Source organism: Cricetulus griseus, chromosome X (assembly GCF_003668045.3).
Source record: "Cricetulus griseus strain 17A/GY chromosome X, alternate assembly CriGri-PICRH-1.0, whole genome shotgun sequence".
NCBI lineage: Eukaryota > Metazoa > Chordata > Mammalia > Rodentia > Cricetidae > Cricetulus > Cricetulus griseus.
The window spans coordinates 90,560,490-90,632,578 of NC_048604.1; the positions used below are offsets into that span (position 1 = coordinate 90,560,490).

Here is a 72,089-nt window from a genome sequence, read left to right on the forward strand (position 1 = left end):
AGATCTAAAAACTGAAATAGAGACAATAAAGAAAGCACAATCTGAGGTAATGCTGGAAATAGAAATGCTGGATAAACGATCAGGAACTACAGATGTAAGCATAACCAACAGAATACAAGAGATGGAAGAGAGAATATCAGGAGTTGAAGACACACTAGCGGAAATAGATTTATCAACCAAAGAAAAAATTAAGTCCAACAAATCCCTAACACAAAATATCCAGGAAATGTGGGATACTGTGAAAAGATCAAACCTAAGAATAATAGGTATAGAAGAAGGTGAAGAAACCCAACTCAAAAGCCCAGAAAACATATTCAACAAAATCATAGAAGAAAACTTTCCCGGCCGACCCATCAGAGACTAGGTGAGTGACCCCCTGCTTTTACCCAACTCCTGTCCAAACCACCATTCACCCAGATCCCCCCAGGCTTATCCCTGCTTGAAATAGACACACCCAGGCAGGGAGGAGCTCCCTGAATCCGGTTACAGCCAGTCTTCATTCCTTTTCTGCCGACCCATCAGCAACTAGATGAGTGACCCCCTGCTTTTACCCAACTCCTGTCCAAACTGCCATTCACCCAGATCCCCCCAGGCTTGTCCCGGCTTGAAATAGACACACCCAGGCAGGGAGTTGCTCCCTGAATCCGGTTACAGCCAGTCTTCCTTCCCTTTCCGCCGACCCATCAGCAACTAGATGAGTGACCCCCTGCTTTTACCCAACTCCTGTCCAAAGCGCCATTCACACAGATCTCCCCGGGCTTGTGCCTTCTTGAAATAGACATGCCCAGGCAGGGAGGAGCTCCCTGAATCTGGGTACAGGCCACTCTTCCTTCCGTTCCCGGCGACTGATCCACCAGGAGGTGAGTTATCCACTGCTCTTACCCAACTCCCTATTAAAGGCCCATTCACCCCGATCTCGCCAGGCCTGCTCCTGCTTGGGGTAGACCTTCCCAGGCAGTGAGGACCCCTCAGAGCCTGGAAACACCACACTCTTACTTCCTGTCCCGCCCCCACACACCCGATCCCTATGGAGGCCTAACTCCTTCAGAGTGAGGAGACTACGAGGAGAGGCAAGACCATCCAGAGCTTCAGACATTGAATTCCTGGCCCACACACACTACAGTGTAACAAGAGGAGATAGAGAGACCCTACCTGCACTCATTGGAAAAAAGATATGGGAAGAAGACAGAATAAGAACTCACTCAACAACAGAAAGACCAATATGACACCACCAGAATCTAGGGAATCCACTCCAGCAAGACCTGAAAAGCCCAACATAGTGCATGAAGAAGAGATGGACCTCAAAAATTATCTCAGCAAGATGATAGAGACCTTCAAAGAGGAAACAAGAAAATCCCTTAAAGAAATAGAAGAAAAAGCAAACAAAAAATTACACGAAATGGAGGAAAAGACAAACCAAAAAATTCAAGAAATAAACAAATCACTTAAAGAATCTAAAGAAACCCAAGATAAAACAAACAAACAAGTGAAGGAAGCTCTTGAAACTGTTCAAAGAATGAAAGCTGAATTAGACACAATAAAGAAAACACAGAATGAGGTGAGGCTGGAAAAGGAAAGACTGGATAAATGATCAGGAACTAAAGACGTGAGTATAACTAATAGAATCCAAGAGACAGAAGAGAGAATCTCAGCTATTGAAGACTCGCTAGAGGATATACATTCATCAATCAAAGAAAACCTCAAGTCCAACAAATCCCTAACACAAAATATCCAGAAAATATGAGACACCATGAAAAGACCAAACCTAAGAATAATAGGTGTAGAAGAAGGTGAAGAAACACTGCTCAAAGGTACAGAAAACATATTCAAAAAAACCATAGAAGAAAACTTCCCCAACCTACAGAAAGATATGCCTATGAAAGTACAAGAAGCTTACAGGACGCCAAACAGACTGGACCACAAAAAGAAGTCCCCCCGACACATAATAATCAAAACTCCAAATCTACAGAATAAAGAGAAAATATTAAGAGCTGCAAAGGAAAAAGGCCAAGTAACATATAAAGGCAAACCAATTAGAATCACACCCGACTTCTCAATGGAAACTATGAAAGCCAGAAGGTCTTGGATAGATACACTACAAGCACTAAGGGAGCATGGATGTCAACCCAGACTACTGTACCCAGCAAAACTTTCAATCACTATAGATGGAGAAAACAAGATATTCCATGACAAAAACAGATTTAAACAATACATATCCACAAATCCAGCACTACAGAAGGTTCTGGAAGGAAAACTCCAAACCAACGAACATATCTACATGCACAAAAACACAGGCAATAGATAATCTAATTTTGCCAAACACAAAAAAGAAGCAGGAGGGCAAAATCCACACACAATGACACCACCAACAATAAATCCGAAACAAACAAGAACCAACAAACAATGGACATTAATATCCCTAAATGTCAATGGTCTTAACTTACCTATAAAAAGATATAGGCTAACAGAATGGATACGAAGACAGAATCCATCTTTCTGCTGTTTACAAGAAACACACCTCAACTTCAAATACAGGCGATACCTCAGAGAAAAGGGTGGGAAAAGATTTTCCAATCAAATGGCCTCAAGAAACAAGCTGGTGTAGCAATCCTAATATCTAACAAATTGGACTTTAAACTAAAATCAATCAAAAGAGATGAAGAAGGGCATTTCATACTCATCACTGGAAAAGTCCATCAAGATGAAATCTCAATCCTGAACATCTATGCTCCAAACACGAAGGCACCCACATTTGTGAAAGAAACATTACTAATGTGCAAACTACACATAAAACCACACACACTTATAGTAGGAGACTTCAACACCCCCCCTTACACCACTAGACAGGACCACCAGACAGAAACTTAACAAAGAAACAAAGGATCGGAAAGAAGTTATGACCCAACTGGGGTTAACGGATATCTGTAGATTGCTTTTAGCATGATTGCCATTTTTAATATGTTGATCCTGCTTATCCAAGAGCATGGGAGATCTTTCCATTTTCTGGTATCTTCTTTAATTTCTTTCTTTAGAGACTCAAAATTCTTATGGTACAGGTCTTTCACTTTTTTGGTTAGTGTACTCCAAGGTATTTTATACTGTTTGTGGCAATTGTAAAGGGTGATGCTTCTCTGATTTCTTTCTCCACCAATGTGTCATCCATATATAGTAGGGCTACAGATTTCATTGAGTTAATCTTGTATCCTGCCACTTTGCTGAAGGCATTTAGCAGCTGTAGGAGTTCCCTGGTTGAGTTTTTCGGGTTACTTATGTAGACTATCATATCATCTGCAAATAGTGAGTGATTGACTTCTTCCTTTCGATTTGTATTCCCTTGATCTCCTTTTGTTGTCTTATTGCTCTAGCTAGAATTCAAGAACAATATTGAAGAGGTATGGAGAGAGTGTACATCCTTGTCTTTTACCTGATTTTAGAGGAATTGCATATAATTGCATATAATTTGGTGTTGGCTGTTGGCTTGCTGTATATTATGTTTAGGTATGTTCCTGTTATCCCTCATTTCTCCAGGATCTTTATCATGAAGGGATGTTGGATTTTGTCACAGACCTTTTCGGCATCTAGTGAGATAATCATGTTATTTTTTTCCTCAGTCTGTTTATATGGTGGATTACATTGATGGATTTTGGTATTTGAACCATCTTTGCATCCCTGGGATGAAGCTTACTTGATCGGGATGGATGATTTGTCTGATGTGTTCTTGGATTCGGTTTGCCAATATTTTATTGAGAATTTTTGCATCAATGTTCATGAAGGATATTGGTCTTCAGTTCTCTTTCTTTGTTGTGTTTTTCTGTAGTTTGGGTATCAAGGTTATTGTGCACTCAGCAAAAGAGTTTGTTAATGACCCTTCTGCTTTTATTGTGTGGAATAAGTTGAGGAGAATTGGTATTAGCTGTACTTTCAATATCTGGTAGTTTTCTGCACTGAAGCCATCTGGCCCTGGGCTTTTTTTGGTTGGGAGACTTCTAATCACTACTTCAATTTCACTAGAGGTTATAGGTCTATTTAAGTTGCTTATCTGTTCTTGATTTAATTTTGGAAAGTGAAATCTGTCCAGAAAATTGTCCATTTCCTTTAGATTTTCAAATTTTGAGGAATATAGGTTTTCAAAGTATGACCTGGTGATTCTCTGGATTGCCTCTGTGTCTGTTTTTATGACCCCCTTTTCATTCCTGTTTTTACTAATTTGCATGTTCACTCTTTGTTGTTTGGTAAGTTTGGATAAAGATTTGTCTATCTTGTTAATTTTCTCAAAGAACCAACTTTTTGTTATATTGATTCCTTGTATTGTTCTCCTAGTTTCCATTTCATTGATTTCTGCCCTCAATTTGTTTATTTCCTGTTGTCTGCTCCTCTGGGGTGTATTGGCTTCTTTGTTTTCTAAAGCTTTCATTTGTGCTGTCAATTCTCTAGTGTGACTATTCTCCTGTTTCTTCATGTGGGCATTTAGCGCTATGAACTTTCCTCTTAGCATTGCTTACAGAGTTTGGATATGTTGTGTCCCCATTCTCATTGAATTCTAGGAAATCTTTAATTTCTTTTTTATTTCTTCCTGGACCCATAAATTGTGCAATTGGTTGTTACTTAATTTCCATTAGTTCGTAGGTTTTCTGTGGTTCATGTTGTTGTTGAATTCTAATTTTAAAGCATTCTTTAAATTTAAAATTCTAATTTTAAATAACAGGGGGTTATTTCAATTTTTTGGTACTTGTTGAGTTTAGTTACGTTGCCAAGTATGTGATCAATTTTAGAGAAGGTTCCATGTGGCGCTTAGAAGAAGATAAATTGTTTTGTATTTGGGTGGAATGTTGTATAGATATATGTTAAGTTCAATTGTGCCATAACTTCTGTTAGTTCTTTTGTTTCTTTGTTAAGATTCTGTCTGGTGTTCCTGTCCAGTGGTGAGAGTGGGGTGTTGAAATCTCCCACTATAAGTGTGTGCGGTTTTATGTGGGATTTGAGTTTTAGTAATGTTTCTTTTACCAACGTGCATGCCTTTGTATTTGGGGCATACATGTTCACAATTGAGACTTCATCCTAGTGGATTTCTCCTAGATTAGTAGGAAATGACCTTCTTCATCTCTTTTGACTGATTTTAGTTTTAAGTCCAATTTATTGGATATTAGGATTGCTACCCCTGCTTGTTTCTTGGGTCCATTTGATTGGAAGATCTTTCCCCAACCTTTAATTCTTAGGTACTGTCTCTCTTTGAGGTTGAGGTGAGTTTCTTGTATGCAGCAAAAGAAGGATTCTGTCTTCTTATCCATTCTGCTAATCTGTGTCTTTTTATAGGGGTGTTAAGACCATTAATGTTGATAGATATTAATGACCATTGATTATTGTTTTTGATTTGGTGATGGTGTCAAGATTATGTGTGGGATTCTATCCCTTTTTTCTTCTGAGTGTTGGTAAGTTGGGATTATCTATTGCCTATGTTTTTCTGGTTGTAGTTAATTTCCCTGGGTTGCAGTTTACCTTCCAGTAATTTCTGTAGTGCGGGATTGTTGGATATGTATTGTTTGAATCTGGTTTTGTCATGGAGTATCTTGTTTTCTCCATCTATAATGATTGAAAGCTTTGCTGGGTATAGTAGTCTGGGCTGGCATCCATGGTCTCTTAGTGTAGGTAGAATATCGATCCAGGACCTTCTTGCTTTCAGAGTTTCCAAGGAAAATTCGGGTGTGATTCTGAAAGGTTTGCCTTTATAGGTTACTTGACCTTTTTCCTTTGCTGGTCTTAATATTTTCTCTTTGTTGTGTATGCTTGTTGTTTTGATTATTGTGTGGGGAGGTGACCTTTTTTTTGGTCCAGTCTATTTGGTTTTCTGTAGGCTTCTTGTATTTTCATTAGCATGTTTTTCTTTTGGTTGGGAAAGTTTTCTTTTTTTTATTATTATTATTATTATTATTATTATTATTATTATTATTATTAATTCAAGTTAGGGAACAGGCTTGTTTCACATGTAAGTCCCCTCTCCCTCCCCTCACCCCCATTCTTTCTCCCCCACCTCCAACCTACCCCCCACCCCATCCACCCACCACATCCCAGGCAGGGTAGGGCCCCCAACAGGGGCTCCACAAAGTCCATCAAATCTTCCTGTGCTGGGCCTAGGCCTCTCCCTATGTGTCCAGAGACAGAGCGCATCCCTTCAAGTGGGATGGGCTCTCAAAATCCCCCACCCACACCAGGGCAAAATGCCAGTCCACCTCCGGAGGCTCCCCAGAGTACAGGGGCCTCCCCATTGGCATCCATGATCAAGGGGCTGGATCAGACCCATTCTGACCCAAAGAGCATATGGGATCGATATGCTTTCCCTTTTTCAGGCCAACTGTTTCTGTGGGTTTCTGCAACCTGGTACAGACCCCTTTTTTCTTCATTCCTCCCTCTCTTCAATTAGGTTCCAGATTTCAGCTCAGTGTATTTATGTGGATGTCTGTCTCTGCTTCCATCAGCCACTGGATGAGGACTCTAGGATAGCATAGAGAGCAGTCATCAATCTCATTCTAGGGGAAGGGCTTCTAGGCCATCCTCTCCTCCACTGCCCAGACTGTCAGATCGTGTCATCCTTGTAGGTCTCTGGAGATCTCCCTAGTTCCAGATCTCTTCTCAGACCTATAGTGCCTACCTCTGATATGGTATCTCTCATTCTGCTTTCTCTCCTCTATTCTCCCCCCAACTCAATATCTCTTCTCCTCCATTTCTTCTCCTCTACTCTTCATCTTGTGCTCTTATTGTGGCAGCACCCTCTCCCCTACCCTCATGTTCTCAATTAGCTCGGGAGTTCATACCACTTCCCATTCCTGGGGTCTATTTATCACTTAGAGTCCTTCATGATCTCTAGTTTCTTTGGTGAAGAGGATTATAGGCTGGTAAACCTTTGCTCTATGTCTAAAAATCATATATGAGTGAGTACATGCAGTGTTTGTCTTTTTGTGATTGGGTTACCTCACTGAGGATGGTTTCTTCTAGTTCCATCCATTTGTCTGCAAATTTCAATATTCCATTGCTTTTTTCAGCTACATTAAGGCCAAGGAGAAGACCAGCCATGGCCTGAAATCTAAATGGCCACAGAGATCCAGTGAAAGTGTAAGTCACTGACTGCCATCCTGAACCTGAGTGTGGAGAGAAAAACCATCATGAATGTGATGGAGTAACTCTCCCTCAAAGGCACTAACTTCTACAGGACACTCAGCAATTGAAGAAGAAATCCTGCAGAATTCTTTTACTACAGAGAACAAATAGGTAGATGGCACAAACCACAGAGTGCCAGTTTCCCCGTGCTTCTAAAGAATGTTAGGGCTGTTAAAGGGCATATTAGTTTTCTAATATTTATGGCTGCTTTGGGGGCTGGCTAGGTTTAGTTCATTATTCCCTAGTGCTTGGAATTTTCTTGGTCAAGATTTAAAAGCAGCTGTCTAAACCCTGCCCTCTGTTCTGCAGTGGGTGCCCTAGACTCAGCAGGTGACCTAGCCTCGGTGGGTGCCCGAGCCTCAGAGTTGACCAGCCCAGATGGGAAGGCTGAGTTTGGACACACCTCACCCCTATCTACACAATGTTACTGACCTGCAGCGGGTACCCTAGCCTCAGCAGGTGCCAGAGCCTCAGGTGAGTCTGGGCACTGCTGTGTTTCCCCAACTTCCCCATCAACCCCTGCTCACTTCTGCCTGAAACCCCCCCCCGACAAGAGTGAACCTACCCAGACAGGAAGGTGCACCCTGAGTCTGGACACACCACACCCCTGTCTACACCCTGTCCTCTGTCCTGCGGCAGGTGCCCTAGCCTCAGGTGAGTCTGTGCACTGCTCTGTCTGCCCCCCAACCTCCTCCATCAACACCTGCTCAATTCTGCCTCACCCAACCTGGACAAGAGTGGACCTCCCAGTACAAGAAGGTTCAGTCTGAATCCGGACACACCCCACCCTTGCCCACCCACCAACCTCTGAGATCCAGCTCCCACGAGAGGCTGAGCCCTCTGCCAACCACATGAGAGAGGGAGAGAACCAACCTGCACTCACTAGAAGAAGAGATGGGAAGAAGACAGAGTAAGAACACACTCAACAACAGGAAAAACAATATGACACCACCAGAATCTAGGGACTCCACACCAGCAAGATCTGAAAAACCCAACACACAGCATGAAGAAGAGATGGACCTCAAAAATTATTTTAGGAAGATAATAGAGTCCTTTAAAGAGGAAACAAGAAAATCCCTTAAAAAATAGAAGAAAAAACAAGCAAAAAATTACATGAGATGGAGGAAAAGACAAACCAACGAATTCAAAAAGTAAACAAATCTCTTAAAGAATCCAAAGAAAGCCAAGAAAAAACAACAAAACAAGTGAAGGAAGCACTCAATACAGCTCAGTGCATGAAAGCTGAAATAGAAACAATAAAGAAAACACAGAATGAGGCGATGGTGGAAATAGAAAGGCTGGATAAACGAACATGAACTAAAGATGTGAGTATACTGAATAGAATTCAAGAAGTGGAAGAGATTATCTCAGTTTTTGAAGACTCCTAGAGGATATACAGTCATCGACCAAAGAAAATCTCATGTCCAACAAATCCTTGACACAAAATATCCAGGAAATAGGGGACACTGTGAAAAGGCCAAAGCAAAGAATAATAGGTATAGAAGAAGCTCAAAGGTACAGAAAACATATTCAACAAAATCATAGAAGAAATTTCCCCAACCTACAGAATGATATGCTTATGAAAGTACAAGAAGCTTACAGAACACCAGACTAGACCACAAAAAGAAGTCCCCTCAGCACATAATAATGAAAACACCAAACCTTCAGAATAAAGAAAAAATATTAAGAGCAGCAAAGGGAAAAGGCCAAGTAACATATAAAGGCAGAAATATGAGAATCACACCCAACTACTCAATGGAAAATTTGAAAGACAGAAGGTCCTGGATAGATATCCTACAAACACTAGGGGAGCATGGATGCCAACCCAGACTGCAGTAACCAGCAATACTTTCAATCGCTATAGATGGAGAAAACAAGATATTCCATGACAAAACCAGACTTAAACAATACATATCCACAAATCCAGCACTACAGAAAGTTCTAGAAGGAAAACTCTAACCCAACGAAGATAACTACACTCACAAAAATATAGGCAATAGATAATCCAATTCTACCAAACACAAAAAGAAACAGGAGGGCGAAATCTGCATACAATGACACCACCAACAATAAGTCCAAAACAAACAAGAACAATCAATGGACATTAATGTCCCTCAATGTCAATGGTCTTAACCAGCCCATAAAAAGTTACAGGCTAACAGAATGGATATGAAGACATAATCCATTCTTCTGCTGTACACAAGAAACATACCTCAACTTCAAAGACAGGCGTTACCTCAGAGTAAAGGGTTAGGAAAAGATCTTCCAATCAAATGGACCCAAGAAACAAGCTGCTCTAGCAATCCTAATATCTAACAAATTAGACTTCAAACTAAAATCAATCAAAAGAGATGAAGAAGGATATTTCATATTCATCACAGGAAAAATCCATCAGGAAGAAGTCTCAGTTCAAAGCATCTATGCCCCAAGTACAAAGGCACCCACATTCGTAAAAGAAACATTATTAAAACTCAAATCACAAATAAGGCCTCACACAGTTATAGTGAGAGACTTCAACACCCCACTATCACCACTGGACAGGACCAACAGAAAGAAACTTAACAAAGAGACAAAGGAACTAACAGAAGTTACGACCCAATTGGGATTAACAGACATTTATAGAACTTTCTATCCAAACACAAAAGAATATACCTTCTTTTCAGCATCACATGGAACCTTCTCAAAAATCGAACACATTCTTGGCAACATAGCAAACCTCAACAGGTACAAAAAAATTGAATAATCCCCTGTGTCTTAACAGACCACCATGCTTTAAAGATAGAAATCAAAAACAAATCAAAGTGCAGAAAACCTACCAAATCACGGAAATTGAACAACACGAAATTGCAACATTCCTGGGTCAAGGAAGAAATAAAGACAGAAATTAAAGAGTTCCTAGAATTCATTGAAAATGTTGACACAACATACTCAAAGTTATGGGACACTTTGAAAGCAGTATTAAGAGGAAAGTTCATAGCTCTAAGTGCTCACATGAAGAAACTGGAGAATAGCCACACCAGAGATTTGACATCACAGATGAAAGTTCTAGAAAAATGGAAGCAAATTCACCCCAGAGGTGCAGACAACAGGAAATAATGAAACTGAGGGCAGAAATCAATAAGTTGAAACAAGGAAAACTATTAAAAGAATCAATATAACAAAGAGTTGGTTCCTCCAGAAAATCAACATGATAGACAAACTGTTATCTAAACTAATCAAAAGGCAAAGAGAGATCATGCAAATTAACAAAATCAGAAATGAAAAGAGGGACATAACAACAGACACTGAGAAAATCCAGAGAATCTTCTGGTCATACTGTAAAAACCTGTAATCCACAAAATTTGAAAAATTAAAGGAAATGGACAATTTTCTGGACAGTTTTCACTGACCAAAATTGAATCAAGAACAGATAAGCAACTTAAAGAGACTTATAATCTCTAAGGAAATAGAAGCATTCATCAAAAGTTTCCCAACCAGATGGGGCCAGATGGATCCACTGCAGAATTCTACCAGAAAATCAAAGAAGTGATAATAACAATAGTCCTCAAATTGTTCCACACAATAGAAGCAGAAGGGACATTGCCAAACTCTTTTAATGAGGCTACACTAACCTTGATACACAAGCCACACAAAGACACAGCAAAGAAAGGGAAATACAGATCAATATCCCTCATGAACATTGATGCAAAAATTCTCAATAAAATACTGGCAAATCGAATACAAGATCACATCAGAGAAATCATCCATCCCGATCAAGTAGACTTCATCCCAGGGATGCAAGGATGGTTCAAATACGAAAATCCATCAATGCAATCCACCATATAAAGAGACTGAGGAAAAAAATAACATGATCATCTCACTAGATGTAGAAAAGCCTTTGACAAAATCCAACATCACTTCATGATAAAGGTCCTGGAGAAATCAGGGATAACAGGAACATACCTCAACATAATAAAAGCAATATGCAACAAGCCAACAGCCAAAATCAAATTAAATGGAGAGAAACTCAATCCAGTTCCTCTAAAATCGGAGGCAAGACAAGGATGTCCACTCTCTCCATACCTCTTCAATATTGTCCTTGAAGTTCTCGCTAGAGCAATAAGACAACAAAAGGTGATCAAGGGAATACAAATCGAAAGGAAGAAGTCAATCACTCACTATTTGCAGACTTGATATGATAGTCTATATTAGTGAACCAAAAAACTCTACAAGGAAACTCCTACAGCTGATAAACACCTTCAACAAAGTGGCAAGATACAAGATTAACTAAAAATAAAATATCGGTAGCTGTACTATATACCAATGACACATTGGCAGAGAAAGAAATCAGAGAAGCATCACCCTTTACAATGGCCACAAACAACATAAAATACCTTGGGGTAACACTAACCAAAAACGTGAAAGAACTATACCATAAGAATTTTGAGTCTCTAAAGAAAGAAATTAAAGAAGATACCAGAAAATGGAAAGATCTCCCATGCTCTTGGATAGGCAGGATCAACATAGTAAAAATGGCAATCTTGCCAAAAGCAATCTACAGAGTCAATGCAATCCCCACCATATCCCAAAACAATTCTTCACTGACCTTGAAAGAACAATTCTCAACTTTATATGGAGAAACAAAAGACCCAGGATAGCCAAAACAACCCTGTACAATAGAGGAACTTCTGGAGGCATCACCATCCCTAACTTTAAGCTTATTACAGAGCTATAGTCCTGAAAACAGCTTGGTATTGGCACAAAAATAGACAGGTAGACCAATGGAATAGAGTTGAAAACCCTGATATTAACCCACACACCTATGAACACCTGATTTTTGACAAACAATCCTAATATATACACTGGAACAAAGAGAACATCTTCAATAAATGGTGCTGGCATAACTGGATGCAAACACGTAGAAGATTACAGATATACCCAAGCCTTTCGCCCTGCACAAAACTTAAGTCAAAATGGATCAAAGCTCTCAACATAAACCCAGCCACACTGAACCTACTGGAAGATAAATTGGGAAATACCCTTGAATTAACCGGTACAGGAGACCGCTTCCTGAACATAACACCTGTAGCACAGACACTGAGATCAACAATTAATAAATGGGACCTCCTGAAACTGAGAAGCTTCTGTAAGGCAAAGGACATAGTCAGCAAGACAAAACAACAGCCCACAGACTGGGAAAAGATACTCACCAACCCCACATATGACAGAGGGCTGATCTCCAAAATATACAAAGAACTCAAGAAGCTATTCTCCAAAACACCAAATAATCCAATTAAAATATGGTGTACAGATCTAAATAGACAATTCTCAATAGAGGAATCTAAAATGGCTGAAAGACACATAAGAAAGTGTTCAACATCCTTAGCCATCAGGGAAGTGCAAACCAAAACAACTCTGAGATACCATCTTACTCCTGTCAGGATGGCTAAAATCAAAAACACCAAGGACAATTTATGCTGGAGAGAATGGAGAGAAGGAGGAACACTCCTCCACTGCTGGTGGGAGTGCCAAATTGTATAGACACATTGGAAATCAGTATGGCGACTCCTCAAGAAAATGGGAATGAGTCTACCACAAGTTCCAGCAATTCCACTCCTAGGCATATAACCAAAAGCAACACATTCATATAACAAGGACATATGTTCAACCATGTTCATAGCAGCATTATTTGTAATAGCCAGAAACTGGAAGCAGCCTAGATTGCCCTCAACTGAAGAATGGATACAGAAAATGTGGTACATTTACACAATGGAGTACTACTCAGCAGAAAAAAAAATGGAATCTTGAAATATGCAGGAAAATAGATGGAACTCAAAGAAACCATTCTGAACAAGGTAACCCAATCACAAAAAGACAAACAAGATATGTACTCACTCATATGGGGACCTGCTCTATGATACGTAGTCATGACCGTGCTTTATCAAAGATGTTTTTAAAGATGTTGCTCAGAATGGTTTCCTTCCAGATGATGATTGAGAAGCTAATTTTAAAAACGAATGGTGCCAGGTACCACAAGAGTAATAGAACAGTGCTGTTTTTTGGGATTTTGTTTTTTACTTTTTTTTTAACGGAGTGTGCTGGATGTCTCTACAATTTTGTTCAAATGACTACAGAACCTGGAAAAGCTGTTGCTGCTATTGATGCATAACATACTGCATATATATATATATATATATTATATATATATATATATATATTATTTTTGTGGAATCCTTATCTGTGCTGTCAACTTTGGCAAAAAGTATCCCACTTTACCGTGTTGAGCTGGCATTGTACAGAAATTAACAGCCATATTGGTCTAGAAATTATGAACTTAATTTTTTTCCATTTGTACAGGGGTAACAAACTGTATTAAATATGTAAGGTCTTATCTACATGGGATGATAACAAAAACTAATAAAGTACTCTCTAAATAAAAAAAAACAAGAGAAAAAAGAAAGACAGAAGAGCAAAAGAGGTGGTCATATTGGGGTGGATTTAAAAATACAAAAAAAAAGAATGATAGGTTTAGAAGAAGGTGAAGAAATCCAACTCATAGGCGCAGAAAACATATTCAAGAAAATCATAGAATAAAACTTTGTCAACCTAAAGGAAGACATGCCAATGAAAGTACAAGAAGCCTACAGAACAACAAATAGACTGGACCAAAAAAAAAGTCTCCTTGATACATTAATCATCAAAACCACCAAACATACAGAATAAAGAGAAAATATTAGGAGAAGCAAAGAAAAAGGTCAAGCAGCATATAAAGGCAATCCTATCAGAATTACACCTGACTTTTCCATGGAAACTCTGAAAGTCAGAAGGTCCTAGATAGACATTGCACTTACACTAAGAGACCACAGATGCCAGCAAAGACTACTATAACCAGCACACCTTTCAATCAATATAGATGGAGAAAACAAGATATTCCATGACAAAACTAGATTCAAACAATACATATCCACCAATCCAGCACTACAGAAAGTTCTGGAAGGAAAACTGCAACTCAAGGAAGTTAACTACAAATAGAAAACTATAGGCAATAGATGATCCCAATTTACCAAGAGCCCAAAGAAAAAGGGATGGAAACCCACACATAATTTCACCACCACCATCAATCTAAAACAAACCAGAATGAAAATCAATGGTTGTTAATATCCCTCAATATTAGTGGTCTTAAATCACCCATTAAAAAAAAAACACAGGTTAGCAGAATGGATAAGAAGACAGAATCTATCCTTCGGCTGAATACAAGAAACACACCTCAACTTCAAAGACAGACGGTACCTAAGAATTAAAAGTTGGGAAGTTTTTCCAATCAAATGGACCCAAGAAACAAGCGGGGATAGCAATCCTAATTGCCAACAAATTGGACTTTAAACTGAAATCAATCAAAAGAGATGAAGGAGGTCAATTCCAACTCATGACAGAAGAAATCCATCAAGATGAAGTCTCATTTATGAACATTTATGGCCCAAATACAAAGGCATCCACGTTCGTAAAAGAAACATTACTAAAACTCAAATTACATATAAAACCACACACACTTATAGTGGGAGAATTCACCACCCCACTGTTACCATTGGACAGGAATACCAGATTGAAAATTAACAAAGAAACAAAGGAACTAATAGAAGTTATGACCCAATTGGGCTTAACAGACATCTATAGAACATTCCATCCGAACACAAAACAATATACCTTCTTCTCAGCGCCACATGGAACATTCTCTAAAATCAACCACATATTTCGCAACAAAGCAAACCTCAACTGGTACAATAAATAGAAGAATAACCCTCTGTGTCTTATCAGACCACCACGCTTTGAAGTTGGATTCAATGATAACATGAATTGCAGAAAACCTACAAACCCATGGATATTAAGTAATGCCCAATTGCACAATTCCTGGTTCAAGGAAGAAATAAAAAAAAGAAATTAAAGATTTCCTAGAATTCAATGAGAATGTGGACACAACACACCCATACTTATGGGACACTTTAAAAGCAGTACTAAGAGGAAAGTTCATAGCAATAAGTGCCCACATGAAGAAACAGGAGAATAATCACGCTAGAGAATTAACAGCACAATTGAAAGCTCTAGAACACAAAGAAGCCAATACACCCCAGAGGAGTAGACACCAGGAAATAATCAAACTGAGACCTGAAATGAATAAAGTGGAAACTAGGAAACAATAGAAAGAATCAATGAAACAAAGAGTTGGTTTTTTGAGAAGATCAACAAGATAGACAAACCTTTTTCAAAACTTTCCAAATAGCAGATAGTGAATATGAACCTGCAAATTAATAATATCAGAAATGAAAAAGGGATATAACAACAAACACTGAAGAAATCCAGAGAATCATCAGGTCATACTTGGAAAACCTGTATTCCCCAAAATTCAAAAATCTAAAGGAAATGGACAATTTTCTGGACAGATTTCATTTACCAAAATTAAATCAAGAAGAGATAAGCAACTAAATAAACCTATAACCAATGAAATAGAAGTAGTCATCAAAAGTCTCCCAACCAAAAAAAAAAGCCTTGAACCACATGGCTTCAGTGCAGAATTCTACCAGAAATTCAAGGAACAGTTAACACCAATTCTCCTCAAAGTATTCCACACAATAGAAGCAGAAGGGTCATTGCCAAACTCTTTTTCCAAGCCTTCAATAACCTTGACACCCAAGCCACACAAAGACACAACTAAGAAAGAGAACTACAGACCAATATCACTCATGAACATTGATGCAAAAATTCTCCATAAAATACTGGCAAATGGAATCCAGGAATTATCAGAGAAACCTACCATGATCAAGTAGGCTTCATCCCAGGGATGCAAAGATGGTTTAACATGCGAAAATCTATCAGTATAATACTCCATATAAACAGACTGAGGAAAAAATCCACATGATCATCTCACTAGATGATGAAAAAGCCTTTGACAAAATCCAACACCCCTTCATGATGAAAGCCTTGGAGAGATCAGGAATAACAGGAACATACCTTAACATAATAAAGGCATTATACAGCAAGCTGACAGCCAACATCAAATTACATGGAGAGAAACTCAATGCAATTCCTCTAAAATCTGGGACAAGGCAAGGCTTTCCACACTCTCCATGCCTCTTCAATATTGTCCTTGAAGTTCTAGCTAGAGCAATAAGACAACAAAAGGAGATTAAGGGGATACAAAATGGGAAAGGAAGAAGTCAAACTTTCACTATTTGCAGATTATATGATAGTCTACATTAGTGAACCAAAAAACTCTACTAGGGAACTCCTACAGCTGCTAAACACCTCCAGCAAAGTGGCAGGATACAAAATTAACTCAAAAAATCTGAAGCCCTACTATATACAGATGATACATTCGTGGAGAAAGAAATCAGAGAAACATCACCCTTTACAATTAACACAAACAACATAAAATACCTTGGGGTAATGCTAACCAAAAGGGTGAAAGACCTGTACTTTAAGGATTTTGAGTCTCTAACAAAAGAAGTTAAAAACGATACTAGAAAATGGAAGGATCTCCCATGTTCTTGGATAGGTAGGATCAACATAGTAAAATGATAATCTTGCCAAAAGCAATCTGCAGATTCAATGCAATCCCCATCAAAATCCAAACACAATTCTTCACAGATCTTGAAAGAACAATATTCAACTTTATATGGAAAAACAAAAGTCCCAGGATAGCCAAAGCAACTCTGTACAATAAAAGCACTTCTGGAGGCATCACCGTCCCTGACTTCAAGCTTTATTACAGAGCTATAGTCCTGAAAACAGCTTGGTATTGGCACAAAAATAGACACGTAGACCAATGGAATAGAGTTGAAAACCCTGATATTAACCCACACACCTATGAACACCTGATTTTTGACAAACAATCCTAATATATACACTGGAACAAAGAGAACATCTTCAATAAATGGTGCTGGCATAACTGGATGCAAACACGTAGAAGATTACAGATATACCCAAGCCTTTCGCCCTGCACAAAACTTAAGTCAAAATGGATCAAAGCTCTCAACATAAACCCAGCCACACTGAACCTACTGGAAGATAAATTGGGAAATACCCTTGAATTAACCGGTACAGGAGACCGCTTCCTGAACATAACACCTGTAGCACAGACACTGAGATCAACAATTAATAAATGGGACCTCCTGAAACTGAGAAGCTTCTGTAAGGCAAAGGACATAGTCAGCAAGACAAAACAACAGCCCACAGACTGGGAAAAGATACTCACCAACCCCACATATGACAGAGGGCTGATCTCCAAAATATACAAAGAACTCAAGAAGCTATTCTCCAAAACACCAAACAATCCAATTAAAATATGGTGTACAGAACTAAATAGACAATTCTCAATAGAGGAATCTAAAATGGCTGAAAGGCACATAAGAAAGTGTTCAACATCCTTAGCCATCAGGGAAGTGCAAATCAAAACAACTCTGAGATACCATCTTACACCTGTTAGAATGACTAAAATAAAAAACACCAATGATAGTTTATGCTGGAGAGGATATGGAGAAAGGGGAATACTCCTCCACTGCTTGTGGGAGTGCCAACTTGTACAGCCACTTTGGAAATCAGTACAGTGGTTCCTCAGGAAAATGGAAATCAGTCTACCTACTACAGGATCCAGCAATTCCACTCTTAGACATATACCCAAAAGAAGCATATTCATACAACAAGGACATCTGTTCAACAATGTTCATAGCAGGACTATTTGTAATAGTCAGATCCTGGAAGCAACCTAGATGCCCCTCAACCTAAGAATGGATAGAGAAAATGTGGTACATTTATACAATGGAGTACTACTCAGGAGAAAAAAATCAATGGAATCTTGAAATTTGCAGGAAAATGGATGGAACTAGAAACAATCATCCCGAGCGAGGCAACCCAATCACATAAAGACAAACATGGTATGTACTCACTCATATGTGAAATTTAGAAATAGAGTAAAGGAATACCAGCCTTCTATCAACACTGCCAGAGAAGCTAGTAAACCAGGAGGACCCTAAGTGAGCCATACATGGTCCCCTGTAGAAGGGGAAAGGGACAAGATCTCCTGAGCAAATTGGGAGCAAGGTAGGTGGGGGGAAGGGAGCTGGGAGAATGAAAAGGGGAGAAGAGGAGGGGAGAGGAGGACATGAGGGAGAAAAATGGTTGAGTTGGGGGAAGAATAGAAGGAAACAAGAAAGGAGATACCATAATAGATGGAGAAATTTTAGGTTTATAGAGTAAACCTCCAGGATCCTGCCCTGTTTGAGTTTCTGAACTGACTTCCTTTGATTATGAATAGTGCTGTGGAAGTGCAAGCTAAATGAATCCTCTCCTCTTTTAACTTGCTTTTTGGTAATGGTGTTTTATCATAGCAATAGAAACCCCCATTAATACAAACATCAATTCATTGATATTGGGTGACTGTGGTACCTCAATTTTTCCAGTATATAGGTCATCTGAACAAAAAACGATAAAGAATCATCAGAACTAATTGATAGCATAAATCAAAAATCCTTTATAGATACCTACAGAATATTCCATCCAAATACCAAAGAATTAACATTTTATTTGGCATCACATGGAAGTTTTTCTAAAATAGAGCACATCCCGAAAGCAAATCATTACAAATTCAAACAGATTGAAATCACTCCTTGTATCCTATATAACCACAATCCAATAAAAATTTAAATTGACAGCAAAGAAAACTTATACTAAAAATGAAAACTGTATAGATTAAACAATTAATTACTATATGAAGAATGCATCAAATAAGAAATCAATAAAAATTTTCAAGAATTAAATTAAAATGAAAATACAGAATTATAAAACCATTGTAGCAAATAGAAAACTGTGCCTATATTAAAAAATCAGAAAGAGCAAAAAATAAATGGCTTAATTTTGCAACTCAAAAATTGGAAGGTAAAAAAAAAAAACAAATCCAAATGCAGTCATCAGAAAAAAATGACAAAAATTTGACCAGAAATCAATAAAATCAAAACAGTAAATAGAATCAACAAATTTAAGATCTGGTTATTAGAAAAGATAGACAGAATTGACTAACATTTTGCCTAACTAACAAAAACAGAAAAAGAGAGGACATAATTTACAGAGTAAGAAATGAACAGGAAAACATTACACAAAAGAAATTCATAATATTATTAGGAAGTATTTTGAATACCTGTATTCTGTGAAGCTGGAATATCTAAAAAGAATGCATGATTTTCTAGGTTCAGCCAAACTATCAAAATTAAACCAAATAGAAATCAACAACTTAGCCAGGCGTTGGTGGAGCATGCTTTTAATCCCAGCACTCAGGAGGCAGAGGCAGGGGGATCTCTGTGAGTTCGAGGCCAGCCTGGTCTCCAGAGCAAGTGCCAGGATAGGCTCCAAAGCTACACAGAGAAACCCTGTCTCGGAAAACCAAAAAAAAAAAAAAAGAAGTCAACAACTTAATCAGACCCATAAAAATGAAGAAATTGAAATAATAATAAAAATCCTTTCAGTCAAAATAGTCCAGGAACAGATGAATTCACAGAAGTTCCAAGCATTCAAAGAAGGTCTACACATACTTAAACTGTTCAAAAATTCAAACAGAAGGAGCATTCCCAAAGTCCTACTACAAAACCAGTATCATTCCAATATCCAAACACAACAATAAAATAAAACTATAAGCCAATATCCCTAATAAACATAGACTCAAAAATCGTCAATAAAATACTTACAGGCAGTATTCATGTATGCATCCCAAATAATGTGCATCATGATCAAGTTGGCTTTATCCCTGAAATTCGGGGATAGTTCAATATATGCCAATTAATAAATGTAATAAACCACATATGTGGGATTAAAAAAAATCACATGATCCACTCAATAGATGCAGAAAATAACTTTAGACAAAATCCAACATGTTTTCATTATAGAAGTCTGAGAATATGTATGGCTACCAGTGACATACCTAAACATAGTAAAATGTATATACAAGGAACCAACAGCCAGCATCTTTCTAAATCAGTAGTTCTCAACCTTTCAAATGCTTCAACCCTTTAATACAGTTCCTCATGTTGTGATACCCCCAACCATAAAATTATTTCATTGATATTCACATCTATGGGTTTGCTATTTTTATGATTTGCAATGTAAATATCAGATATGCAGGACATCATTTGAGCCCCCCAAAGGGGTCATGACTTTCAGGTTGAGACTATTTGTGCTAAGTAGAGAAAATCGTGAAGTAATCCAACTGAAGTAAGGAACAAGACAGATATCCACCATGCCCACTCCTTTTCAACATTATATTCCAAGTAAATAGATAGAGTAATGTCTTCTCTTTATAACCCATGTTCTACTGCTGTACACCAGAGCCTACCGAACACAGCAAAGCCATTTCCTGTGCCATCTGTTGGTGCAAACTGTGAAACCAAATCACAGGACATGGGGATGATGTCTGGATTTGGAAATGCCAGAGAACCCGAGGAACTGAGGTTTCCTCATGCTTGCTGTGTTGGTATTGCTTCATAGACTTTCCTTAGTGTCCTCGACCCAACTGACCTTTGGCTACAAGTCAACATCAGAGTCTTCAGTATCTGTGTGAATGGCGAGGTAGATCTTTCAACACAAACATGCCCGGTTTTCAAGAATAAAGTTGTTATAAGACCTCATGCCACAAGAGAGATAAAAATTCTTTTTATACCCACAAATTCTGGGATTTTCAGACATATGTTCAGTGTTGCCTCTTGGCCATTTTCAGAAGATGCTGATACAATAGTGCAAGCAGAAGCTTTGGGAAGCAGAGTCACTCTCACTGTTATTGCTGAAACCCCTGTTATCGAGGTATAAACAGAAAAGAAAGGTGTTCTGGATTTTGGTGACTTGACCTATGAAGGCTGGAAAGCTCTCCCACTCAAGTTAATAAATAGGACACATGCTACTATGCCAATCAGACTGACGATTAGTGCCAATGCCTTAGCCTGGTGCTGCTTTACATTTTCCAAAGAGCCCATCCATGCTTCTCTGAAAGCTGCTCCTTACTCTGATGTGATTGCTCAGCTGGTGGCACCATCTGTAGTTAGTCATGTGATGCCTGCCAGTTACGATGGACAGGATCCAGAATTTCTGGTAGTTTGGGTTATTTTCCATAACCCATAGAAACTCCTCACTTCAGAAATTCTAGGCTCAGCAGAATTCCTGGCCAGGGTGCATATAACAGCCCTAACCCTGTAACAGTTCTTAGAAGTGTGGACCTCCAAGCAAGAGCAGGAATAGCTAGGATTCATGCCCCCAGGGACTTACAGACTATGTATGTATTTGTTGGCTGGTGTAAATTCTTTAACAAAGCAGCCCTTGCCTTTGAAAAGTGCTGGGAATATTAAAGTTTATTTAAACATCAAGGTCACTGAAAAAGAAAGTCAGTTTTCAGTAGATTCAGAGAGTTTATTTCTTAAACCTGGAGAAGAACATGAAGTTATAGTTTCATTCATACCAAAGGATTCCAAAGCATATGAAGAAAGGATCCTGAGAATATGTGTGCAGCCATTAGGACGTCAGTATGAAGTGGTGTTAAAAGGTGAAGTCATTCCTTCTGGGAGTAAACCTCCGCCACCTGGATCTCCCTGCTCAGTTGTCCCATTGATTCTGTCCAATAAGCAGTTTCTGACCTGGGGAGGACTCCCTCTTGGCAGGACACAGCTTCAGAAACTAGTTTTAAGAAACAGTTCTACAACCACAGCCCAGACTCTTTGACTCCTTATCAAAGGACAGGATCAGTATTGTTTTCAGATTAAGAACACTTTTGGCTCAGAAGAGAGATTGACCAGTAACTGTTGAGATCAGAATTTGCCCAGGAGAGGACTATGCAATCTCTATGTTATTTGCACCTACTCAATTATCTTGTATGTTGGTTAAACTAGAAATCCAACAACTTGGAAATAGTTTGCAGCCAGGCGTTAAGTTTATGATACCTTTGTCTGGATATGGAGGAACAAGTAATCTTATTTTAGAAGATGTTAAAAAGTTATCTGACAGTTACTTGGTAACAGTGAATGACTTAGTTCCTGGCAAAGCAAGTAAAGTTATTTTTTCTATTCGCAACACTGGCTCCAGAGCAGCCTTTGTAAAAGCGGTATGTTTTAAAGATTCTCAAAGAAAAGTTTTGCTGGATCCTAAAGTATTGAGGATTTTTACAGGTAAATTTGTGCTTAAGGAAATAACCCAAGAAAATATTACTTTAATATACAATCTATCAATCAGAAAGAATGACAATAAGCCTGCAACAGAACTGCTCACTGTATTCTTTGGTAGTGATGAACTCTCCAGAGAGCAGTATCGAAGAGCACTGTTGCATAAACCAGGAGTCATAAAGCAGATACTTCCAGAACATAGTGTGCTGCCAAACATCGATTTCGCTGAAGCATTTCAGGATGAGCTACACATAGATGAGGCATGTCATCTTCCTCGGTGGCCTAATGACATTCGCAAAATTACCCTGTCAGTAATTGGAGAATTCAGAGATTCCATTTCTAGCAGAGAATTTCTTCAGCCTTCTTCCAGTGCTCAGTTGGAATCTGAGAGTGAATCTGGAACTTCTGGAAAGCAAAGTGGCAATGTCTCTTTGGATATTTTACCAGTTAAAGGCCCTCAAGGTCTTCCTTTTCTATCACAAATTGCCCACCCTGCTCAGGGTACACCAACCTCTGAAGAAAGGTGGGCTGTCCATCCAGAATACTTGATTCTGGTAGCTCCTTCTTCTTGTGACATGGCAAAAACTGGACATTTTCATATTATAAATAACTCTGTTGGAGTACTGAAATTTGAGCTATACTGGCCAGCGCTTTGCCTGACAGTCACCCCACAACATGGATTTATCACTCCAGAATGTAAAATACAAATTCTTGTGAGTCCCAATTCTTCCCTGTCCACAAAACAATGTTCCCTTGGACTGGCTTGATCTATATACACTGTGATAATGGACAGAATAAAATGGTAAAAGTTCAAAAACGAGAAGATTTGAATCAAGAACCTTTACCTCATTTGGCCTCGAGCACATTTGGACCTCTTGCCCCAGGACCTGAGCCTTCCAATAGTCATTTGACAAAACCAATAACAAAACCACCATCCACCAAAGTTGAAATTAGAAGCAAGACAGTGATTTTTCCTCCAACATAACCTGGTAAAACTTCAGAGAACTATCTGGAGCTGGAGAACTGTAGCCCCACAAATGTGAAGTGACACCCATCATCTTTTGCTCCCCCATATGTCAAGGGAGTTGATGAAACTGGGGATGTTTTTAGAGTTACCTACACAGCATTCAGATGTTCACCCATTTCTGGAACACTGGAAGGCCATGGAATCCAAAAGGTCTCCATCATGTTTCAGCCCAGAGATAGAGGGGATTACGGCCAGTTTGGGGATGTTGAGTGCCACCCTGCTAAAGAGCCTCACATGAAACACACCCTGAGATTCCAGCTCTCAGGAGAGAGTATCAGAGCAGAAAATGACCCTGAAGACTGGTGCTCCTCCAGAGATACCCTCATTAAAGTAGATCCTGCAGGCATGTCTCAGAGGCGTGCTGTGCCCGAGGCCTCCGCTCACATACCTGGGAAGCTTGACTTGAGTCACTGTGGAGTATATGCCCCAAAGGATGTCTACATGTTCCTGCCAACCAAACTTGGTGAATCCAGGACACTGAAAGTCAATTTGTGAAATATTTTTTTCACTTATGCACTAAATTTTCTGAGCCCGAGAGCACCTTTCTACTTCAAACATTCCAAATACTCTTTGAGAGCCCGGCACTATATCCACATCCCGGTGCATTTCCGACCACAGTCAGTGGGCAGATTCGAAGTTTTACTTGTGATCCAGACAGATGAAGGCAAGAGCATTGCTGTTCGGCTAATTGGTGAAGCCCTTGGAAAAAGTTAACCAGAATACATTTTGTGTAAATGACCAGTTATATTTTGGCAGTCTTATTTCTCTACACCAAAGTTATGTTGTTGTATATATTTTGTATGATAAATTCAATGTGTATAAAGTATACATTTGTTTTTAGAGAAAAAAGATAAAACTAGGAAAAGAAGTAGCCTCGATGAAGCTAGTAACTCAATTCTTTGCAAAAGAGGCTATAAATTGCAGTTTTATTCCTAGGGGTTTTTTTCTTGCTATAAATAACCAGTAGTGTGTCTGAATGTTGGGCATGCTCAGTGCTGTGGCTCCCATGAAATTCCACTTTACCTGATTATTATAGGATCATTTCAGTTGACCATGCCAGTTATAAAGTTCATCATAGTTTGGGTACTTCATGGCCTCACAGAGGTGTTTTGATATTGATCTGGATTTGGGAATCCATATGTGAAAAAATCCAGTCATGTGTTGAAAGGATCTAAGGTTGTCTTTGGTTCAAATACTTCAATGATGACTATAACTTGAGGATATTTTTGTGTCAAAAATATGTCCAGAATATAGTGTTTTCTTTCAAGTTATCTAGGATTTTGTTAGGAGACCCAGTAGGCACAAGTAGCCAGAAAGTTTATGACTCTAATGGTATTTTCGTCTACTCTGACCCTGATAGAATACATACCAAATATCACATACACCTTATGTTTATAATAACTCCCTGGGGCAAAATTAGGTCCATAACAATTTTTCAAAGAACTAATAAAAGGTAGGGGCTCTCTGAACCCTTTCAGGAGGTCTACCCAAATGTACTGCTGGTGAACTCCAAAGAATGCAATCTCACATAACACAGAAATAGCTACCATGAGTCAGGGTTTGAAGGAATGCAAAAAGGAGACATCTTTTAGGTCTAGCAATGTATACAATTTATCATATTCAGGATGAGAAGATTAGGATTATGCACCAGATGAATCCTGAGGTTCTGTACTACATGGTGTTTTCCACTTGGACTGATTGCTAGAAGGATTTTGGCATTCCAGGACTGCTGATAATTGCACTGGTTTTTACGCCATGTCTTTCTCAGTTTGCTTTCTTACACATTCCCTACCACTACCATTATGGGCTGGACCATCCTACAGCAATAATTTATCAAGAAAATGCATAATATACATGATGTACTGGCTAGTTTTCTCAACTTGGCACAAGCTAGAGTAATTAGAGAGGAGGGTCCTCAATTAAGAAAATGTTTCCATAAGATCTGGCTGTAGATAAGCTTATAGAACATTTTCTTAATTATTGACTCATGGGTGTGAGCCCAATCCATTATGGGCAAGGCCATCCCTTGGCTGGTTGTCCTGAGTTCTATAAGAAATCAGGCTGAGCAAGCCATGGGGAGCAATCCAGTAAGCAGCACCCCTCCATGGTCTCTACATCATCTCCTGCCTCCAGGTTCCTACCATGTATGTGTTCCTGTCCTGACTTCCTTGGATGATGAGCAGTAATCTGGACATGTAAGCCAACTAAACCATTTCCTCCCCCAACTGCCTTTATGTCATTGTGTTTCCTTACAGCAATAACAACCCTAAGTCACATGCCCACAAGCCAGTCTGATGGAGACAATTCCTCAATTTTGGGTTCTTTCTTCACAGGTGACGAGTTTGTTTCAAGCTGAAAAAAACTGACCAACATATACTGTATGAGTGGTCCACTGTGGAACTTGTTGATGTCTCCAAGTACAAATGGACCTGCAATAAAAGAAAGGTGGACAAATATCTACTAACATAAAGCCAAATAATCTGGGCAATAAAAGTGACCTCCAGGAGGGAAAAAGCCACCAAGGGCTGAGCATGGTCTGATCTTGCATTATAAAAACATTACAAAACAAAGTGTATTGAAGTTTACATGGATACAACACATTTTCAGAGACTGGCAGCCAAATAATCTAACAATGGATTTGATCATTACTGGAAGTAAAAGCAAGATATATACTTGGAATCCATTTCTTTCTTTCTTTCTCTATTTATTTACACAAAACATGGAACTTCTACATACTGAGAAAGCTGCCTTATATTTTAAAATACCTCAGCCCTTGACCATGTGTATATTTACACCATGGAGAATTTTTCATGACCTCATAGTCTCCATATGACACCTGGCATACCATAATCAGAGCAAAATACAGAACTCCACCCAGGTCTTCATTGAAGATCTCAGATGTAGTTAGTTACTAATGGGAAAAATGACCCACTTTGTTAAACATACGTGGATGAGAGGCAGAGGGGATGGCACAAAACATACTTGTATACAAAGCTATTGACAAGTATGACCTAAGAGGCAGACTGAGTATATTGTATATAAAAATACTTTAAAGAAAAACATGTATTTTGGGGAGAATGCTGTGAAACAAATCTAAGTTGAATAGTTCCACTTGAAGGAAGACCCAGGAAGTAAATTACTCGAAAGTCTTAAGAGGTCCCTAAAATTTACCATATTCAGGACCCTTCTTCCCCCCACATTTACATATACAGTACGAAAAGAAGAGAAGAGGAGACTATCAAACCTGTTGATCTGAATTAATGACGAGAGAACAACCCTGGAGTGGGTCTTTGTGTCATGGATCTGTCTTTGAGTTGTTCCTGCTCCTGAAAGTAATCGCTCACCCATACTACTGCAGGTAACATTAGGCACCTCACTGGTTCACCAAGTTGTACCTAAGCATAATAGTTTTGTGATTGTTGGTGCCCTCTCTGAAGTGATTTTTGCTCATATATTCCCAACAGAGAGTGGCATGAAAACTTCCAAGGCTGCACTAATGGGGATAGTTGTTTTCATAGAAGATGTGGCTAGTAAGAAAAGATCCATTTTTACAGGATAGTATGGGAGAATATGGGCATGCAAGGATGGGATGAGTTTAAAATACTTAGAGAAAAGAAAACTGGACTTAAAAGAACTGAAGGAGAGAGCATGGACATGTGGTGAAATGGTCAAAAGTAGTAATTTCAATGCTGTATGGGGAGATTTCTTACATCAGTCACTCAACTTCAACAATTTGGGGAAATTTCATATGAAGGGGATTTGTTATTATCATAACATGAGAAACAGGCTCACTATTGCAGGTTTTTTATTTTTTGTTTCGTTTTGTTTGTTAATTTTTAGGGATTTAGAAGATGATGTAAGGGGTCAATGTATTCTGACACTCATTTCTATATCTATTATATTCCCAGATTATTTACCTTCAGTAATAATAATAAAACACAGAACTCATAAGGATAAATTTGCAAGAATTTATTTACTGAAAATCCATAAGCCACTCAATGAAATACTGTTGTCCTTGGGCATGATTCTGAATCTTAAAATGTTATGTAGTTGTCTGTAGAATACTTGTGATTACTCCTTGTAATTTTGGATTTTCAAGTTTATGTAAGTTGGAAATTTATTCAAATAGAAGAATGTATTCGGGAACGAATGGGAAAAGTGAAAGAAATGGAGATTGTGCCACCCACTAAAAATAAGAATGAAGAAAGAGTTGCCATTGCCAGGGCAGTGCCAACTTTCTGGGTATCTGGGATGGAGGGTATGCCGTAAGATGGGGGGAAATCAATCTCATCTTTGCGAATGATGGATAAATAATTATACAGGGTGGAAATGAAGACTAAGACGCTAGCAATGATATTCAGAATCCCCGGGACGAAGAATGGATTGTAGGAGACTTTCTGGAGTCTTCCTGAGTAAATTTTCCAAAGAATAACAACGACAGAAACCGAGGAAATCATGCCGAGACAGCTGGAGATCAGTAGTAGGTGTTGAGCAACACGAATATCCAAAGGAACAAAGGTGTCCTGGTAGGTATATTGGTAACACGCTCTTAAAATGTTAGAATTGTTTTCCTTGTAGTACACGCAGGTTCTCCACATTCCTACTAAGGTCAAGCTGGGTTCGGAATCCGCAGGGTCTTCGAAACACCACACTCGCCATTGAGGGAGGTTCATGGAAACGCTGCAAAAGATCCATGCTAGTGTGGCCGCAGCAAAGCCTCCTAGCTGCCGGCCGCCACGCCTGCTGACCATTACAACAGTGACAATGAGCACCTGGCAACTGCAAAGAAACACAGAACATCATCAGGATGGGCTCTTCAGGCCTGGGAGACTGTCCCCTGTGGGGCACTATGAAGAGAAAAGCATTAAGTTGAGCAGGTGTGCCTTTGACAAGGAAATCTCCTGCAGGAAGTGTGTTCTGACCAAACTCAGAAGGACTGGCTCTGTGGCAACACTTACTAGCAGGTTAATAATCCACACAGCATCTAAGAGTTTCTTCTTCTACTGTTTAAAGACTCACAATGAAGTTTGGCCCCAAATATGAAGCCATCCAGATTGTCATCACAGCATGAAATTTCATACTAAAAATAGGAAGACCTTTCAAGTCTGACAGTTGAATAATTTACAAAATATCCACACCATGGAGCTATATGTCAATTATAAATATAAAAGTGGAATCATACATTTAGAGTGTCGTATATGGGGGCTTAGTGCACATTTTTTGTCACTTGTTAGTTTGCTTTTTTGGCATTTTGGCGTTTTTGTTTGTTTTGCAATGTTGTGTGGCTCTGTATCCCAGACTAGCCTAGAACTATGTCCCCAGTCTGTCATTCACCTACAGGCAATGCTGCTGCCTCTCATTTTCAACTGCTGGTATTAGAGGCAACAGCAATCACATCAGCATACTAATACCATGCTTTCTTTTTTCCCCTTTTAAAAATTAAATTATAAACAAGCTTGTTTTACATGTCAATCCAAGTTCCCTCTCCTTCCCTTCCTCCCCTGTTCCCCACCAGGCCCCTATCTCATCCCCCTTCTGCTCCCCAGAGAGGGTGAGGCCTTCCATGTGGTATCTTCAAAGTCTGTCATATCTTTTGAAGCAGGGCCTAGGCCCTCCCCCGTGTGTCTAGGCTGACAGAGTATCCCTCTATGTGGAATGGGCTCCCAAAGTCCATTCTTATACTAGGGATAAATACTGATCCACTACTAGAGGCCCCATAGATGGCCTGGGCCTCCAAACTGACACCCACATTCAGGTTGTCTGGATCGATCCTATGCTAGTTTCCCAGCTATCAGTCTGGGGTGCATGAGCTCCCCCTTGTTCAGGTCAGCTGTCTCTGTGGGTTTCACCAGCATGGTCTTGACCCTTTTGCTCATCACTCCTCCCTCTCTGCAAACGGGTTCCGGGATTTCAGCTCAGTGTTTAGCTGTGGGTGTCTGCTTCTGCTTCCATCAGCTACTATATAAAGGCTCTAGGATAGCATATAAGGTAGTCATCAATCTCATCTTTGGGGAAGGGCATTTAAGGTAGCCTCTCCACTATTGCTTAAATTGTTAGTTGGTGTCATCCTTATAGATCTCTGGACCTTTCCCTAATGCCAGATTCCTCTTTAAACCTATAATGGCTCCTTCTATTATGGTATCTCTTTTCTTTTTCTCCTGTATTTTCCCCTGACTCTATCTTCCTTCTCCCTGTCCTCCTCTCCCCTCCTCTTCTCCCTTTCTCTTTCTCTTAATTCCCTCTCCCTTCCCTCATGCTCCCAATTTGCTCAGGAGATCTTGTCCCTTTCCCTGTCTCTGGGGGATCATGTATGTCTCCCTTAGGGTCCTCCTTGTTTCCTAGCTTCTCTGGTAGTGTGGAGTGCTCCATCAATACTACAGCCAGGGTGAGCAGTTCATCCTGAAGGTATGTCCCTATTGCTACAGACACAATGTACTTCTGACACAGTATCCAGAGGACCTGAGCTGTATATGACCAGAAAACCTTTCTCCCTGAGGACTATCTTTCATGGTCTAAGAATATAACATACAAGCTCCCAAGAGAAGGAAGCATCAGTAGTTTTACCCAGCTATGATTCCTATTAACTACCATGACCAGGATGGCATGATAACCCTGAGAGTACAATAGTGACATTCATACTTTGGCAAAAAACTAACAGCTCCAACTAACAGTGGATTTAAGGCCCACTCAACAAGAGAGAAATCATGCCTGGTATTGGAAACCTAGCCAACTATTAGGAGCTAATGATGTTATGAGTTTAGGGGAGAAATTAAAGCCAGCATAATTCCTTACTAAATTCTAGTATCGTTTCTTATATCCACAGTTAAATGGAGTTTGCAGGCCCCACCAGAGAAGCTTCTTTTTGTAACAGATGGGAACCATTACAGAAAAGCATATCTTATCAAAATGCAGAGAACAAGAGATCATGTGGTGCCAAGTGCCAACTGATACATCTACAACACAACTACTACACCTAAGACTCAAGGATCATTATGAAAGAGGGGACAAGATATTGTTAAAGCCCGAGAAACAGGAAGTTTTCTGTGAGACTGGATCTCCTAAAAATGTCAGAGAAGCTATACTCATGAAGTCTCATCAAGGTGGCTGCCTAAACAAGATCTTATCAAGGATGAAACCAATAGATATAATAACATGGAGGAAATCTCATGAGGCCTCAACCCTAGACAAGCAATTATGGGTATCTAAGGAATGGTGAGGAGAGAAATGCACTTCCCCAGGGAAGAGTTCCCCAATGAGTTATCCAACACTATGTGGTCAGCCCTGAAATCATACATGTACAAATACAAATAACATTACGTGGACTGATAGCATATATATATATATATATATATATATATATATATATATATATATATATAAAATGGGCCATGAATGTTATATAGAGCAAGGTAATACTATGAGCTGGAAGGAAGATAGGAAAGGTAAAAATGATATATTTGTACCTTAATTTCAAAAAAATAAAACATTAAAATAATAACCTTTTTATTACATGTATTGTCTTTGTTGTGTGACTCCTAAATGGCACCTACTAGTGATTATCTCACAGTAATAATCAATGCCAGATGTTGTATCAAAACATTCTAAAAGTAAGCAAAATGTGGAGAGATGAGGTCACATAGGGACAGAAATTCCTTAAGGATATTCCTCATAACTCAACCAAAAGGATAACTATGTGTGTCATAAATGAGGAGAGATGATGTCATAATGGCAATGAGATGTGTCTTGAATGGCAAAGCCATAACATGTAGTCTAACCTTGAAGGCCGATGAATGTAAAGTGAGGATTCAGGTGAATGATGGTGAGAAAATATCTGATTCAGTCTGTGAAGACCATTTAGAGCTCTCTAGTTTTTATTAGAAATACCACATTGGAGCTACTCTCTGAATGCTGCAACTGGTAGGGGGTAGGAACTGCCCTCCTGCACCTATGACCCCAGAGAAAGCTCCTCCAACTGTCCAGGCATTGATGGGTGGGTGTGGGTTTCTAATTCAGTTAATAGTAACTTAGGAAGACACAAGCATGGCTTGATGGGTAGCCCAGCTGCAGAACAGAGTGTCATCTATAGGAGCAATAATGTTACAGGCAAAGTTCTAAATTAAAAATTCAAGTATAATTCCTAATGAGCATATTAACTCTTTCCTTGTTTATTAACAACACAATGACACTTCTTAAGTATCCAGATCATCTTAATATAGCACCATCCATCAGCTGTGAATCAATGAATTAACACAAGAGCCTTTATAGGGAAAAGACAGACCCAATTTGGAGCCACATGGTAAAGTAGAAGCTAATTGTACAAGTGATAGGATATTATTCTTATTTATAGACTTCAGTAAGATAAAGAAAATTCTTACATGGGTGGCACATGGATAAAGTTTGAGAACATTACACTAAGTGAAATATACCAGTCACAAATGATTAAATACCATGTTATTACACTAAGGAGGTTCCTGGCCAAGTCAACTCCACTGAGACAGAAAGCAGAATGTTGGTTGATAGCCACAAAGGCAGGGAGAAACAAGAGACAGCATTTCATTAAGGACAACAATTCAATCAAGAGAGGTGCACAGTTGTGACATTACTGTGTTCCCGTGAATCAACTTATAGCCATGGAATCATACACCTAGAAAAGTCAGTGAGAAATCCAGATATGTATATTTAATCACATTAATCACAGTATACAATAAAGACACATGAAACCTCTACTAACCAGTGATTCTGTCTTCCAATGAACTGCTGTCCAGTGATGTGGAAGAATGTGCAGCTCTCTGCACAAACAGAGCTAATGAGGAGAGAGCTCCACTCACAGCTCCTTCCAAGCTCCTTACTGGCTTTGTGAGCTTGTGAGCTCTCAGAAATTCTATTGGCTTGCTCAAAGTTCTTAGAAGTCTATTGTGACATCAAAAACCAAACCTCAGTGACCTCACCTTCAATATTTTCAGTCACAATGTGAGTGCAGTGAAATCTTTGTGGGCTAACCATGCAGGGTCTCTAGCTTATTTAGTTATGTCCTTTCTCATGCAAAATTTGTGGGGTGGGTTGTGTTCACCAGTGGTCCTCTCAGCTCTTCGTCAGACCTGAACTTGACTAGTTCAGACCTGTGTTCCATTACTTTGTTTCCCGTCTTGAAGTAGAATAATATAGAAAAGACCAATTATTAGATGCTGATTTATTGATTTATTTAGTGATTCACTTAAATCATTGCTTGAACATGAGAAGTCAAGCTAGTGTCTACATAGAGCCTTCACACCTATATTCTCATATTTTGATACAGGAAAGTATACTACAAGCTACCAAAAGAGAACTGTATATACCAACCCAGCCACAAAACATTTTACACAAATGGTGTCTTGTCTGCAAAATATGCTAGTGCAATGGTCGCACAAACTTGATGGGGGAAGTGCTTCTGTGTATGTGTTTGTCTTACTGGATGATAAATAAAGTACTGTTTGGCCAATGAGGCATCAAGTTAGACGGGACTAGGTGTCGAAGAGGATTCTGGGAAATGTAGTAAGAAGTGGTGATCGAGGCAGGAAGTAACATAGCAGGGAGACTCATATTTAAGGTCGGACAAACAGGAAGTGGGGCTTTTTCCCCCTCTGCTCTTCCTCCAGTGGCATGATGTGATCCACTGGCAAGGGGCGACGCCAATGGAAGGTGTCCAATAAGATAAGTCTTATAAATTATATGGATTTATGATAAATAAGACTGAGCTAACAGATGAGAATTCTAGTCACTGGCCAAGCAGCATTTGTACATAATACAAGTCTCTGTACATTAATTTGAGTCCTAATTCGGCTGGTGGAGACTGCCCACATGGTGGTAGGGCTCAGGTGGCTTTTGGCAGAAAGATTTATCGTAACACAAACTTGTGGGAATAATCAACCCATATCTGATTTGCCTTAAAGCCACTCCATGAGATGGAACACATACCTGACACTGCTTGGGTAACCAAGAACCAGAGACTAGATATTCCAAGGACCTAGGGTAAAACCAAATACTACTGGTCTAGAAAACAAAACAAAAAAGTAGCAATAAAATGACTCCTAATGACATTCTGCTATACTCTTAGATCAATTACTTTCTCGGCCATCATCAGAGAAGCTTCCTGCTGTGGGAGATGGAACAAATACAGAGATCCACAGACAGACATTGTATAGAGAATGAAATACTTTGGAACACTCAGACCTAAATAGGATAGCTCTGTCAAGTCGCCCTCCTCTGGGTTCAGGGAACACCAAGGAAGAGGAAACAAAGAGTATCACAACAGAAGGGACAGAGAGGACACCAGGAGAAGGAGCTCACATAAAATCAAAGCTCATATGAATTCACAGAGACCTAGAAAGCATGCACCATGCATGCACAGGACTTACTAGGTCCTATGCATACTGTATTATGGTTTCCAATTTAGTATTGTTACGGCATTCCTGAGAGTGTGAAGAAGTGGGTCTTCATTTCTTGCACTTTCTCTTGGGCTTTTATCCTTCTCTTTCTTTGTCTTGTGCAACTCTGGTTATTAGTTTTTGTTTTATCTTATTATATTTTATTGTAAAAGAAAATATTGCATTATTAATTTAAAATGACTATATTTAGATCTTCTTTGAAATTTTGGAAGAATTCTGCTGTGAGTCCATCTGATTCTGGACAATTTCTGGATGGAAAGTTTTTCATTAGTATTTTAATCTTCTCATTTGTTATGAGCCTGTTTAGGTTGATGATTTCTTTGTTTAATTTTGGTGGTTTGTCATTTGTTAGTGTTCAGGCATCTGTACTGGCCTGTCCTTGGGATTCTGACAGGGTATTGCCTCAGAACACCACCAGTGAACATACACTATGTTCCCTTTTAAAAGGACTCTGCCTACCTCTACCCCATCCTCTGTCTCTCTCTCTCTCTCTCTCTCTCTCTCTCTCTCTCTCTCTCTCTCTTTCTCTCTGTTTCTTTCTTTCTTCTCTCCATATATAATATATATATATATATATATATATATATATATATATATGCCTCTCTTTCCACTCTACTGCTGTACCTGTCCCCAGAGGCAAGAGCCCATTCTCCTCCTCCTCCCTCCTCTTTCCCCTTTTTATGATCCCTTTCCCTAATGAAAAAAAAAACCCTTCCGCATGTATGTCTCTCTTAGGGTCCTCCTTGTTTCCTTGCTTCTCTGGGGTTTTAGATTGTAGGCTGGTAATCCTTTACCTATTATTCTTAGCTTTGGTCTTTTCACGGTGTCCCCTATGTCCTGGATATTTTGTGTTAGGGATTTGTTGGACTTGAGATTTTCTTTGTTCCATTACTGTATATCTTCTATTGAGTATTCAAACCTGAGATTCTCTCTTCCATCTCTTGTATTCTGTTGGTTATACTTACATCTGTGGTTCCCGATCATTCACCCAGCTTTTCTATTTCCAGCATTCCCTTATTCTGGGTTTTCCTTATTGTTTCTAATTCTGCTTTCAAACCATGAACTTTTTGAATTGTTTCCTTTATACTTGTTTGATTGTTTTTTCTTGGCTTTCTTTAGATTCCTTAAGAGATTTGATTATTTCTAGAATGTTTTGGTTTGTCTTTTCCTCCATTTATGTAATTTTTTGCCTGCTTTTTCTTCTATTTCTTTAAGGGATTTTCTTTTTTTCTGTACTAAGTTTTTAAAATTTTTTATTTGAATTAGAAAGATTATTTTACATGTGAATCCCAGTTCCCTTCCCCTCCCCTCCTTCCCTGTGCCCCCAACTAACACACTACCTATACCATACCCTTTCTGCTCCCCAGGGAGGGTGATGCCTTCTGTAGGGGGTCTTCAGAGGTTGTCATATTCTTTGGGATAGGGCCTTGGCCAACCCTCTTGTGTCTAGGCTCAGGCAGTATCCCTCCATGTAGGATGGGCTCCCAAAATCTATTCCTATGCTAGAGATAAGTACTTACCCACTACAAGGGGCTCCATAGATTTCTGAAGTCTCCTCACTGAGACACACATTCAGGGGTCTGGATCAGTTCCATGCTGATTTCCCAGCTATCAGTCTGGGAACCAAGAGCTCTCCCTTGTTCAGGTCAGCTGTTTCTGTGGGTTTTACCAGCCAGGTCTGGACCTTTAAGGTATTTTCTTGTTTCCTCTTCAATTGTCTCTATCATCTTCATAAGATAATTTTTAAGGTCCATCTCTTCTTCATTCTCTGCATTGGGCTTTTCAGATATTGCTGGTGTGGAGTCCTTAGATTCTGGTGGTGACATATTGGTCTTTCTGTTGTTGAGGGTGTTCTTACTTTGTCATCTTCCCATCCCTTCTTGCAGTGGGTGCAGGTGGGGACTCTCCCTCTCTTCTAGTCTCCTCAAGCAAACTGCCCAGGAGGCAGGCAACGGTTGGAGGGTGAGCAAGGGTGAGTTGTGGCCAGACACAGGGTGGGTCTTCCTGTCTGGGCAGGTCCACTCTTGGTGATGAGCAGTCTCAGGAGGAAGGGAGGAAGGGGTGATGGTAGAAATTGGGGGCAGAGCAGCACCCAGACTCACCTCAGGTGGCACACAGAGGGCCTATCCTTAGTGTTTTAACTATGTTATGCAATGAGAAATTTTTTTGCTCTTGTCTATTTCGTGTCCTGTGTGCTTCCTGTATCTGTGAATATGTCTTTCCTTAATTCGAGGAAGTTTTCTTCTATTAATATTGTTGAATATCTTGCCAATCCCATTTACCTGTGATCCTTCCCTTTCATCTATACTTATAATATGAAAGATTGGCTTTTTCCATGTTGTCTCACATTTTCTGTATGTTCCTTTCCTGTGTTTTGAAATTTCTCATGTCCCTTGCTTATTTGGTCTAGATCAATGGTTCTCAACTTTCCTAATGCTGCAACCCTTTAATATATTTCTTCATATTGTGGTGATCTGAACTATAAAATTATTTCATTGATACTTCATAAATGTAATTTTGCTTCTGTTATGAGCTGTAATGTAAATATCCAATGTGCAGGATGGCTGTAAGCAACTCCTTTGAAAGAGTCATTCTATCCTGAAGAGTCACATCCCACTGCTTGAGAAACACAGGTTTAAATTGTTATTTCTATAGGAAAAGATGGAAATGATTTTTATGTCTAAGTAAGAGTCTAATCTATCTTCAGAGATTCTAAATCAATGAGTCATACATTCTGCAGTGAATTCCATCAATTTAAGAAACCACATCTATGTGACTATAGATGCTGGGTCCTTCTGTTCTGGCCTTTATCCATAACACATGGTGTACTAGTGGATATCTGATATGAAACCTCCAAAGAGTTGCAACCCACAGGTTGAGAAATGCTGGTATACATCCTCTATTCTGTCTTCAAGTGCTGATTGTCTTCTGATTGGTTCATTCATCTTATAACTTTTTCCTTTGAATTTTCAAGTTGGGCTATTAGGCATTTTATTTCCAAATTCATTTCAGCTTGAGTCCTCTTCAATGTTTTTGTCTCCTTATTGAACTCCATTCTCATCTTGGACTATCTCCCATATTTCCACCAGACTAATGTTTGTGCTTTCTTGGGCATCACTCGGGAGTTTATTCTCTGTATAATTTTTCTCCCTGATTTCACTGAGTTGGTTATTTGTGCCTTCTTTAAACTCCTTGAATTCTTTGATGAGCTTCATAAGTTCTTTTATCTTCTGTGTCCTGGAGTTCTTCTAGGCAATTCTCATTGGCAAGCATTTCTAAAGGAGTGATAGCTTTTGGAGAGAAAATACTGACTTGATATTTCATATTATTGGTATCCCTGGGATTAGATCTGGGCATGTGGGATCCCCTTTTTTGGTTCTGAGTTTGTTATAAATAGAGAAAGTTGGATATGAAGAGAAGATGTGGGGCAGGTAGGGTCTGGAGGTTGGAAATGGCTTGGGTTGGATGAAGACAGGTGGAGAGAGGTGACTGGGTTGGTATACAGGATGTTTTTCCTGTCCCAAGGTTGGATTGTGGAGGTAGCTAATTCTGAGTGGACAGGTTAAACATGAAATGGAAGTGTTCTGTGGTTTGGTAGAAGATAGAATAATACTGGGCTAATCCCAGAGTGTTTCTATAGTGAAGCCAGGCAAGGGCAGGCTAGGCTGGTGCCCTGGTTGTGAGACCCAGGCTGAATCTGGTAGGTTGCAGAAAAGGTCTGGTTGAGGAGGTATCCAATGTAGACCCTGGAGGAGGATGTGAGAAGTTTGGTTATGTTGTTACTTTTATGTATGTGTGACAATGCAATATCATGAATATATTCCTTACATTCTAAGAAACTGGAACTTTTGATAGACTTCACAATGAAAGTGAGTAATACATCTTGAGGTCACTTAAGACTGCTAATATGTTTTCATGTTCAACCTTCTTTTAAAAGAGTTAACCTCTAATGCATATAATCCACACATTTTGTGCCCCATGGGAGAAATCATTAATGCTTTAGTGAAGCATTTTAGAGAATTCATTTAGAAGAATGTATAGCCTGACTCATCCAATGTATCTGGAAAATCCCTTGTTGGTGATGTATCATTTATTGGGAGTGTACATTTTGAAAATCTTAGTCATTAGAAGTGACAGGGGCCTAGGAATTTCCAAAAAGCTCCCAGCCTATCTGCCTGCAATGGTGGAGAGGTCCAAGGAAAGGGTAAATTTGGATGTCTCAAGTCAGCTAAACTGGTAAATTGATCTCAGGAAGATATATCATATGGCCTGAAATGTCCCATTCAGTTGCTAATTCTTTTATTTCCCTCTTTCTCTTTCTTTATCAAGTCCAGTTTGATTCTTTTTCAAGAATTTTTCATGATTCTGTCACTAGGAAAAATCATGACTCTCTGTCAATCATCCTACACCTCTTCCCTTTCATTTTAGCTTTCAAACTGCTCACACTATGGGGAATTCCCTATCTCCCACAGCTCATGCCCACTGGCTTAGTTGCCATTCTGTTGCTATGAAGTGATACAAGGACCGAGCCACCTCAGAAAAGAAGCATTTAATTAGAGGCTTGCATGCAGTTTCAAAAAAGGGTCCCTTACCATAATGGTAGGGAACATGTCAGGAGGCAGACAAGCATGGCACTAAAGCAGTAGCTGAGAGCTTACAACTTATCTACAAGCTGGAGGCATAGAGAGTGAGACTGGGTCTGGAATGGGCATTTAAAATTCAAATTCAACCCCCATTGAAATAACTTCTCCAACAAGGCCACACTGTTTAATCCTTCCCAAAAGTGTTCCAACAACCCAAGCATTCAAATATATGCCCCCAAAGGGACCAGTAGTTAAAAACTTCACTTAAAGGAATTGGAGCCCCTGCCAGTAAGACAAATTTGTAAACTACTGGTTGTAATTAAATACACACACAAACACACACACATACACACACACACACACACACACACACACACACACACACACACACACATATATATATATATATTATATATATTATTGTCCCTGTCTGAGGTGAACAGGGATTACACCAATGAACTTTCCTAATTGGATGGAAAAAAAGCCCCAGAGGCCTTAAACCTAACACAGATAACTATAGACAAGTGAGGAAAGCTGGGAATGGGAGAGAAGGCCTTCCCCAGGGAAAAGCACACATATTGGTTTTCCAGTGCCAAAAAGTCAACCCTGAAAACAAAATACCGGTATTATACCAACTGAAGATGTTGTATTTAGAAATATATATGTATATATGTATACATATAGGCATGCAATAATACTTAGTAAAAAGGGGGCATAAATTTGAAGGAGAGTGGGGAAAAGTATAAGGCAGGGTTTTCAGGGAAGAAAGGGAATGGAGAAATGTTGTCATTAAAATATAATCTCAAAAATAAATACTGTTCCTCGTATCCTGATTATGAGATGTTTGATTCAGAATCCTGGACGCAAGGGGGTGAGTGATGTCCAATTTTGCTGCTCAATAGCACCAGTTAAGCTAAAACATTTAGTCCTTTGGGATGAGCTTAGGCTAGTCATACAGCCTTACCAAAAGAAAAAGAAAGGTCCAGAAAAGCCCCCTCCTACTAAACGCTGTACACTTCCTCTGCCTAGTTCTCTGACAAATGGTAATACAATAAATGATCCAAGTCCACAAGGTGCTTTCCAAAAATGTCATGAAGAAGCTTCTCAAGCAGGAGAACAAGTAACTGTGCTTTCAATCAGTAGAGAAGTTCCAATTCACCACATATAAAAATCTAAGCAAAAAAGTATTACAGAGAATGAGGTTCAAAGCCGTTTCACTGGGGGACTAAAATGCTATCACAAATATATATGAAATGTGACTTTTGATTTGCATTCCCTTATGAAAACTATTACCACCACTACTCACTATAGTCTGTTGTTCCTAACCAAAAGGAGAAGCCCCTCATAAATACAGTTTCTGATCTTTATACCCACTCCTTCAGGATCCTTTTCCACTATCAGCTAAAATCCTACAGAGCCCTTTATGGACCTTGTTGATCGTCTACTATAAGCTATAGAAAGACAAATGGATAACAAAGATACTGGCGGACATTGTTTCTGTCGTTAGTTTATGAAAGTGCAAATTCTAAGTGGAAAACAAAGCAAAAGACAACTTCATTCTGCAGTTGCTACTCTTTTTCTCACTACAACTGATATGATAAAAGCTGGGTGTTGGTGGCTCACACCTTTAATCCCAGCACTTGGGAGGCAAAGGCAGGTGGATCTCTGTGAGTTCAAAGCCAGCCTGGTCTACAGAGCAAGTTCCAGGACAGGCTCCAAAGCAATACAGAGAAACCCTGTTTCAAAAAAAGACAAAAAATTAAATAAAATAAGCATGCCAAAATGTTTACACATAGGCACACAAGACTTGGATTCTGCAGCCTGCTATGTGTTTCAAATGTGGAAAAAGATGTCACTACCAAAAAGAAGTGTACACAAAAATTGCTAGTAAACCTCAGTATTATTACATTATCTGTTGATACCACCGCCAAAACATGCCCAAAATGTAAAAAGGATATTCACTGGACCAGTCAGTTATTGTGACACATACAATCTAATTTTGGCAAATGGGGGAATGAACGCCAGAGGGCAGCATGATGACACAAACAAGCCCTGGTAAACTACAGCTTGAAATTCTATTGTTCATGTCCAGAAGCAGCAAGGGACTCAAGCACACTAAATCCACAGCATTCCACCCAGCTCCACTCCTAATCCAAAGACAATGGGAGATTTGATTTCTCCCCCTAAAAGTAATTCAGGATTAGACTTATCTATAATCAAACACATAAAATTTGAAAGCAAAGAAACTCCCCATAAATCTATAGGGACCCCTTCCAACAAACTGCCCTGGCTTGGTATTAGGCAAATCAAATTGAACTATAAGAGGACTTTTTGTTTGACCAGATGTAGTTGATCCAGGTTTTACTGATCAAATTCATATTACAATTTATTCCCAGCTACTCCAAGAAATTCCAGTCCTAATTCAGTTGGCAGAATTGCTTATTATTCCTGATCCAATCCCACAGATCCTTGATGATGGTCACCAAAATCAAGAAATTGACTTCCAGACTCACACAAGACTCAGATAATGCCTCTTGATAAACCTTATAATTTCCATCAGCTAGCTCCCCATAAAAGGCATTATAGACACAAGCTCTGGTGTGTCTATTACAGCTAAACTATCCTGACAGACCATATTGAAATATCCTGGAATGTACCTATCTTTTATATTCTCAAAATGTCTGGTAAATGGAGGTTTTATTATGAACCCATGCTGTCAATATTCATCTTCATTCCTTTGGCACTCTTCAGCCTGGAGTTCCTCTCTCACCATGGTCCCTCAAAACAATATTATTATTATTATTATTATTATTATTATTATTATTATTGATTTAAAGTATTACTCTTTTTACTCTCCCTTTACTTCCTGTTGATACAAAAGATTTGTTTTTTTAGTACCTACTCTCAATAATCAAACACCTATATCTCATTTGCAATGGGAAATTCTTCTTCAAGGAATGATCAATAGCTCCACCTTCTGCAAAAGATGTGTAAATGGGGCAATACACCCTAGCAGACAAAAATTTCCTGTTACTTATATATTCCACTTTATGGATGGTATCCTATTAGCTTCCTATACTAAGACTGATACCTATTTCTTTTAGAGGATTTGCAAAGCTTCATCACAAAACTTTCATTTATACTTTGCCCTAGACAAAATTCAGCTAACTATTCCAAAGGACAACTGATAGACTATTATTTTTTCCTTCACTGAACTTCAGTGAGTAAAATTGTTAGTTCCAAAAAATAAAGATAAACTTTCTTCAACAGATTTTAGGCACTATCAAATTTCTTCAAACCATCTGTTTTTTTAATTCATTTAATTTTACTTTATGTGCATTGGTGTGAAGGTATCAGAACTCTTGTGATGAGAGTTACAGTTGTAAGCTGACATGGGTGCTGGAAGTTGAACCCTGATCCTCTGGAAGAGCAGTCATACTCTTAACCACTGAGCTATCTCTTCTCTGAGAACCCCCCAATATGGCTGTTTCTCATCATTTTTTCTCTCTTAAAGTAGATACTGACTTGAACTCATTTCATACATTAACTCCTCCTGCATTGTCATAATAGCAGCTAGTGGCTCAAGCTCTGGAAGGAAGACAACTTTCCCACAGGAACTTATATTTGCCCCCCCTCGGTGTGGTGATATCTTATTTGTATTCCAACAAGCAAAGCTTGCCCAAGTTCAGAGGGCAGGGCTAGCCACTACCTAACCATAGAGGTCTGGAGTTCTATACAGGCAGACAGGAAGTGAGATGGCTGGGCAGAGAGACAGGGCTCAGTTTCTTTTCAGTCTTAAGACTTCATAGATATAAGAGCTCTACTCATCTTTCTGCTTTCACCCCCCCATGTCTAGCTCTGGGCTTTTACTATTATGACCTATTACACCTTGTGTTACATATTGGCACCAAACTTAAAGGCACAAATTCATGAAAAAGCAACCCCTTTTCCCTCTTCATGCTTTGTGGGTTGCAGACTTTCCCTAGAACCCCTTTCCTTGGGCTGCCACTCTCAGACAACAGCTACATGCTAACATCTGCAGTTGTCCTCAGCCAGGATGTACACCACCTGTGTTCTCTGATCATATTTGCTACACAGCTTTAAGCTCCACCGTCTTCCTTGGCAGATTTGGAAAGTGGGAAGTTTTTAAAGAAAGAGAGTTTTCCAACATTAAAAAGTGGGAAACTCTGACTTCTGTTTGCCCTCATTGGAGTCTCTTGGCCTGGAGACTACACACAGGTGGACCCACCCCAACAGGCCAAGACATCAAGAGTCAGCTGACATTGAAGTATTAGTCTCACATCCAGCGACCTTGAGAAGGAGTATCTCAGACCAGCCTGCACCCACTAGGAGAGTCATCGGAGTATTGGACCTGCTTGCATCCACTGGAAGAGATCCTTGGACCTGTACCCATTTGGAGAGGGAGAGAACCCACCTACAACTACTGGAAGAAGGAATCGGAAGACAACAGTATAAGACCACAGTGAACAACAGAAAAACCAATATGATACTACCAGTGTCTAGGGACTCTACACCAGCAAGAGCTGAACAACCCAACACTGACGAAGAAGAGAACAACCTTAAAAACTTCTATATAAAGACTATAGAGACCCTCAAAGAGGAAATGAGAAAATCCCTTAAATAAATGGAAGAAACAAACAAAAAATATAAGAAATGGAGAAAAAGACCAACCACAATATGCAAGAAATAAACAAATCTCTTAAGAAGGCCAAGAAAAATAACCAAACAAGTGAAGGAAGCAATTCAAACATATCAAGGCTTGAAAGCTGAAATAGAGACAATAAAAATACACACAGTCTGAGGGAATGCTGGAAATATAAAAGTTGGGTAAGTGATCAGGAATGACAGTTGTAAGCATAACCAACAGAATACAAGACATGAAAGAGAGAATCTCAGGCATTGAAGATACACTAGGAGAAATAAATTGATCCACCAAAGGAAATTTTCAGTCTAACAAATCCTTAACACAAAATATCCAGGAAATACGAGACACTGTGAAAAGACCAAACCTAAGAATAATAGATATAGAAGAAGGTGAAGAAACCCAACTCAAAGGTGCAGAAAACATAGTCAACAACAAAATCATAGAAGAAAACTTTCCCAACCGAAAGAAAGACATGACAATGAAAGTACAAGAAGCTTACAGAACACCAAATAAAGTGAACCATAAAAAGTACCCTCGTACTTTGAGAGCCCATCCCACTTTAAGGGATGCGCTCTGTCTCTGGACACATGGGGAGGGGCCTAGGCCCAGCACAGGAAGATTTGGTGGACTTTGTGGAGCCCCTGTTGGGGGCCCTACCCTGCCTGGGGAGTGGTGGGTGGATGGGGTGGGGGGTAGGTTGGAGGTGGGGGAGAAGGAATGGGGGTGAGGGGAGGGAGAGGGAGAGGGGACTTACATGTGAAACAAGCCTGTTCCCTAACTTGAATTAATAATAATAATAATAATAATAATAATAATAATAATAATAATAATAAAAGTAAAAAAAAAGAAAAGAAAATCTAGTAAGAAACAAGCCATGCTAAGGCTGGACATTCATAAGAAACAAAAAAAGTCCCCTCGACACATAATAATCAAAACCCCAAACATACTGAATAAAGAAAGAATATTAAGAGCAGCAATGGAAAAAGTAGCTTACAAAAGCAGACCTATCAGAATTACCCATAACTTCTCCATGGAAACTTTGAAAGCCAGAAAGTCCTGGTTAGATATTCTACCAACACTAAGAGACCATGGATGCCAGCCCAGACTAGTATACCCAACAAAGCTTTCAATTGCTTTAGATGGAGAAAACTTAACTACACTCACAAAAACATAGACAACAGATAACCTCACTTTACCAACAGGCAAAAGAAAAAAAGGGGAGAAAATCCACACACAATTCCAACAACAACAAAAATCCATAACAAACAAGAATGAACAATCAATGGTCATTAATACCCCTCAATATTAAATGTCTTAACTAGCCTATAAAAAGACACGGGGTAGCAGAATGAAGAAAGAACCATCCTTCTGATGCATACAGGAAACACACCTCAACTTCAAAGACAAACTGTACCTCAGAGTTAAGGGTTAGGAAAAGATTTTTCAATCAAATGAACCCAAGAAACATGTGGGAGTAGCAATCCTAATATCTAAATATTAGACTTTAAAAGGAAATAAATCAAAAGTGATGGAGATCATTTCATATTTATCAAAGTAGAAATTAATCAAGATGAAGTCTCAGTTCTGAACATCTATGCCCCAAATACAAAGGTATCCACATTCATAAAAGAAACATTACTAAAATTCAAATCACAAATAAAACCTCACATACTTACAGTAGACTTCAACATCCCACTCTTACCACTAGACAAGACCACCAGACAGAAGTGTAACAAAAGAAATAATAGAAGTTATGACCCAATTGGGTTTAACAGACATCTATAGAACATTCCATCCAAACACCAAAGAACATACCTTCTCAGCACCACATGGAACCTTCTCTAAAACCGACCACATACGTGGCAAAATATCAAACCTCAACAGGTACAAAAAAAATTGGAATAGCTCCCTATATCTTATCAGACCATCATGGTTTAAAGTTAGAATTCAACAACAACAGAAATTATGGAAGACCTACAAACTCATGGAAATTGAATAATGTGCAACTGCACCATTCCCAGGGCAAGGAAGAAATAAAAGGAAATTAAAGACTTCCTAGAATTTGATAAGAATGAAGAGACAACATACCCAAAATTATGGGACACTTTGAAAGCAGTGCTAAGAGGAAAGTTCATAGCACTAAGTGTCCACATGAAGAAACTAGAAAATAGTCACACTAGAGAATTGACAGCACAAATGAAATATCTAAAACAAAAGGAAGCAAACTCACCCTGGAGGAGTAGACTCCAGGAAATACTCAAATTGAGGGCTGAAATCAATAAAGTAGAAACTAGGTAAACAATACAATGTAACAAAGAGTTGGTTCTTCAAGAAAATCGACAAGATTGACAAACCTTTATCCAAACTTACCAAATGGCAGAGAATAAATATGCAAATTAACAAAATCAGAAATGAAAAAGGGAGACATAACGACATACACTGAAGAAATCCAGAGAACCATCGGGTTATACTTTGAAAGCATTTACTCCTCAAAATTCAAAATTCTAAAGGAAATGGACAATTTCTGGATAGCTATCACTTATCAAAATTAAAACAAGAACAAATAAGCAATTTAAATAGACATATAACCCCTAATGAAATAGAAACAGTAATCAAAAGGCTTCCAACCCAAAAAACCCCAGGGCCAGGGCCAGATTGTTTCAATGCAGAAATCTACCAGATATTCAAAGAACAGCTAATACCAATTCTCCTCAAATTGTTTCACACAATACAATCAGAAGGCTCATTGCCAAACTCCTTTTACAAGGCTTTAATAACCTTTGTACCCAAGCCACACAAAGACACAACTAAGAAAGAGAACTACAGATCAATAACCCTCATGAATAATGAGGCAAAAATATTCAATAAAATACTGGCAAATGGAATCCAAGAACACATCAGAGAAATCATCCACCATGATCAAGTGGGCTTCATCCCAGGGATGCAAGGATGGTTCAACATACAAAAATCCATCAATGTAATGCACAAATATAAACAAACTGAGACAGAGAAAATCACATGATCATCTCACTATAAGCTTTAATAGACTTTGACAAAATCCAACACCCCTTCATGATAAAAGTCCTGGAGAGATCAGGGATAATAGGAACACACCTAAGCATAATAAAAGCAACATACAGTAAACCAACAGCTAACATCAAATTACACATCAAAACCCACATAATAATAATAGGAGACTTCAATAATCTATGGAGTCAATGCAATCTTCATCAAAATCCCAACAAAAATTTTCACAATCCTTGAAAGAACAATACTTAATTTCATATGGAAAAGCAAAAGACCCAGGATAGCCAAAACAACACTGTACAATAAAGGAACTTCTGGAGTAATTATCATCCCTAACTTCAAGCTGTACTACAGAGCTATTAGGGTAATGAATACAGCTTGGTATTGGCTTCAAAACAGACAGTTGGACCAATGGAATCAAATTGAAGACCCTGATATTAAACCACACACCTATGAACACCTATTTTTGACAAAGGAATTCAAATTATACAATTGGAAAAAAGCATCTTCAACAAATAGTGCTGGAATAACTGGTTGTCAACATGTAGAAGAACGCAAATAGATCCATATCTATCCCCATGCACAAAACTTGAGTCCAAATGGATCAAAGACCTCAACATAAATCCAGTCACTGAACGTCTTAGAAGAGAAAATGGGAAGTAGCCTTGAGCACATGGGCAGAGGAGACTACTTCCTAAATATAACACCAGTAGCACAGACACTGAGAGCAACAATTAATAAATGGCATCTCCTGAATGTGAAAAGTTTCTGTAAGATAAAGGACCCAATCAGTATGACAAAATGGCTCCCTATAGAATGGAAAAAGATCTTCACCAGCCCCACATCTGACAGAAGGCTTATCTCCAAAAGATACAAAGAACTCAAGAAACTAGACATCAAAATACAAAATAACCAAATTAAAAAGTGGGGTACAGATCTAAACAGAGAATTCTCAACAGAAGAATCTCAAATGGCTGAAAGACACTTAAAGAAATGCTCATCGTCCTTAGGAATCAGGGAAATACAAATCAAAACAACTCTGAAATACCATCTTACACCTGTCAGAATGGCTAAGTTCAAAAAAACTGATGATAACTTATTCTGGAGAAGATGCAGAGTAAGGGGGACACTCCTCCATTGCTGGTTGAAGTGCAAACTTATGAATACACTGTGGAAAACAATATGATCATTTCTCAGAAAATTGTGAATCAATCCACCTCAAGACCAAGCAATACCCCTCTTGCGCATATACCCAAAAGATGCACACTAATACCACAAGTACATTTGCTCAATTATGCTCATAGCGGCATTATTAAAAATAGCCAAAACCTGGAAAAAACCTAGATGCCCCTCAACTGAAGAATGGATAAAGAAAATGTGGTACACTTACACAATGGAGTACTAGTCAATGATTTAAAAAAAAAATGACATCTTGAAATTCTCAGGCAAATGGATGGAACTAGAAAAAACTGCCCTGAATGAGATAATCTAGACACAGAAAGACAAACATTCACTCACCCATAAGTGGATAGTAGACATAAAAGCAAAGAATAACCAGTCTATAGTCCATGACCCCAGAGAGGCCAGGTAACAGGGAGAACCTTAAGAGAGACATACATGGATTCTCCCTGGGAAAGGGAAATAGAAAAGATCTCCTGAGAAAATTGGGAGTGTGGGTGATGGGGTGGAAAATGATAGGGAGGAGATGAGGGGAGGGGGATGAAAACATGAGGAAATGAGACGACTGAGATGGGGGAAGGTCAGAGAGGGAGAGCAAGGAAAGAGATATCTTGATTGAGGGAGCCATTATTGGGCTAGCAAGAAACCTGGCACTAGGGAAATTCCCAGAATTTACAAGGATGACCCCAGTTAAGACCCCAAGCATTAGTTGAGAGAGTGCCTGAACTGGCCTTCCCCTGTAATAAGATTGATGACTACCTTAATTATCATCATAGAACCTTCATTCAGCAACTGATGAATCAAATACAGAGATCCACAGGTAAGCCCTGGGCCTAGCTCCCAGAGTCCATTCAAAGAGAGGGAAGAGCAGTAATATTAGCAAAAATTTCAAGACCAGTTTGGGGATACCCACAGAAACAGCTGACATGAGCTAGTGGGAGCTCACTGACCCTGAACTGACAGTGGGGAAACCTACATAGGACCAAACTAGGCCCTGTGAATGTGGGTGACAGTTGTGTGGCTTGGGCATTATATAGGCCTATTGGAAGTGGGACCAAGATTTATCCCTACTGCTTGAACTAGCTTTCTGGAGCCCATTCTCTTTGGAGGGATGCCTGGCTCAGTCTAGAGATAGGGGAGAGATTCTTGGTCCTGCCTCATAGTGATGTGCCAGACTTTGTTGGCTCCCGATGGGAGGCCTCACCTTATCTGCTGAGTGGATGGGGTAGGTTGGAGGGAAGGTGGGGGGAACAGGAGGAAGGGTGAGAGTGGGAATTTATCATTTTAAAATTAAAAAAGAGTTAACAAAAAAGATTCAAAAGTCATTTCTCTCAATCTTACCCTGGTATTTTCAGAAAGCCTCACAGAAGCAAGAAGCTTTATCCCAATTCTTGATTTTATATATGCTCCCTCAAGGACAAAACCAAGGTCTGAGGTCTGTTCCCTTAATAACTTGGAGCCTAGGCTAATGATTTGCACTTTCTTCTACTACAGGCATTCTCTGGATTCCACCAGGATTGGTAAAGGCATACCATGAACGTTCACCAGAAGATGACAAGCTGGTACCAAAAGAGGAACATGTTCCTGAATTTCAACCACATATAAACTACATGTCACTTTCAATCCTTGCTTCATATACCAAACTTCTCATTGCATTGTGATTTTTATCTCCTGATTTTAACTCTTAGACAAGTCCATAACTAGACTGATGTTAATAAGACTCATCCAGGGAATGGGGAATCTGCTACCGAAAAACTCAATTATGCCCTGAAATATATACATATAGAAAGATTCACTGGAATGATTATTGCAACTATCATAGCTGCCACAGTTCTCACTGCCACAGCAGCAACAGTCTTACTAGTCTATTCGAACTGCAACAACTTTAAATTCCTGTCTTCAAAATAAACATCTTTAAATGGTGTTTGATAACCAACTGCCTCAACATTTCTGATTAATTTCCAGGAGTAAATCTTAAGATGTGGTATTTTTTGGAGATACATATTCTATTTGTCTGACTCTTTCTTGAAGTCCTATTGTGACTTTAGCAATTTTTCAAAAGAACCACCACAAAATAATGTTAATTCAGGCTGCTCCTACAGTACACCATGCCTTGATCAGTTCTTCACAGTGACTATCTCCATGGACATGAATCTTCTTTAATAAAATGAAAAAGGGAGAAACTGTGACAATACAATGATCTGAAAAATGTCTCTTACATTCTAAGAGACAGTAATATTTTCTGGATCTCTCAGCCATAGTTAATAATACACCTTGAGGCCACTTAAGACTGAAGACTGCTATCCTATTGTGTACTCAGCCTGTTTGTTTAAACTGCTTTTATGAGATCAGTGTAATAGCCAAACTTACTTGCCTTGGATTTCTCAACTTTTACAACCAAAGATAACATATAGTTGTAATCTTGTTACGTATTCTTCCATGCTCCTGACCCAGAAGAAGTGTCTCATTTGCTAAAAGCAGCAAATAGAGGATGAAAACAACCTCCTAAAATGTCTAAAGGTTGAAGGCATCCATCTATGGTCATTAGTTAATAAATGTTGATGTTTGTAGTACTGTCATCTGGGACAGTTAGGACCCTCATAAAGCTCTGTTAAAGATTTCTGTGAAGTATCCTATTACTTCCTTATGTGATGCTTGTTGTGCTGTTCAATAAAGAAAGAACAAAGCCTTTTGTCAGAAATTGACAAACACAGTCACATGACAGACATACATATGCACAGACATGGACATGGGGATAGATTCACAAGACAGCCTTCTTTATCCAGGCAGGTTTAGACTCATGCTACAAGAAGGAATGAGACATAAGCTACAGGAAGCATGAAGTAGAGAATTCAAATCTGGAATTTTTCCAAAGGGAAGTACATTTATTTCTTTACTTAATATGACACTGATTTATTATTGCTAACTCTGGGATTAGTCAATAATATGTATAGTCTATGCACAAATACATGAAAGTTACATGTCCACTCACAAGTTCTTGCATATATACACATTGGCAAGCATGTAGTTCTAACCACAGTCAAACATTGACTCAAATGTGTGTGTTTAGACATGTTCATTTCCTAGCACATTCACAAACTGGCTCATTTGAGTGTGTTCACACTCAAAATTTGTGCATTATCACATGTAATAGTCCACTCAAGAAAGATACAGACAACTATGCTGATTAAGCCAATTAAAAGTATATGAGTCCTCTATTGGCTGGTGACCAAGAGTGGGCAAAAACTTCAAAGACTGTAATTTACATCAAAGTTAGATGAGGGTCAGAGTCACCTTGAAACGTTCATTTCTGACAGAACATAGTAATTATTTCAGACATAACATGACAATTATTTTTACTTATACCTCCTTCTTTAGTTTAGTCTATGTTAAGTTTGTATAAACATTAATTATTTGGTTAATACATCTGGACCATGGTCAAGGTCATGGAAATCTCACATATGTTGCCAAGACAGAAATGACTGTTGACATTACATCAATCACTTCATTACTCCACTTCTTTTAGTTATTTTCAAATCCTTGGTTTTTATGGAGGGGCAGGTACTAAGTAACAATCAGGTAATTAAGCAGGGTCCACTCATTAGACCTAAGAGAAGAAGGACAAGAAGACCCATTGTGTACCTGTGAATAAGGTGTTAAGCCATGAATTCAAATCAAATCACACTATGGAAGCAGGAACTTTTTGCCTTCTTAATGTATTATTTAAAAGGACTAGGTATTTTTATACATAGGCACAACTCATTAAAGAAATCAAATAAGTTTCTAACGAACCTCTTCTTTTTAGATGCAGTAGAGCAAGTAATATTTTGTGTCTTGTCCAGTCTTAGGGAACCATTGAGACTAGCCCTATAGCAAGAATTATGGCTAATATTAACATATGTCCATCATGATTCCTAACTCCAAATGTCTACTGTTGAATCTCTTAGGTTTTACTGTGAGAAAGCCTGCTAACTTCTAGGTTTCTAATAGCAGCAATGCTGTAGAGATGGTCCCCTGTTTTCTCTAGAAAGTGACTCAGAGAGGCTGGTGTGGGTGTATATTGATGCTCTTTTAGTACCAAAATACATTTTAAACCATAAATGCAGTCAATAGAGAAACTTAGACCTCATTATTACCACCCTAATTTTTTATGTGACTTGGTGTCTCCAAATAAAAAATTTAATAAAGTCAGCAAAATCTAAGTGGTTAAGTATATATCTTTAAGTCAGTTTAGATTGTTATAACCTTAGGAATTTATAAATTTCAATCACCAAATATATGTATCATCCTTAAGCACAACCCTCCACTAAACCCTGCATAGCTTAGAATTTTACAACTTGACTTTAAGACGTCATGGTTTTGTCTTCATCTGTTCTTTTTTATTCTTAGAACAAAACCAGATTTCATCATACAAAATTCATCTTTGTCCAAAATATTTCAACCCTTTTTACTAAAAAGCCTCATACTTCATGTCCTTTATGTCCTTTTTCTCATACCAATTCACTCTTTCTATTTTGTTTTCTAAAACAAGAGTTCAATTCAAGTTACATAGCAAATTAAGATTACATGTAAACAGACTTTAACTTTTTGTTGTGAGTTTTAAGCTATCCTTTTCTGTTTAGAAAGTTGCAAGTTTTTAACACACACACACACACACACACACACACACACACACACACACACACACACAGTCTTATGTATCCTAAGAGTAAGAACATTTACATTTCAGCAAGATCTTCAATGAGGATTAATAACCTTAAATGGGGAAACCTTTTTTTTTGTAAAAGAAACCAGGATGGGGATCTTCGGAGAATTAGACATCTGTAGTTGCAGTTAGACATTTTAACTCTGTATATAAATATCTCTTGATTAAAAAATTTAAATATCATGTGACAGAACAGTAACAAATAAATTCACTGTTTTCTATAAGAAATGTTCTCTAATGTGTGTGGGGGTTGTTAAGCAATATATGGGGCCTTTGCTCAAAATACATAAAAGCTTCTCTATAGCTGCATAGGTGGACCCCTTTCCCATTCTTAGATTTTAGTCTGTATAGCTTTGTTTCCCCAGAAAATCTTGACATTTCTTGCAATTTGGACATAATTGCACAACCAGCCATGAGGAGTGACTGGAAACTCAGGTGAAGGTCCAATGACCTCATCTATCCCCTCCTTTCTTAGAGGAATATTAATATTTAGCAACATGTAGGCACACCTGGAATTCTTATTGGGAGATTTTAGACAGGTCTTTTCCATAACCAGACTGTCTCTGTCTCTGTCTCTGTCTCTGTCTCTGTCTCTGTCTCTCTGTCTCTGTCTCTCTGTCTCTGTCTCTCTGTCTCTCTCTCTCTCTCTCTCTCTCTCTCTCTCTCTCTCTCTCTCTCTCTCTCTCTCTCTCTCTCTCTCTCTGTGTGTGTGTGTGTGTGTGTGTGTGTAGGTGGGAGCAGAAAATCTGGAAAACTTAATAACTATTCTCCCTCTTCTAACGTCACCTGTAACCTAGAGGCCATTAAACAGAAAACTATAAAAACTACATATCCAGGGAAACTCAGAAAATGCTGACACCATGAAGGAGTGGCCCAGGCTTACAGTTCTTTCAGATGTGAGGTAATGGTCCTTAACTATGTCTGTAATTCCCTGAACTGGAATATTTTTATTTGTAACTGGCTTCATTGGAGTTTTTAAAACAGAAACCTCTGCCTCAGTACCTACCAAGAAGTTAACTGGGTGGCCTCCTACTGAGTTAGTGACCAAGAAGTATTGGGGGCCTAAAATGTTAGAGCCCTGGCCTCTTTATTTTGATTCACTGTCCATTTCCCTCATGGTTGGTAAGGTGTGTACTCAATCACTCACATGGTTGGCCAGCTATTCATCCAGACTAAACCCAAAGCCAGATCTCCTATGAGGTAGAAGAAGGAAACTGCATCCTCTGCTATTGGCATCCCATTTTAGCATGGGATGAGGAGGGAAGGTTCCTCATCATGAGATTTTTTCCCCAAACCTTAAAAAAGCTCCCCAAAGGGTCATATCCTCTTCAGCTCGAAAGAATCTCCCCAAGAGGTCTGAACTTCCACTAAGAAGGTTCCTCAGAAGCCCATCCTTCTTAGTTGCTAAGGGCTCCTTTAGAGCCCTTCTCAAAAAGAACTGAATTCAGTATACAAACTCACTTCCTAGGAGTGTCAGAAGGACTCAATCCATTTTGGTGTCTGGAAATATAAATGTAATTATGGACCTCTCTGAACTCAACAGAGAGTAGAACACTAGAATGTTTATCTGGTACCAGCTCCCCTGAAACCTCTTCCTGGTCAGGAAGTCCCAGAGGAAGGCTGAATCCAGTAAGGCTTGGGGGATATCTCTGGGGCTTCCAAAATGTAACAATTCATACAAGAAAGATAGGGGCAACCACACTGATTAAACCAATTAAAAAGTACATGAGTCTTTTATTGGTTGGAGAACAAGAACAGGCTCATGCCTCAAAGTCTCTTGGTGCCCAAGCTCAGGGGTATAACATTTTTAAAGGTAAAACTCACAATGACCATAATTTACATCAAAGTCAGATGAGGGTTAGAATCACCTTGAAAAGTTCATTTCTGGCAGAACATAGTGATTATGTCAGACATTGCATAACAATTATTTTTAACTTATACCTTCCTCATTTATTCTAGTTTGTGTTAAGTTTTTATAAACATTAATTATTTTGGTCAATGCATCTGGACCATGCTCAAAGTCATGAAAATCTCAAATGTGTTGCCAAGCAGACATGACTGTTGCCATGCTCAAGGTAATGAAAATCTCAAACGTGTTGCCAAGCAGACGTGACTGTTGCAGGGATAGAGAGGGCTGAGAAGTTTCTAAAAAACCCAGAATGGGGGTAGGGCAAGATGGCATTACCTGTTAACACACATGCAAGTTCCAAGGACATATGCATATTAGACACATATACAAGTTTGAGTAGAGTTACATGTGGGTACATGTTCATACACACGCAAATTATGAGTGCTGACACATGTCAGTGCATGTCTATATGTTCACCCATGTGCAATATGAGTGTTGTCACATGACCATGGAAATGCCAATATTTACATAGGTGCATTCCAAGCATGGCCACAGGTCAGCATATATGAGCATGTTCACACATGGGAAACTTTTTGGCACACCATGTATCAGGGCATGTGCATGTGTTCACATGTATATAATTTCCAAGTGTGTTCACTTGAATGTATATGCTCAGGTTGACACATGCAATTACTAAACATGGTCACATCAATGATATATAAATGTTGAAACATTTGCAAATTTCAAGTACAGTTAAAGGTAAGCCCATATGCACATGTTCACATACTTGTAAGTTCCAAATGTGGCCACATATTGTTGGTTTTGACATGTATGTGTTTCTATACATGGTCCCTGTGGTGGTTTGAAATAAAATGGCCTCCATAGTTTCACAGAGAGTGGCACTATTAGGAGGTGTGATCTTGCTGAAACAGGTGTGACATTGTTGGAGGAAGCATGTCACTGCTAAAGTTAGGCTCAGTGTTGCTCACTGTTTCTTCCTCCTACCTACAGATCAAGATGTAGAACTCTCAGCTCCACTCTAGCACCATGTCTGCCTGCAAGCCACCATGCTTCCAACCATGATGATAATAGACTAAATCACTGAATAGTAAGCAAGCTCCAATTAAATGTTTTCTTTATAAGAGTTGATGTGGTCTTTTCATAGCAATAAAAGCACTAAGACAGTCCCAAACAGTCCCATATTAGTAAATTTCCATGTACTGACAGGCATACAAGCTAGTGATCATATATTAGTACCTATGCATTTGTTAACAGGAAAGCAAGTTCCAAGAATGGTTACATCTCACACATGAAGACGCTGAAACACATACAAGTTCTGAACATAGTAAAATGTCACACATATGTGTACACTGACATGAGTGTGAGTTCCAAATTGTTTCTTTGAAGATTTTTTTATTTGAATTAGAAACAAGATTGTTTTACTTGACAATCCCAGTTCCCTTCTCCCTCCAGCCTACCCCTACCACCACCCAACTAAAATCCTACCTATCACATATCCTTTCTGCTCCCCAGGGAGGGTGAGGCCTTCCATAGGGTGTCATCAGGGTCTATCGTATCCTTTGGAATAGGGCCTAGGCCCACCCCCGTGTGTCTTGGCTCAGGGAGTATACCTCTATGTGGAATGGGCTTGCAAAGTCCACATTTATGCTAGGAATAAGTACTGAACTACTACAGGAGGTCCCGTAGATTTCCAAAGTTTCTTCACTGAAACCCATGTTCCTGGGGTCTGGATCAGTCCCATGCTAGTATCCCGGCTATCAGTCTGGGGAACAAGAGTTCCTGATGTTCAGGTAAGCAGTTTCTGTGGGTTTCACCAGCCTGGTCTGGACCACTTTGCTCTTCACTCGTCCTTCTCTGCATCTGGATTCCAGTTCATTTCAGTGATTAGTTGTGGGTGTCTGCTTCTACTTCCAGCAGCTGCTGAATGAGGGCTGTCGGGGGGCATATAAGTCAGTCATCAATCTCATTATCAGGGGAGGGCATTTAAGGTAGCCTCTCCTCTATTGCTTAGATTATTACCTGGTGTCATCTTTGTAGATCTTCAGGCATTTCCCTAGTGACTGATTTCTCTGTAAACCTAGAATGTCTCCCTCTATTATGGTATCTCCATTCTTGTTATCTTCTATTGTTCGCCTTACTCAAACTTTCTGCTCCCTCATGTCCTCTGCATCCCTTCTCTTCTCCCCATCTCATTCTCCTAGCTCCCTCACCCCTCTTCCCATGCTCCCAATTTGCTCAGGGGATCTTGATACTTTCCCCTTCTCCAGAGGAACATGTATGTTTCTTTGGGTCCTCCTTGTTTACTAGCTTCTCTGGCAGTGTGGATTGTAGGCTGGTAATCCTTTACTCTATGTCTAAAATCCACATATGAGTGAGTATATACCACGTTCGTCTTTTTTGTGATTGGATTACCTGTCTCAGAATGGTTTCTTCTAGTTCCATCCATATTCCTGCAAATTTCAAGATTCTATATTTTTTTCCACTGAGAAGTACTCCTTTGTGTAAATGTACCACATTTTCTCTATTCATTCTTCAGTTGAGGGGTATCTAGGCTGCTTCCAGTTTCTGGCTATTACAAATAATGCTGCAATGAACATCGTTGAACAGATGGCCTTGTTATATGAATGTGCTTCTTTTGGGTATATGCCTAAGAGTGGAATTGCTGGATCTTGTGGTGGACTTTTTCCATTTTCTTGAGGACTCGCCAAACTGATTTCCAAAGTGGCTGTACAAGTTGGCACTCCCACCAGCAGTGGAGAAGTGTTCCCTATTCTCCACATCCTCTCCAGCATAAACTGTCATTGGTGGTTTTGATTTTGATCATTCAGACAGGAGTAAGATGGTATCTCAGAGCTGTTTTGATTTGTATTTCCCTGATGGCTAAGGATGTTGAACACTTGCTTATGTGTCTTTCAGCCATTTTAGATTCCTATATTGACAATTCTCTATTTAGTACTGTACCCCACTTTTCAATTGGATTGTTTGGTGTTTTGGAGACTAGCTCCTTGAGTTCTTTGTACATATTGGACATCAGCCCTCTGTCAGATGTCGGGTTAGTCTTTTCCCAGTCTGTGGGCTGTCATTTGGTCTTGCTGACTGTGTCCTTTGCCATACAGAAGCTTCTCAGTTTCAGGAGGTCCCATTTATCAATTGTTGATCTGTGTCTGTGCTACTGGTGTTATGTTCGGGAATCAGTCTCCTGTCCCAATTAATTCAAGGGTATTTCCCAATTTGTCTTCTAATAGGTTCAGTGTGGCTGGATTTATGTTGAGAGATCTCAATCTTCAATCCATTTTGACTTAAGTTTTGTGCAGGGCAAAAGGCATGAATCTATTTGTAGTCTTGAACATGTTTGCATCCAGTTATTCCAGCACCATTTGTTGAAGATGTTCTCTTTGTTCCAGCATATATATTTGGATTGTTTGTCAAAAATCAGATGTTCGTAGGTGTGTGGGTTAATGTCAGGGTTTTCAACTCTATTCCATTGGTCTACCTGTCTATTTTTGTGCAAATACCAAGCAGTTTTCATGTCTATAGCTCTGTAATAGAGCTTGAAGTCAGGGATTGTGATGCCTCTAGAAGTTCCTTTATTGTACAGGGTTGTTTTGACTATCCTGGGTCTTTTGTTTCCCCATATAAAATTGAGAATTGTTCTTTCAAGATCTGTGAAGAATTGTGTTGGGAATTTGATGGGGATTGCATTGAATCTGTAAATTGCTTTTGGCAAAATTGCCATTTTTACTACATTGATCCTACCTATGCAAGAGCATGTGAGATCTTTCAATTTTCTGGTATCTCTTTAATTTCTTTCTTTAGAAACACAAAATTCAAATAGTACATGTCTTTCAGTTTTTTGGTTAGTGTTACCCCCAGTTTATGTTGTTTGTGGCAATTGTTTCTCTGATTTCTTTTTCCACCAATGTGTCTTTGGTATATAGTAGGGTTACGGGTTTTTTGAGTTAATCTTGTATCCTGCCACTTTGCTGAAGGTGTTTATCAGCTGTAAGAGTTCCCTGGTAGAGTTTTTGGGTCACTTATGTAGACTATCATATCATCTGCAAATAATGAGAGTTTGACTTCTTCCTTTCTGATTTGGATTCCTTTGATCTCCTTTTGTTGTCTTATTGTTCTAGCTAGAAATTCAAGGACAATATTGAAGAGGTATGGTTAGAGTGGACAGCCTTGTCTTGTCCCTGATTTTATAGGAATTCCATTGGGTTTCTCTCCATTTAATTTCATGTTGGATGTCGGCTTGCTGCATATTGCTTTTATTATATGAGGTATGTTTTGTTATCCCTGATTTCTCCAAGACCTTTATCATGAAGGGGTGTTGGATTTTGTCAAAGGCTATTTTGGCATCTAGTGAGATGATCATGAAGTCTGTTTATATGGAGGAATACATTGATTTTGAACTATCCTTGCATCCCTGGAATGAAGCCTACTTGATCATGGTGGATGATTACTCTGATGTGTTCTTAGATTCGATTTGCCAGTATTGAGAATTTTTGCATCAATGTTCATGAGGGATATTGGTCGGTAGTTCTCTTTCTTAATTGTATCTTTGTGTGGATTGGGCATCAAGGTAATTGAAGCCTCATAAAAAGAGTTTGGCAATGACCCTTCTGCTTCTATTGTGTGGAATTCTTTGAGGAGAATTGGTGTAAGCTGTACCATGAATTTCTGGTAGCATTGTGCACAGAAGCCATCTGGCCCTGGGCTTTTTTTTGGTTGGGAGACTTCTGATGACTGCTTCAAATTCATTATGAGTTATAGGTCTATTTAAGTTGCTTATCTGTTCTTAATTTAATTTTGGTAAGTAAAATCTGTCCAGAAAACTGTCAATTTCCTTAGGTTTTCGAATTTTGAGGAATATAGGTTTTCAAAGTATGACATGATGACTCTCTGGATTTCCTCTGTGTCTGTTGTTACGTCTCCCTTTTCATTCTTGATTGTATTAATTTGCATGTTCACTCTTTATTGTTTGGTAAGTTTGGATAAAGGTTTGTCTATCTTGTTGATTTTCTCGAAGAACCAACTTTTTGTTATACTGATTCTTTGTATTGTTCCCCTAGTTTCAATTTTATTGATTTCAAACCTCAATTTGATTATTTCCTGGCATCTGCTCCTCCGGGGTGTATTGGCTTCTTTGTTTTCTAAAGCTTTCAGTTGTGCTGTTAATTCTCTAGTGTGACTATTCTCCTCTTTCTTCATGTGGGCATTTAGCGCTATGAACTTTCCTCTTAGCACTGCTTTCAGAGTATCCCATAGGTTTGGATATGTTGTGTCCGCATTCTCATTGAATTCTAGGAAATCTTTAATTTCTTTTTTATTTCTTCCTGGACCCATGAATTGTGCAATTGGGTGTTACTTAATTTCCATGAGTTTGTAGGTTTTCTGTGGTTAGTTTTGTTGTTGAATTCTAATTTTAAAGCATGGTGGTCTGATAAGACACAGGGGATTATTTCAATTTTTTTGTACTTGTTGAGATTTGCTATGTTGCCAAGTATGTGGTCGATTTTAGAGAAGGTTCCATGTGGTGCTGAGAAGAAGGTAAATTGTTTTGTATTTGGGTGGAATGTTCTATAGATATCTGTTAAGTCCAATTGCGCCATAACTTCTATTAGTTCTTTTGTTTCTTTGTTAAGTTTCTGTCTGGTGTTCCTGTCCAGTGGTGAGAGTGGGGTGTTGAAGTCTCCCACTATCAATGTTTGCGGTTTTATGTGTGATTTGAGTTTCACTAATGTTTCTTTCACAAACATGGATGCCATTGTATTTGGGTCATAAAAGTTCAGAATTGAGACTTCATTCTGATGGATTTCTCCTGTGATGAGTAGGAAGTGATCTTCATCTCTTTTTGATTTTAGTTTAAATTCCAAATTTATGATATTAGGATTGCTACCCTTGTTTGTTTCTTAGGTCCATTTGATTGGAAAATCTTTCCCCAATATTTAATTCTTAGGTACCGTCTGTCTTTGACATTGTGGTGTGCTTCTTGTATGCAGCAGAAAGAAGGATTCTGTCTGCTTATCCATTCTTCTAATCTGTGTCTTTTTATAGGCAAGTTAAGATCATCAATGTTGATGGATATTAAAGACCATTGATTGTTCATTCTTCTTTGTTTTATTTTCATGATGGTGGTGAAATTATGTGTGGGATTCTATTGCTTTTTCCTTTTGGCTGTTGGTAAAGTGGGGTTATCTATTGCCTGTATTTTTCTGGTTGTAGTTAACTTCCTTGGGTTGCAGTTTTACTTCCAAAACTTTCTTTAGGGCTGGATTGGTGGATATATATTGTTTGAATCTAGTTTTGTCATGGAATATCTTGTTTTCTCCATTTATAGTGATTGAAAGCTTTGCTGGTTATAGTAGTCTGGGCCGGTATCCATGATCTCTTAGTGTAGGTAGAATATCTATCCAGGACCTTCTGGCTTTCAGAGTTTCCATGGTCCAGGAAGAAATAAAGTCAGGTGTGATTCTGAAAGGTTTGCCTTTATAGGTTACTTGACCTTTTTCCTTTGCTGCTCTTAATATTTTCTCTTTGTTCTGAATGTTTGGTGTTTTGATTATTATGTGGTGAGGAGACCTTTTTTTTGGTTCATTCTATTTAGTGTTCTGTAGGCTTCTTTATTTTTCATTAGCATGTCTTTCTTTAGGTTGGGAAAGTTTTCTTCTATGATTTTGTTGAATATGTTTTCTGCGCCTTTGAATTGGATTTCTTCACCTTCTTCTGCACTTATTATTCTTAGGTTTGGTCTTTTCATGGTATCCCATATTTCCTGGATATTTTGTGTTATGGATTTGTTGGTCTTAAGATTTTCTTTGGTTGATGAATCTATTTCCAATAGTGTGTCTTCAAATCCTGAGATTCTCTCTTCCATCTCTTTTATTCTGTTGGTTATGATTACATCTGTAGTTCCTGATCATTTACTCAGCTTTTCTATTTCCAGCATTCCCTCTGATTGTACTTTCTTTATTGTCTCTATTTCATTTTTTAGGTCTTGAACTGTTTCCTTGAGAGATTTGTTGATATCTTCTATTTTTTGGTTTGTTTTTTCTTACATTTCTTTAAGGGATCTTCTCATGTCCTCTTTGAGGTCCTCTATCATTTTCCTGAAGATGTTTTTAAGGTCATTCTCTTCTGGTTCGTCTGCATTGTGATGTTCAGGTCTTGCTGGTGTATGGTTCCTAGTCTCTGGTAGTTTCATATTTGGTATTCTGTTGTTGAATGTGCTTTTACCTTTTTCTCTTCTCATCCTTTTTTCTGGTGGGTGCAGCAGGAGTCTCTTGCTTTCCTGGTGGGTATGGGACCAAGGTTCCCGTCTGGCAGATGCAAACAAATCCAATACTCTACTGCCTGTCCTCTTCTCATGGATGGAGGTGCCACTGTTATCAGGGCCTCGGCAGTGTTAGGATGTGTTGGGTCCTGCTGGGCCGGAGGATGGAGTTGGAATGGTCACCAGGGCCTCTGGAGTGTCTGTTGTGTCGGATACTGCCACCGAGTTCCGATCCAGTGAGCAGATCAATGGTGTTAGATGACTCTGAGTAGTGACACTGAACAGGAACTGTAAAAAGCCCTGGCCTACCTGAGCCGGTGGATGGAGGGAGAACTGCCACCGGGGCCTTGGTGTGTTGGATCCCGCCCCAAATTATGGCCTGGTGCACAGATCACTGGTGTCACATTACTCTCTATGGGGCCTACTCTTAAGCATAGTTAATATACTTAGTGAGACTCCATTGTAAAAAACTATTTTTCCTTTTCAAGCAGATGGTTGTCAAGATGGGGATAGCTTCTTAGTTAGGGATAGGAAACTCTTTCCACCGCTCTCAGTGTTTGGACCCTATTTGGCTTGAACCTGTGCAGGTCCAGTCCATACTGCCACAGTCTCTGAGAACTGATATGTGATTCAGTCCTGTTGTATCTGGAGGACACTGTTTCTTTAGAGTCATCCATCACCTCTGGCTCTTACAATCCTTCTTCCTCCTCTTTCACATAGCTATATGATCCATAAGAAGTGAGTTTGAGAAAGACATCCCATTTAGCATTTAGTGGAACAAAATCTCTCACTATCTGAACATTGTCCAGTTGTGGTTCTCTCTATTAGTTCGCATACATTACAAAAAGATGCATGTCTGATGCTGATGATGGGTGAGCCAAACATTGACCTATGAGTATAGTAGAATGTAGTTAGGAGTTATTTTATTGCTATATTCCTTTAGAAGAACAAAAGAATTAAGTTTTTCCCTGGAATCATAGCCTATCCAGTCTCAGGATCTTGGTCACCCGAGTAATGTCAGACATTGTTTCCATCTCATGTAGTGAGCCTAAAATCCGATAAGAGAGGAGTTGGTTATTTGCACAACATTTGTGCCATGGTTGGACCAGTATGTCTTGCAGGGAAGTCACTACTGTATATTTCAGGGTTTTTACCTGGATTGATGGCTATCTTTTTATTCTGGAAGAATGCAGAGTACTTTCTTATATCATGAACATTAGTCAGCAGGCATAAAAGATCTAGACTTAGGCACTACCCCCAACTTCTTCATGTTCAATGAGATATATAGGTGATATTTTCAGTGATAGGACCTTATTATCAGTTGGGAGAGACCAACAAATAGACTTCACAATAGCCTAGGATGTTTGATGATTTCCATAGGCCAATCAACTAGATGTAACCTAATCATAGTTACTGGACATTTCACTTGGTGGCAAAAGATGTCTGGTTGGGGTATTTTCTCTTTGAGTACTTGGTGACTCCATTAGAATTTCTCTAGTCTACGAATGTATTTTGGTTTTTTATGTATTTTATAGTAGTGGGGTTCCATATGACTTCTCAAATAGCCCCTAGTGTTTGTTGTTCTTACCTGTATTTCCTCCTTTACTCCTCTCTTCCAAGACCCTCCCCACTTAATCCTCCCATTCCAATTGTCCCTCTATCTTTCCATAACTATATATTCTCTTTCCCTTTCCTTGTGTGACCCTATCCTCCAACTCTATTCCCTTAGTATGTATCTAATATCTGTGGCCATACAGATTGTAACATGTATCTCAAAAGCTTAAAAGTAACCATCCATCTAAAAGAAAAACATACAGTATTTGCGTTTTTTAGTCCGAGTTACCTCACTTAGGATGATTTTTTAGAGCACTATCCATTTAAGTGAAAACTCCTTGATTTTTTAACAGATGAATAATATTACATTGTGTAAATGTAGCACATTTTCATTATCATCCACTGATGGATATTTAAGCTGTTTTTAATGTTTGGCTATTATAAATACAGCAGCAATGAACATGGGTAAACTTGTGTCCTTGTAGTAAGATATAGAGTCCTTTGGGTATATGCCTTTGGGTAATATAGCTGGATATTGAGGTTTACCCATTCCAAGCTTCATGAGGAAACACTGGCTTCCACTGTGGCTGTGCAGGTTTGCAGTCTATCAGCATTGGATGAGTATTCCCCTTATTCCACATCCTTGTTGGCAAGACCTGTCATTTGAGTTAGTGATCTTGTCCATCCTAGCAGGTGTAAAATGAAATCTCATGTAGTTTTGATTTGCATTTCTATGATGACTAAAGATGTTGAACATTCCTTTAAGTGTTTCTCAGCATTTGAGTTACCTCTATTTAGAACTGTTTATTTCTCCTTTTTAATTGTTTTTTTTGGTGTTCTGCATACATTTTAGAAATTAACCCTCAATAGGTTGTGGTGACACACACCTCTAATCCCAGCACCAGGAGCAAAGACAGGCAGGTCTCTGTGAATTTGAGGACGGTCTGGTCTTCAGAGCAGGTCCTATGAAAACCAGGGCTGTTACAGAGAAATCCTGTCTCAAAAAAGCACAAAGCAAACAAACAAATCTAGAAAGAAAGAAAGAAAGAAAGAAAGAAAGAAAGAAAGAAAGAACTTTCTATCAGGTGTGTGGTTGGTAAATATTTCCCCCATTCTGTAGGCTTCTGCTTTGTCTGAATGATGGTGTCCTTTGCCATGCAGGAACTACTCAGTTTCATGAGGTCCTGTTTATTAATTGTTAATCTTAGTGCCTGTTCTATTGATATCCTGTTTAGAAAGTCATCCCGTGTCAATGAGTTCAAAGCTATTCTCCACTTTCTCTTTTATCAGATTCAGTGTATCTGGTCTTATTTTGAGGTCATTGACCCATTTGGAGTTAAGTTTGCTTGCAGGGCAATAAGTAAAGATCTATTTTCATTCTTCTACTGGCAGCAATCTCAGTTTGACCAGCACCATTTGTTGAAGATGTGGTCTTTTTCTCCAGGGTGTATTTTTGGCTTCTTTGTCAAAAATCAGGTGTCAATAGGTGTGTGGACTTACGTCAGGAACTTCAGGTTAATTCATTGCTCAGTGTGTTTGTTTTTATGTCAATAATGCTTTTTTATTAACCTAGATCTGAAACACACCCTAAAATATGAAAATGGTGAGAACTCCTGCAGTTCTCTTACCATCAGGAATGTTTTACCTACTTAGGGTTTTTTTGCGTGTATGTGTGTGTGAGTGTGTGTGAGTGTGTGTGTGTGTGTGTGTGTGTGTGTGTGTGTGTGTGTGTATGCATGTGTGTTTCCACATGTAGCTGAAAAGTTTTGGTTGTTTTCCTGTGAAGAATTACATTGGGATTTTGATGGGGATTGCATTGATCTGTAGATTGCTTTTGGTATAATTATAATTTTTACTTTGTTAATCCTACTGTTTTGTGAACATGGGCACTCTTCATCTTCTGATACCTTCTTGAATTTCTTTCTTCAATGTCTTAAACGTTTTATTATACAAGTCATTCATTTGCTTAGTAGAATTTATTCAAGATATTTTTTAAGCTACTGGGAAAGATGTTGTTTATCTGAGTTCTTTCTTAGTCTTTTTGACATTTGTATTAAATTGTGTTAATTTTGCATCTTGCTACTTTGCTGAAGGCATTTATGAGCTGTAGAAGTTTCTTGGTGGGTTTTTAGGGTCTTTATGTATAAAATAATATCATCTGCAAATAAATATACTTCAATTTTTTTCCTTTCCTAGTTGTCTCTACTTGATTGCCTTCAGTTGTCTTATTGCTCTAGCTAAGACTTCAAGTACTGTATTGGATAGATATGGAAAGAATTGACAGCCTTGACCTGTTCCTGATTTTAGTGGATTCACTTTGAGTTTCTCTCCATTTACGTTGATGTTGACTGTAGGCTTGCTATAAATTGCCTTTATTATGATTAGATATGTCCCTTGTAGCCCTGAACTCTCCAAGACTTTTACCATTTATTTTTCATTTTGTCAGAAGGCTTTTCTGAATCTGAGATAATTGTGTGGTTTTTGTCTTTCAGTCTATTTATGTGGTAGATTACTTTTCTTGATTTTCGTATGTTGAACCATTCCTGCATCTGTGGGATGAAGCCTACTAGGTCATCGTGGATAGTATTTTTGCGTGTTCTTGGATTTGGTATTAAAGTATTTTCAGGAGACATTTTGCATCTATGTTTATAAAGGATATTGGGTTGTAATTTTCTTCTTTTGTTGGATCTTTGGTTTAGGTGCTAGTGTAATTGTGGCCTTGTATAAAGAATTAGACAATGTTCCTTCTGTTTCTATTTTGTGAAATAATTTTGAATTTTGAAGAATGTTGATGTTATTCTTCTTTGAAGTTCTGCACTGAATCCATCCATCTTTCTCTGGCCTTTTTGGTTGGGAGTCTCTCTCTCTCTATATATATATATATATCAATCATGGTGACCATGATTTCCCCTCCCTCCTCTCTTCCCATATGCCCCCACCCTCCATGTTGGGAGACTTTTAGTTAATGCTTTTATTGTACTGGGGTTTATGGGTCTGCCTAAATTTAACTGATCTCTTGATTTAATTTAGTAGGTCACATATATCAAGAAACTCATCAATTCCTTCTAGTTTTTTTAGTTTTGTGAAGTATACATATTTTAAGTATCTCCTTATGATTCTCAGTGTCTTTGGTGGTTAGTTTAGGATAAAGTTCAATAAGCTGATGAGAAGGTATATTCCTCAATGTTTGCTAGATCTATTTGATTTATGGTGTTATTTCAACCCAACATCTCTGCTTATTTTTTGTCCGGATGACCCTTATATTGCTGAGTGTAAAATACTGAAATCACTGACTATCACTTTGTAAAGGTCAATATCTGATTTTTAGCTATACTAGTGTTTCTTCTATGCAGTTCCAAGTTTGGACCCATATCTTCAGAAATGCACATGTTTACCTGAGTGTAGTTCTGTGCAAGATCATATTTTGTCACATACGTGCATTTTGACATGCCTGCAAATTCAGCATGTGGTCACATATCAGCACATATATATTTTGAAACATGTGCAAGATTCAAGAGTTACCAAATGTCAGCATGCATGCATGTGTTGACATGAATGCAAGATCCAAGCATAGTTACATGTCAGCACATTTGTGTGTATTAATAAGCATGCAAGTTATGAGAGTGGTCCTATGTCATCACATAAGCATGTTGACACATATACAAGTTTGAAGCATGATCACATATTGACACATATGTACATATTGGGACTCATGCAATTTCTAGATTTTGTGAAATCTAAGTACATGTGCACATATTCACACATGGGTAAATTTTTAGCATGGTTTCACATGTATACAGATATGCACATTTTGATGGGTTCTAGTTCTAAACTTAGTCACATATTAGCATATGTGTGCATTTGACACATATGCAAGATTGTATTTTGGTCACATATCTGAGCATATGCACACTTTGACACAGATACAAGGACTGATAGCAAATACATGATGGTGTGTTTGTGTTTAGTGATACATATGCAATATCCAAGGAAAATCCCATGTCAGTACATATGGATGAATTCACACACATGCAATTCCAAGCATGAATACAGATCTTTGCAAATGTGCATTTTCATATAGTTGCAGTTCTGAGCAAGTTCACATAGGCAACTTTTCCATGCATGAAAATTATTAGTGTTGTCTCATGTACATGCATATGTGCCTTTTGACATATATGCAATTTTGAAGCATAGTCAGTGTCAGCACGTTCATCAGTGTTGACATGTGTGCAAGTTCCATGTACATTCATATGCATACTTACTACTTCTGAGCATGGGAATATATGGGCATCTATGCACATGTTGACATATGTAAAAGTTCTTAGTGCAGTCATATATTGCACTGCATTAGCATTTTATACATGTGCAAGTTCTGAGCATGGTCACATGTTAGTGCATAAGCACATTTTGGCACACATGGGAGTTCTGAGAGTGATCATGTCAGTTCATACACATGGATTGACAGGAGTGCAAGCTCCAAATTAGTCGCATGTTAGTGCATATGCATGCATTGACATGCAGACAATATATGAGCATGGTCTCATGTCATGCATATGCATATGTTGATACACATGAAACCTCTGAACATGGTCACATGTCAGCACTTATACATGTGATCACATGTATGCAAGTTCCAAATATTGTCACATAGCAGCACAGATGCACACATTAACAACACATGCAAGTTCTTAACATGGTTATTTATTGATGCATATGCACATGTAAACGTGGAGGTCAGAGGACAACTCTCAGGAGTTGGATCCCGCCTTTCACGTGTGGGTCCCAAGGAGAGCACTCAAGTTATCATCCTTGACAGCAAGCAGGTACTTTTACCCAACTGAGCCATCTGGCCCTCCTAAGTATTATTCATTTATTTGAGCACTATAAATATAGCTCAAAGTCCCTAAATTCAGAGAAAAATAAGATTATGTTGTCATTGTCCTCTTTAATGAGTGAACTTTGCATTAATAGTTTTGGGAAAATGTTACTACTTTAAAATCAACCATTGGAGAGGTGACTCAGCAGTTAACAGTAACTGCTTACTGTTCTTGCAGAGGACTTGATTTTAGTACCCAGCACCCAAATCAGGTGTCTCATGGCTGCCTGTAACTCCACCTCTGAAATATCCAGTGCCTCCTTCTATCCTCCATGGGCACCTGCACACACATTCCCTAATGGCAGCTTTTATTTCTGACAGGAAGCACACACAAATTAAAAAATAAGCATAAATCTTAAAAAACAAACGTGCAGGCTAGTGAGATGACTCAGCTAGTAGAGACACTTGCTGTTCAGTCTGACTACTTGAATTTGATTTCCCAGATCCCACATGGTAGAAGAGAAATGACTTCTGCAAGTTGTCCTCTGACTTACACTCTCACACCGTGTCATGAGTGTGCCTCCCAACAAACAAATTAATCAATGTAATTTTGAAAACAAAAATATTTTTAGTTGAGGTAAATAAAAATTATATAAAGAACACTTTGCTTTATTGTATGATCAGCACTAGTCATGCCTTTTATTTAAGCATGCTTACCCAGGCTTTTTGTTTTTTTTTTTTTTTTTTTTTTTTTTTTTTTTGGTTTTTCGAGACAGGTTTCTCTGTGGCTTTGGAGGCTGTCATGGAACTAGCTGTTGTAGACCAGGCTGGTCTCGAACTCACAGAGATCCGCCTGCCTCTGCTTCCCAAGTGCTGGGATTAAAGGTGTGTGCCACCACCGAAAGGCTACCCAGGCTATTATAGAAGGCATTTTTGGAGTGGGGAAACCAACAAATATTTATGAGACTAGTTTCTTTTATGGCTTAATTTTCACAAAAAGTAAATATTTGTGACAATGGTTTTGCTCCCCACTGGTTGAAATAATCTTGCTGAGACTTTGGCTTTTAATCCTTTAAACATCCTGTCTGATACTTTAACTCCTCTCTGTTCAAGTTCCATGTCAATAATCAGCCAGCACATAGAACTAAAGGTATTCCAGGTCAATTCCAGATGTGACAAAGTCCAGTCTTATTTATGCTTATGAAAATGATGGCATATGATATTTCTGTGTGGAATCAAAATATTTGAAACAAGAAAGGTGTTTTGTTTTACAGTGCTGGGTATGAAACCTAGAGCCTTGTGTGTGCTAAACACATTCTCTGCCACTGAGCTATAGCTCCAGCCCTTGCTATTTTTTATTTTGTCACAACATGTCTTTGTGTGTATGGCATTTTGTTGGTCAAATGTGTAATTTATTTCTGAAAAGAAATAACACACCTTAATTACAACATTGTTCAGAAGGTTTGTTGGGGTGTTTGTGAGATCCCCACTTTTCCTTTGAGACCTGTCTTCTTAGTCATTTATAAAGAAGATGTGAGACCTACGAAAACCTTGCACCTCTTTTGCTTCCTTCTTTCACTTTATTGCAGGGGTCTCTCTGTAATAAACATTGCAACACAATGAGAATGGAAGAAAGATGTCACTAATAGACTGAAAGCCAGGATAGCTGAAAAGCCTTGGTATGGAGTCCAGTTTCTATTCTCATTTTACACTCCAAAACCACAAAGTAGGTCAAAGAGAGATTTTACAGAAGCTTACATGACCAGAAGCAGGCTGTAAAGGGCAACAGCCTATTGCTTTGGTTATTTCTCAGGTCATTTTGTGATGCCATGTTTGGCAAATAGTCAGCACAAATAATGCTTCATGTTAATCACTAAATAAATTAATAAATCAGCATCTAATAATTGCTCTTTTCTATCTCATTCTACTTCAATTTCCCCTCATTCTGTTTTCATTTGTTGTTTGTTTGCTTGTTTTGAGACAGGATCTCATGTATCCTAGGATAACCTTAAACTCACTATGTAGCCAAAAAATGGCCTTGAATTCCTGATTCTCCTGCTTCCACCCCTTCAATATTGGGATTAAAGGAAGTCACTACCAATAGAGTTTATGAGATAGTGGAAATCAAATCTAGGGTTTTTGAAAATAGTTTAATAACAGAACTATATCCCCAACCAATTGTTAGTTATTTTTGAAGGTAGCATACAAACTTATGGCACTCTCATAGGCATGTCTGTTAGCATATTTTGTCATATTCACTCAACTCATATGCCCCCCACTCCCTGCCCCTCTTGTGGGTTCTCTTCCTTCCACCTTCTGCTTTCAGGTCACATAAATTTTGTTGTCCTCTTTTTTCTCTCCCTTCCTCTCTTAGTGTCTCCTCTTCCCTTCTCATGGTCTCCTTTCTACTTTAGTGACCTAAACAGACACAAAGACACAAATCTTGATTCCATATTAAGACAAATGTGGGTTTTTTCGCTTTGGGGGGCACAAGGCCTTTCTAAAGAAAGCAGGTTCAACCTACTGTGTTAAGTCTCTTCTGTATAGATACTACAGCACTCATGTAAGTTCAGACTTTAGGTTTATAAGGAAACATATTGTGGGATATTTGATCTCACTGTGAAACACCAAGACTGTGTTAATAGAATTAACCTGGGATCAGGAGGTGGAGCCAGCAATTAGTTGACAGGAATTAGCCATAGTGAATATGGACAGAGAGACTCACAGGAAGGAGTTCGGGGAGACTTAAAGATTCTCAGGCTTTTCTGTTTGGGGACTAGTGGAGAGATGCTTTTCTTGCTGGGTCTCTGGCCACAAAGGAAGGACAGCTGGTTGCTTTCTCAGCTTCTCTGATCTAGCAGGTTTTCACTGAAACATCTGCCTCTGCCTCTCAAGTCTTTATTGGTAAATAGAAATATAGAGGATAGAGACTTAGTTAAAACCTATATTTGGTGGCTGAGGTCAAGACAATACTAGCGGATCAGAAATCCTGCTGGGCCATAGTCTGAATGGTAGGGTGCTGACTGTGAGGCTACAGGGTGCAGATGGCATTTAAATTTCAGTAGATTCAGGTGTGGCCACTAAGCCCACAAAAAAACAACAGAAACCCTTGAATTTCCTTTTTTTTTTAGATAGGATCTTGCTATGAAGATTGATCTTTTAAAAACTGTTCATTATTTCACAATTTCATACATACAAAATATGCATACTTACTATTCTTTGATCAAAGTATCCCATTATCATCTGTTATCCCCTTCTCTGCCCACCAAATAAACCTCTTATTCCCATGACCACTCCGTGTGTGTGTGTGTGTGTGTGTGTGTGTGTGTGTGTACTTGTGCCCAGTTCACAGCACTGCATCTAACTAGAATTACTTGTTTGAGCATTCATGAGGAGTTATTTACTTAAGCTAGGGCAATATAACAGTGGCCACATCACTGAGGAATATGATTCCCCTACCCCTGAAACCTTTAGCTGCCTGGAGTTCAGCCCCCTGATCACTGAGATTACAAATATGCATTGCCATGGCTGACTTCAGAATAATTTTGGTTAATATTCTGAATTTGTAATTATTTGCAGTCATTTAAGTAAGTTGAAGTTTTTTCCTATGTATTTGTTTTTAATATTTGAGACAGAGTCTGTCTATTATATAGCTCTGCCTATCCTAGGACTCACTATACAGACCAGGCTGGCCTCAAACTCACAGAGATCCACCTGTCTCTGCTTCCTAAGTACTAGGATTGAAGTTATGTGCCACCATGTCAGGCTCTTAGGTATGATTTTTTTATTTGAGACTATTAGCCATTAAGAGATATTTAAACCGGGATTTGGTGACTCATATCTGTAATCCCAGAACATCAAATCCTCTTGAGCTGGAATTACAGACAGTTGTGAGTGGTCCAATATGAATCCTGGGATGCTGGGAACTTTGAAAGAGTAGTATACTCACTCTTAACCACTAGGATATCTCTCCATTTACCCATCCTCCCTTTTTTGAGAAGTTCATGTAGTCCAACCCCCGCTTTCTATGTAGCCAATAATGGTCATGGATTTCTTTCTTTTTTTAGATTTAGATTTAGATTGAGAGAGAGAGAGAGAGAGAGAGAGAGAGAGAGAGGAAAAGAGAGAGAGTGCTTGCATGTGTATGTGTATGTGTATGTGTGTGTGTGTGTGTGTGTGTGTGTGTGTGTATGTGTATGTGTATGTGTATGTGTATGTGTATGTGTATGTGTATGTGTATGTGTATGTGTATGTGTATGTGTATGTGGGTGCCTTTGGAGGCCAGAAGAGGGTGTTATATTCCCTGGATCTGACTTCTAGGTGGTTGTAAGATGCCCAATGTGGTTTCAAGGAACTGAACTCAAGCCCTATTCTAAATTGAATATAACTGATAATACATCTAGGACATGAAGGACCTCACCATTACTACTTATGCTCTTAACCATGTGCTCAAATTCATGTTAGCATATAAAGGCAACAAGACATTTTTTTCTATATGCAATACCATTAATATATATTAATGAGTAAGCTAGAAGGACACATCAAGAATGTTCTAAATGCCTAACCATGAACCTGTTAGAAATAGAAGATACTCCAAGGGAAAAACAGCAACTACACATGGAAGCTGAGGTAGACTTAACTCAGAAAAA

At 38.8% G+C, this 72,089-nt stretch overlaps 1 protein-coding gene and 1 pseudogene across 1 annotated transcript; one reads left to right on the forward strand and one right to left on the reverse strand.

Moving 5' to 3' along the window:
- The first annotated feature begins 10,993 nt into the window (after nucleotides 1–10,993).
- On the forward strand, nucleotides 10,994–24,057 carry LOC100762665 (annotated as a pseudogene).
- Nucleotides 24,058–27,464: 3,407 nt separating this feature from the next.
- Nucleotides 27,465–28,094, reverse strand: LOC100762956 (claudin-34-like). Its single transcript, XM_035449749.1, has one exon. It carries the CDS (start codon nucleotides 28,092–28,094, stop codon nucleotides 27,465–27,467), a length of 630 nt encoding a protein of 209 aa, XP_035305640.1.
- Nucleotides 28,095–72,089: the final 43,995 nt, after the last annotated feature.

Bases quoted from the DNA above. Each gene is read 5' to 3' on its own strand.
- LOC100762956 (XM_035449749.1), bottom strand. From the start codon at position 28,094: ATGGTCAGCAGGCGTGGCGGCCGGCAGCTAGGAGGCTTTGCTGCGGCC.